Raw genomic sequence first — 72,089 nt, forward strand, 5'->3', positions numbered from 1 at the left:
GATGCTCAGAAGCCAGGCAAGGCTAATGGAACTGACAGATGTTGAAATGTTACTTCAAGGAAAGCCCTGCATTTTTAAAAGAGGTAAATCTCAATGAATACTGTCTAATAGCAAGGCAACTCACTTTTTATTTGTTTTTTGTTTTTTTATTGGGGGATTGGGGAAGGGGAACAGCCAAGTTGTTTTCCTTCAATCTTAGCTGTGGAGGGTGCAGCTAGCTCAGCTCCAAGTCCAGTCGCCATCCGGCCGCCCGTCGGCAGCTGGCAGCCACTCAGCTCAAGGTGCCGTGTTCAATCTTAAGGACAACTCACTTTTTAAAAAGCCAACTAAATAGAATGCAGTACTTGAATATTTGCACTGAAATAATTATTGGAGACAAATATAAGTTCTCACTACAGTGTCCAACTCAGAAATAAACAAGCGTCCTGCCTGCCAAGTTCCTACATGCCAATATGGGAGCCCGATAACGCCACTTACCAAAAGCCAGCCAAGGCAGAGTAAAGACAGAAGCTATGTTTTTGTTAATTGGGGTAACTGTTCCAGGTCTCCCAATACAATTCTGTCTGTTCTTCTGAATGGCTCTGAGCCCTTGTGGTATTAAACTGTCTTCTCTTATGATTCTCAATTTTTTATTTTGGAAAATTTCAAAACTACAGAAAAGGTGAATTTGGAATTCACCAATTGAACACAACAGATGACAAATAGTGGAAATTATTAAGTGTGAAATTTTGAATTTCCTCACTTCACAATAACTGAAGGGAAAAAGCTATGGAAAAAAAAGTGGCACCAAGTATTGGGTTGTCGGAAAAGTCATGACGTATTTTTTTTTGTATTTTGTTGCAAAAATGCATCATGACTTTTCCAACAACCCAATGGATTTCTGGCTTGCTGCCAAATTTTCCACTTTACCCTCCAAGAAAACATATGTTGCTATTGGCTTCTTGACAAAAACCTCAACTTCCTGAAAAGTAAACAGATGACAGATGTATAACAGGTTATACTCTAAAAGGGTGGTATATTCCTTGTAATAAAATTCTGGGAAACAATAAAGTGATGACGACAGTAGTTCGTACGTCTTAAGTACTAGCCTCTGTAACAAGGGTCGGAATACTTTAAAAAGAAATTGTAAGGGATCCTTAACAAGACATATTCTGGGGCAGACGCAAAGGTGAAAATAGAAACTCCCCTTTCAGGGTATCCTAGTTTGAGTTCCTCAGATTCTAAGTGAAGGACTTAGGTTCAGTTAGTTTATTTGGGAGGCAATTCCATGAAGCGGAAGTGAGGGAGTGAAGAAAATGAGACAGGGAAGGGAGAAGAGCAATGAAGGGTGAGCTAATGAGATGGTTTTAGCTGTGGGCAAGTGGGGCTCAGTTCCACTAGGAGCTAGTGAGGAACATGTAGAATGTACGCACTGAGTGACAGGGAAGCTGGGGTACTTAACTAGCCCCAGTTCCTTATCCATTGGGGGTTGCTCTTGGGGTGTTAAAAACCTGGCGCTTGGAGACAGCTCTATGGTCAGGTTGAGCAAGCTTCTGTGGTGCAGGAAAGCAGAAAACACAGGGCTTGCAGTGGAAAGCTGTCAGTTTGCACAGGAACTGCCCACCGGGGCTGCAGGTGAACTCAGAGTAGGCTAAGGGACGTGGGGTTGGGTGGGATTTTTCCACAGACTTCTCTTACCAGTAATACTTGCTAGAAAATGGAGTCAGATACTCTTCACAATTGTTCCACGTTCATGAATGTTAAATATCAAAGGTCTACATCCAGAAATAAGCCCTAACATTTATGTTCCATTTTCGACAAGGGTGCCAAAGCAATTCAATGGGGAAAGACTAGTTTTTTCAACAAAATGTTGGGACTACTGGATATCCATCCACAAGCAGGAATGAAGTTGGGCCATTCCCTACCTCACACCATATACAAAAATTAACTCCAATGGACCAGAGACCTAAAGGTAAGACCTAAAACTATAATACTCTTAGAAGAAAATATAGTGTTAAATCTTAGTAATCTTGGATGTGGCAATAGTTTATTAAATATAACACCAAAAGCACAAGTAACCAAATTAAAAACATAAATTTGGACTTCATCAAAATTAAAAATGTGTTTCAAAAGGCATTACCAAGAAAATGAAGACAACCCGTTCAATAGCAGAAAATATTCACAAATTATACATCTGGTAACGGGCTTGTATCTAGAATGTATAAAGAACTTTTGTAATCAATAATAAAAAGACAAATAACCCAATTAAAAATGGGCAAAGGACTTGAGTAGACACGTCTCCACAGATATACAAGTGGCCAATAGCACATGAAAAGATCCTCAACATCATTTATACTCATCAAGGGAATGCAAATCAAAACCATGATGAGATACCTCTTCTTACCCACTAGGATGGCCAAAACAAAAAAAGAGAGTAACAAGTGTTGGCAAGGATGTGGAGAAATTAGAACTGTTATACACTGGGGGGAAAATGTAAAATGGTACAGCCACTTTGGAAAACAGTCTGGCAGCTGCTCAAAAGGTTAAATATATAGCAATTACAATGGCCCAGCAATTCCACTCCTAGATATATATCCTAGAGAATGAAAAACCTGTGTCCACACAAAAACTTGAGCACAAATGTTCATAGCAGCATTATTCCTTAGGCAAAAAAGTGGAAACCTAAATGTCTATTAACGGATAGTGTGGTATATCCATTCAATGGAATATTATTCAGCAAAACAGAATGAAGTCCTGATAGATGCTATAACATGGATAAACCTTGAAGACATTAGGCTAAGTGAAAGCCAGTCACAAAAGGTCACTTAGTATATGACTCCATTTATATGAAATGTGTAGAATAGGCAAATCTGTATGTAAATTAGATGAGTGGTTGCTTAGGGCTGGGGTAGATGAGACAATCGGGGGCCGATTACTAAAGGGTGCAGGGTTTCTTTCTGGGGTGATAATGTAGAATTGATTGTGGTGATGGTTGCATAACTCTGTACTTATACTAAAAATGGAATAGCAGTGAATTTTCATGGTATATGAATTATCTCAATAACCAAGAGCATGGAAACATATATGCCTACTCTTTTTCTAAAAAGTCTTGTTTTAGCTAGGACACTATTATTAAAGCCAAACCTATTCTAAGTAAGTACATGCTTTGTCCATTCAGTATGAGTTTCTGCCATATGCCTGCACCTGTTCAATCAATGGAACAAAGAATGCTTTCATGTGCCAATGCTTGTTCCTCTATCTTTAATCTGCCTCTACTCTCAGATAAAAAGGAATGGCTGGAAGCAGATTGTTACAGGTGGAGGAACACAACTTTAGAACATCTTCAGCTTTGCCTCTAGGTCCACCTCAGTCTTGATCTGGAATAACTGTTCACCTGATATTTAAATGAAGAATTGGAATACACCTTATTCCTCTCCTGTATGAATCCTTCCTTGGCTTACCCACTGCTTTTGAGAAGACATCCAGAATCCCCACCCAGGCTCTAAGGCCCCGTGGGATCTGGCACTTGCTGACGTCCGTCCCGCAGTGCTCCTTCCTGCTTCAGCGCCCTCCTGCCACTGTTATTTTCTGCACTGCCCTTCTTTGCCACATGGTAGGTGGTAAATAAGTATTTATTAATGCACAAATGTAATTTTTTTATCTCCCAGATACAGCACATTTTCAAATGTATCTTAAATACATATGGTGACTTGAAAGCTTCTTACATGTGAATTCATAGTTCACCTGAACTTGGGGTGGGTCTGTAAACCTTCTGATCTATTTCACGGAATTGTGTATGTGCATTTTTCTACAGAAGGTCCATAACTTCCAGTAGATTTCCAAAAACATCTGACACAAAACAAGGTAATGATCTGAGTTAAGGGAATAACGAGTCTCAGAGAAAAAGGGAGATTGAAGTGAGAGGTTGAAACAGCCCCAGTGTACTCAGTGTATGATCAATGTCTGAGACTGAAAGTGCCTGTAAAAGGTAAACTGCCCTTCTGACTCCTGATGGTTGTAAGTACTAAGGACATCAGGGAGCCCTACGCCTAACATAAAGACTGATTTTATTGCGACTGCCTGCTTTCTCACTCCCTGTGCGTTAGCTATAGACAAACACATGCTTCCCTGTATAGTAGTGGTTCATATTGATGGTGATTTTCAATAGAAGGTCATGCTTTCCAGGGGTTTTTAAAAATTACATATGCCAGCCCCCTATTCCAAGATCTGATATGCCTTCCGCCCTATCAGGGGTGTTTGGATATGTGTGTGAGGCTAAGAATCCCTAATCTAAATGCATTCAAAAGAATCCATCTAAAATCCCAGTCGTTTTAGCAAATTAAAACTGTTTAATGAACGTGGACTGTCCAAATGGCAGTGTATCCACATAAACCAATAAAACATGTTAGCGGCAATTTAATCTTTTCAAAAAAATTCCCAACTTATAAATTAGCATGCATTTGTGTATGTCTACACAAACAAATGTGCATCATTTGTTCCCTCATCTTAAACGCAGCCTTCTACAGGTTTCTGGGGCTCCAAGATGACATGAGTGCGAGCTGGTGCTCCGAGGAGCCCCTCAGTCTTAGACACTGACTGCCCGGGTCCACAGGCAAGGAGCAGCTTCTGTTCTTTCCCAGGCGTACAACGCAGGGGCCATTTCTGTTGCAGCCCAGGTTCACGTGTCCAGGTGCTTGTAGAGTCTACGGCTTTTCTCTTTTTTATTTCTGTTGCCATGTTTTTTCCAGGGCTTCCCAGCCCCGCTCTCAGAGCTAACAGCAGCTGCAGCCACCAGCCCACTCCCAGGCTTGTAGCCCATCACAGCCTGGACTCCTCTGGTCAAAGCTCTCACATTTTCCTAGCAGATGAGAGAAAATATTATTTGAGATAGCAGCAGTCTCCTTTAGAGGATATGCACAGTATATTTATGGAGAACGCCAAGATAGTGGACTTCTGTCTCTCTCACTGGTCCTCTTTTCTCCCAATTACTTAAATGATAAGTTTCTGCACTCTGTCTTCAGTTCATTCTCTTTTTCCTCAACTTTGCTTAATCCCATAGCTTCAAATACTATCTATAACTAGACTCATAATACTAGCTAATTTCTGAAAATCTCTATTTTGATATCAAAATTCAACCCGCCTCAATCTAAATTTAGTTAGAAATGGACTCTCCATTCTTTATTTCGGTGGGTGGTATAAGAATCTGCCCAGCTGCCAAGGCAGCACTCTCTGTCTTTCTCATAACCACATACAGCCAGCCACTAAGTTCTGCTGATTCCAGTCTCCAGAATTTTGTTCATCTATCCCCTCTCTCCCCAGTCAACCCCCCACTGCTCTACCCCTGGTGTTCATTAGCTGTCACTGAACCACTGCAGGACTCCTCTAACGTGAGTTCTCTATGACGGCTCCTTGTAGACCAGGGAAGTCAAGTTCAGTTTCCTTCACAAGGCCACCTACAACACGGGCTCTTTAATGATAAACCCCACACTCCCGTATCTTTATGCCTTTGTTCATGCTACTCCTTCTGCCTGGAAATCTGGTGCTCACCACTCCTTCCAACTGGCACATTTTTTTTTTGGTCCCTCAAAGTCCAGCTTAAATATCACTTTCTCTCTAGCTTTTTTACTTACCCACTCTGCTCCCAGCCCCAAGATGAACTACTCCACAATCTGTGTTCACAACGTACTTGACTTATACCTCTGTCTGAGAGCTAACATGTCATGTTATCTGTTAACCTGCCTGTCTCCCCTTTGCTAGAATGAGCTTATAACAATAATTGTGTCTGACTCATTTTGACATCCCAGGTCCTGGAATAGTAGCTGACACATAGTAAGTGCTCAAAAAAGTTTTTGTAAACTTGTGATTTCATTTAAGTAAAACAAAACAACTAAACAAATCTTAAATTTACTTAGTAGAAAAAAAATTAATCCAATGTTTTATAAGTATAAAGCAGTATCTCATGATCTTAAAATAGTAAACTATTACCCTAGAGACTAAAGCTTAAATACAAGATTAAAATTATAAGTTTTCAGCTTTCTTGTTCATGACCTTTAGAGACGTTTTATAAACACTTAAAACTTCAAATTAAATACCCTGTATAACAGTAGGAAGCCCAAGAAAGAGCTTGTAATCTTTCTGCCTGTTGGTAAATTTTCTTCTAAATATTGGGAAACTTGAAAATAATTCACAATCTAAGTTCCAGCCTGGCTTTGACATTTAAAACAAGTGTCCTTGGGTAAGTCACTTGGCCGCCTTGAGCCTCAATGTCCTCAGCGGTAAAATGGGGATAACAATATCTGCGTGGCACGCCTCACCCAGATCACTGTGTGAGGCACAAGAATAAGGCACCATATAAATACAGAAAAATCATTCTCTGGATACACCTGACCCCTGCACCTCCCCCCCTTTTCTTTGGTTATAGTCACAAAATCATTTTAAAATATATTAAGTACAATTATATGATTTAACTGTTCTGCACATAAGTTTGTTCATTAAAACGCTATATACAATTGTACCTGTGATATATCAGATGGGTACTAGACTTATCAGGGTGATCACGTTGTAAGTGATATAAATGTCTAATCACTGTGTTGTACATCTGAAACTAATACTGTATGTCAACTATAACTAAAAAACAAAACAAAAAATTTTAAATTGCACCTTTGTAAACAACTAAAGTTATTAAAAATGTGTTGGCTCAGAAAAAATCCACAAAATGGGAGAACATATTTGTAAAAAATAAATATGATAAAGGCTCCTATCCAGAATATCTCAAGAACTCTTACATCTCAACTTTAATAGGCAATCCTCCAAAGGAGAGATAGTCATGTGCCAACGAGCGCATGAAAAGATGCTCAACATCACTAGTCATTACAGAAACACAACTCAAAATCATGAGGTACCGTTTCACACATACTAGGGTGGCTAAAATTAAAAAGACAGAAAGTAAGTATTGGCAAATTACAACCCTCATACATGCTGGTGGGAATGTAAAATGGTGCGGCCACTTTGAAAAGTTAAACATGGAGATACCATATGACCCAACAATTCCACTCCTACCAACATACCCAAAAGAACAGAAAATATATATCCACAAAAACTTGCATATGAATGTCCACAGCATTCTTCATAGGAGACAAAAAGTGGAAATAACCCAAATGTTAACTGATACATAAACAAAATGTGCTCTATCCATTCAATGAAATATTGTCCAATAACAAAAAGGAATAAAGCACTGATACATGGATGAACCTTGACGTCATCATGCCAAGGTAAAGAAGCCAGTCACAAAAGACCACATAGTGTATGATTCCACTTATACAAAATGTCCAGAATAGGCAACTCTATAGAGAAAGTAAATTAGTGGTTGGCAGGGGCTAGGGGAGAGGGAGATGGGGAGTGACTGCTAATGGGTACAAAGTTTCTTTGTGGAGTGATAAAAATGTTCTAAAATTAGATAGTGGTTGTGGTTACACAACTCTGTGACCATAATATAAACTACTGAATTGTATATTTTAAAAGGGTGAATTTTATGATGTGTGAATTGTATTCCAATAAAACTGTTATACAAAATGTGTTGGATGAGAAATTAAGAAAAACTTTAAAACTTACTTGATGAAAAAAAGTTTTGTCAACTATATTTTCAATCTGTTTTGCTTTTTTATTTCCACCTGACTGAAGTTTTATTCCGCCACCATTCCATTTGTTCTCTAGCAGTCGCTGGTGTTGATATTGAAAGGTCACGGGATCTCTTCCAGGAGGAGGATGACAGTACAGGAGTTTCCCCTATAAAGACAGCATGAACGATTACAGCACTTCCTAAGTGCCATCTGTGTTATCCTAGGAGAAAGAAAAAGTCCTCAGCTAAGGCACTGCCAGCCAGACACACTCTGGCAGAGCTTTCTGCCTTCCCATTAAGTTAGCTGAGTTGAGTTTTGGTCAACTGCAATCAGAGTCCTAACTGAAACTCATGATGCTCCTTAGTGTTCCAGAGGCCTAGCTCTTCCCATAGCTCCCAGTCTAGAATAAGTCTTTCTTCTCTGTACTTTTTACTCGTTTGCATTTCTAGTAAAGTATTCTTCAGTACACTTGTATGATTTATACTTATGATGAATACTTTCCAAAGTGAAAACCAGGACACAACTGGATACTATGTATGAACTCATGGGGATACTGGGCTAGTTGCAGTTGTTCACTGGTGCAGATTTTCCTCTTTCCACCACAAACACTCTAAAAACTGTGATTGTTTTTAACTCATCTTCCCATCCTCCACAGTTTTATAAATTTTAAATGAATAACTTATTCATATACATATTCTACTGATGACTTTCTTCCTCAATTGAAGGCAAGAGAATATGGCTATCCACTTTTGTTTCTATGCTCTAAGAGCCCTGCTGATGTGGTATTGAGAAGAGGAGGGAATAAAGCCAAATCCTCAAACCAGTCATTACTAGGGCCCTGTCATGCTTATTTGTGGAATTAAGCTTAATACATAAAAATTATTGGGGGTTAATTACGCGCCAGGCACTGAGCTCAGTGGTGTGTGTGGTGTATATCTCCACACACGTACATTGTCCTTTATGTTCCATAATAATCTCATGAGATAGGTACTATTAACTCCTATTTTATTGATGAGGAAAACCTAAAACTTAGCATGTTTTCATATGTAATATGAGAACAATAACCTCACAGACTTGTTATGTACTTTTAATGAGACAATACATGTAAAACATTTAGAGCTATTCCTAGCAGGGCTAGCTTTGAATAAATGTTAACTATTGTTACTAGATAAGTGTAGGGAGAAACTCATATAAACAGCTATGATCCATGAAAGGTTGTGCTGTAGGAGATGGAACCAGAGACATAAATTTATCACTTTCATTGACAAGTATTCAGAGATTTTCATCTCTTTCATATTATGTCAGTCACTTCTCTGATTTATATGATGCTAGCTCCCCTGGATCAAGAATATAACTCCAGTTAAAACACAGTCTCAAGGAGAAAACATCTTTATAACCTAACAGGTTGCTGTTTTCTAAAAACAGACTGTGAAGAAGCCTTGCTTATTCCAGAGCAACCAGAAGCAGGTTTCCCTTACACTGACATAGTCCTTCAGGATGTAGCGCGCAGATCGAGGTTGGTCTGGCTGCCCATGCGCCGTCATGAATCCTCTCATACCTGTGAGGAGAAATAAATTTTGCAAAACCTAAGTTAGAAGACAGAACACTACAACAAAGACAACTGAAGTGATGGAAATTTAGTCCTTTCCTTTATTACACTAACTATGCATTCTTACTCTTTATCTTTAAGAAAATCAATTATCATTGTAGAAAATATTTTGATTAGCATTATAAAAACATTTGATAATCCAGGAGAAGAGACCATACTGTTATATCCGATATCCCAACACACTGTGACAGACACATTCAACTTCTCTCTACTCCACGTACTTCTTCCGCCTCAGTTTTAAACATTGATTCAAAGAGGATTACAGAATATTATGTTAATAGTATTAGCAAAACCAAAAACAACAGAGCACATTTTCTTCATCTATATATACATATAGCTCCACACTTTTCCCAGTTTCCCAAACATACAACAAAGATCCCTTTACGAGAACTCAATTAGATGGGCGTAGCAGAGAGCAGAGGATAAGAATCCAGGGTTTGAAAGACAGGTTGGGTTCAGAACTCAGCTCCCTCACATACTACCTGTGTGTTGGCTCTTTCAATTTAGAAGAAAATAGTTAGAACCCTAGTTTATACCATACACAAAAGTACATTTAGGTAGATTAAAAATCTAAAGGTTTAAAAAAAACACCAAAACGGTTTTACAGGAATATAGTTTTATCCTTTTGGGATAGGGAAAGCCATCCCAAGTAAAAAACAAAATCCAATCAAGCCAAAAAAGAAAGGAAAAAAAAGTCTATTAAAATTGTTAACTTCTATAGGGCTAAAGAAGCCATAAACATTGGGAAAAGCATTTGTGGCATGTGTAACAAAGAAGTCCTATAAACTAAGACAAAACAATGCATAGAAAAAGGTGATTCCTAGAAGAAATATAAATGACTAACACATGTAGACAGATGCTCAATTTCACTAGTATTTAAAGAAATACAAATTAAATTGAAAATTATTTAGCAACATCTTTTGAAATTAACTGTTAGAAAGTATTCTTTATGGACTTGTACAACAGATGGCGATCTTAGAAACTGTACATGTGTGGTCATCCAGTTTTACAAACCAGCCTTTTCCTCCCTCTGATTTTATCAGACAGAATTAGATGAAAAATCTTGAAAGACTCTCATTACTTTCAGTTTTATCTGGAAGTCAAATCAGATGGGAAGTCTGGTGAAAGTCCACCTCTCCCTGTCTTTCAGGCCAGCGTACTGGAGAGAGGTTTGGGTTAGGAATCTGGGTTCTCTTCCAGGCTACACCACTGACCAGACACCACCACGGGCAAGTCAGTTCATACCTGATTTCAGATTACGTGTCTTAAGAAGGGGGAGGAAAAGTGGGGTGATCTTTAAGGTCTCCTCTAGTTCTATGGCTTTGTGCCTATACCAGCCTTACCACAAGTGCTTAGTATTTATCCTCTTTCAAGTCTCTCAACTAAGGTAAGTTCAAGGTCTGATTTAAGCATCGTTCCTATCAAATCACCTTTCTCTGCCAATAAATACTCAAACCGGGCTCCTTCCCAGCTGGTGACAATTCTTTGAAAGGCAAGTCACACATGCACAGAAATGTTTCTAACATTGCTATTTCTTTAGGTAGACACAGGTTTCCCCAGATCACCTTTAAAGTTTGTATTTAATGTAAGTATATCACAATCAACTAGAGAAATGATAGGCTAAGATAACTCCCATGTAGAACCGGGGTAAAACATGGAAGCGAGAGAGCTGTGGACTCATTTTAACGTCAAGCAAGGCTTACGAGGGACTGATGGAAGGGGACGGGAACATTTTGTGTCCCTTTCCTAACCAAGCTCTGCCCTGTCGGAATCTGAGGACCTTCCCTTCTGATACTCTCCTCGTAACTCTCTTATCCTGCTCTGATAAGCATACTCATTTTCTTCCCAATATCCCTTTTCTTCCCTGCTTGGGAGAAGACTCCAGAAAAAGCCAATATAGCATCAGATCAGAATCCCTGTGTCTACACTTGGGTACCATCAAAGCAGTGAATGTCTTAAGGACTTTTTCTTTAGAAGCCTGTGATAGCTGATGCAGGCCCCGTGCTCCCTATGGGAGCTTTCACCACTGCCACATCTAGGCCTCCGACAGGGAAAGGGCCTGAGACCAGGAGAGCACGGGAAGACGTGTCTCCCCAGGCATTCACTTCAGAGACGCAGGTTAGGAAGGGCAGACCTGGGGAAGGGGCAAGGGATATAAAGCACCTCCTGCTAACTCTAAAAGGCACTTAACACACTGAAGAAAAATAGTACTCAGGTAGCGCTCCGCTCTCCCTCCTTTACTGTTGGACCCTGAAACCACCACCAAATCAGCTACCTGAAGCCCACTTTATAGGCAAGGCCAACAGAGAAAACAAAGATGTCAACCCTGGAACATGGCATGACAAATGCTTAAGAAACATTCTGAATCTGTTATCTTTGCAGAGGAATATTTCTCTCATTAAGTGTATTGTTATTTTTTGTTCATGTTTTAAAATAAATCACAACTCACATCCATAAGCTGTCAACAGTTCTTCTGATGTTGGAGGTCGACTGGGATCTTCGTCCTCTCTAGGCTTTATGATATCAATGCCATAGGTAGCTTCGAAAACATGTCTCGGAATATTCTGGCAAATGTAATCTCGTCAAGGAATCCATTCCCGTGAACTGACCTCCTCCTTCCCATGGTGTCTGACACGTGCTTGTGAGAATAAGGTACTTCAACACTTCCATGGCAAAAAACCTTCTCACCTCTCCAAGAGAACTAGTTATTATTAATTTAAAAATACTTTTCTCTTTTAAACAAAGCCTTAGGCACCATCACTTCCAAATGAATTCTTTTAAAATAACTATTAAAATATCATCTTTGAAATACATCTTAAAGATGATACATTTTAACCTAAATAAACATCAGTTTGTGAGATGATCCTAATTCTGACTCAAAGCGCAGTGTGTTTCTAATCCTATGACCATGCAAGGAGAGGTTTTTTTCCCCTTAAGCCATTATACCATCCCATCTTGTACCAGTTATTCATGTACATGCCCCATATCCCCTGAAAGGGCAGGGTCCATGCCTGATTCACGCCTGTATCCTCCACAGAACGCAACCTCATCTGGTTTGCAATCAGTGTTCTGAGACTCATCCAGGCTGCTATCGGTAGATTTAGTGCGTTCTTTTAAACAACTGTATTCTATTTCGCCATACATTTTACTTGTCCTAGTAAATGAATTCTTACTCATTATTCCTTAGAGAAAACAATTTGAGGTAAACAAAAAGATGTGGCCTTACGTGTTGTCATTAAGGGCCGTGTCAAGAATCGGCAGGGCTTGGGATCTTACCCTACTTTTACAAACTGGCAAGTAATTGTGCCATTTCACGGTGCCTCGTGTCGCTTGCCAGCACCCATGAAACAGTAACAGACGAACATGTTCGTTTGTAAGTAGGGTTTAATCTTAGACGCTGCAGTTCTTAAAAGATCTAACATTTTTCATGCCAGATACTATCCTAGTTGCTTCACATAAGTGAATTCCTTATGTTGCTGAGAGGCAGCCAAATTCCGAATATGTCCTTACTCGCTGTGAGATCTCAGGCATATTATTTAACTTCCATATGCTTCAGTATCCTCAAGTTTGAAGAAATGGGAACAACAGCAGTACCCAACTCAAAAGTTTTGAGAATTAAATGATATTAGTTGGTAAGTATTTAGCAAAGTACAGAGCAAGCATTCAATACATGTTAGCCATAATGATTAAATTCTCATAGTTGACTGTGAGGTAGCTACTGTCACCCTCATTTTATAAAAAAAGAAAGTCCCTGCAAGGTTAAGCAAGTTTTCCAAGATCACTCAAATAGTCAAATGGTATCAGGGTTCAAACAGGTTTGCATCTGGGCTGAGGTCCCGGCCTGGGCTCTTCCACGTGTACCAGGCTGTCCCACTGCACTCGGGACATGAGGTTCCAATTCTGAAGTCACTGTGTAAACTTGGGCAGACCCAGACCACTAATAATAAGTATCTTAGATTTTTCATTCTCAGGTATTAACCCTGAATACATCAAATGCAAGGCAATGTCCAAAACAAACCTGAAGCCCTAACCTACCCGAAACAACCAGAATCTTTGCAAAGCAAAAAAGATATTAGTGACATAGGTGGGACATAATCTCTCATCTGGTCAATTGGGAGGATTCCATTGCAAGTCATCTCGGCCTTGGTAGAGACAAAGGATGGCATCACCAGGCCTGGGCAGTCACATAAGCAGAGGCCAGGTTCCACAAAGAGAGTCTGAAAAACAAGTAAGGTTTATGCTGGGCACAGGAAGGGACAGGGGAGCAGCACACGAGTTGTGAAAAACTTCAAAAATATCCAAAGGGAGGAACTGGCTGAAAAGGAAAGAGAGGCCAATGCTGCAGAAATAAATACCTGAAAATGCTTGGTGTGACCAGGTGTGGCAGACACAGATACTTTCTTGTTGCCCATGATGGTGTTGATAGTTGAACTCTTACCAACATTTGGGTAGCCTACCTAGAAAAGACTCAGAAATTCAGAAATTACTAAACAGTCTAAGAGAACATCTGTCAAAGATCCAATTATATAAATAGTGGCAACATTAGCCTAAGTGTCTGGCTGCTTCAGGAAATTTGAAACAGATGCTGTTTGTTGTCAGACATTCCCCCGCTGCAGTGTGGGCGCATTTACTCAGACTCATCTCCAGGGATGAACAGTCAAGCTAAGTACATTTTATATCTATAGGTATTGCTCTAACAGCAGATGCTATGGTAAAACTCACCACCTTGTTCCCAGCTCTGCCCACCTACCCACCTCCAGGCATTTCACTGTTTCTATTCATCTTCCACACTGTGGGTGAAGCTGAGCATCACAGATACTCTCATCATCACAACATACAATTATTTTTAATTTTTAATAACATTAGCAAGTTTCTGTCTTGCTGGCTAAAAATTTTAAATGGAAGAATGAAATGATGTGTGTAAGCAAGCTATTAAAATTCTTCAATTACTCTTGGGTTCTGGGTGAGACAATATCCATTTTTTCACCTCTGCCTCTCCCCCAATAAATCTGAAATGTCATGTTGCCTCAGATCAAGTAGAATCATATAAAGGAATAAAAGAAGTTCTCAAATAAAATGACAAGCCAACTTTTGGCTCATATCATGCCACACTTGTTCTATGATTTTCCTCAGGCTTTCCCCCAGGCCTCCAAATCCAATTTCCTCTCTTACATGGTTCCAAGAATCCTCCATCAAGGTGACTAGAAGGTTATAAAATACCTACTGCACTGAATACAAAATCCCAAACTTTCCACCTCTATTATAAGACTCATAATGGACATACCTTCACCATTCCAGTCTTATCCATCGCCATTCATCACACTTCAGCCACACTCAATCACTTGCCCTTCCACAAACACACTTTTCCATTCTCAGGGCTTTGCTTAAACATTTACGTTTTGTCTCTCCGGAATGACCTTCCATTGTCACTTGTCAAAATCTTTATCTTAAAGATTTCAGGTAACTGCTTATTAATTTCAGTATTCTCGTAATGTTTTGTTTACAGCATGATTAACATAATATATTATTATATGTTTAAATGTTATTTGTTGGAGGTCTTTGTTGCTGTCATCCTCCCTGTAAGCTGCCATCAGGTTCCCTCATATACACTCCTATAGGGTAGTGAACTTCCCTCTAATTCTCATCACATTTGGAATTACAAGATCAACGGGGGTGGGTGGGACTGTGTCTGTCTTGTCTACCGATTCATTGCTAGGGCCCATCAGGATGCCTGGCATGTGGCAAATGATTAATAAACATCTGTAGAATGAGGAAGCTAACTTATTCTAAGGATTTCTAGAATAAGAAACTCAGAAAGTAAGGGAGGCTGTTTAGCATTTCCATAAACATGAGAAAGAAAGTAATTTATAGGGAAGTTAGGCTTTCTGGTACATGTGGATAAGAAATGTTTAGCCCTAACAGAGAGAAATGAAGCCTTAAAGCTGAGAGGAATTAAGCACCTTTCCCAACGTCCACAGCAAGTTAGTCCCACTGTCGCCCACTGCAGAACCAGGAATTACACCTAGGTCTGCCTCGCTCCAGACACAACTCTCTTGACCAGTGCACTGAAATAAAATGTCTTAAGGAAGCTTTTCTTTTTTGGAGGTGGGGGAGGGAGGACAAAACTAATTAGGATTAGCTATGCTTGGCATGTAATTTACGAGCTGGAAGACTTTGCCATGATTTGCTTTCCTCCAATGTTTTGTTCTCCTGGATAAACACCTTCTCTGACATTTTACATTTCCTTAGCCAAAGCTGTGGCCACCTCGAATCATACTATATACCCTTGGGGTTTGGGCACTTTTCATAGCCACATTGAAGTTAGGGTATAAGTAGTTAGGGATGTGATCTCTTTCCCTTATTTGTAGTGTTTATGCAACTAAAGCATTTGTTGTATTTTCTCCGGCCCAAGATGCTGGGGTTCTCCCTAATCTACTTCTGGAACATTCAGAGTGTAAGTTGGCAAGGATCACAGTATGCCAAAAGTCTCTCTTACCTAAAAAGCCTATCTTACATAAAGGTAAGAACATTAGACTAGAAGTCTAAAGACAACCCAGTATCTCTTGGTCAGTCACATGAGGTAGGGCTGAGCAAGGAGGCTGGAGATCATAAAAACAGGGGTGTAACCAATACAAGCCTCGCGAAAGTTCACTCTTCTAGTTGGGCTCTGCCTGTCACACTGCCTATTCCCACAATGCCAGTGGGCAACAAGACAGGAATTAATGCTCCCTATCATGCCAGAAACCAGATGTCTCTGGGGTTCCAGTGCAGCTACCAAAGGATGGGGAATAAAGACCCTCATGTGGCTAACAACTTTATAACACATTTCATCTTACCAGTCCAACAGTAAGGTGCTGATCTTTCACCTTCTTCCCAGTGTGCAGCTGCTTAAAGATCTCTAGTAATTCCTGCTTCGAAACCAGGTGACTAAAATTCCGTGTCTGCCTTTTCTGCGGGGTTTTCCTGCCATCGGCCTCAGAATCCACAGCACAGCTTTCCTTCCAGGCAGGGTTGCTGTCCTCTTCTGAACATGTCTGCCAATCTTCCTCCTCCTCCTCCTGACAGTCCTCATACTCACTGTCATCTTCATCACTAGTGACGACTTCACTGAGTGAGAGGGGATCCCTGGCTAGGTGTTCAGTGTCACCGTGTGGAATTTCAGCCTCATGGCCACTGGAGCTTTCGAAGTCAGTTGTGTCAGCTTCTTCAGCATCTCTGTTTGCTTGTTCCTGATGAAATAATAGAAACCACAAAAGTTCAGAAGTGTGAAACAACTGCCCTTTTCACTGTAGTGAAAATTCTCAGATTGGTTATAGAAAGTTATGGAGGAGACAATGTACACCTTTCAGTGCAAGGACACAACCAAACTGTCAACGGCGATGCCCTCAGGACGGGGGAGGAGTGGGGACCTTTACTTTATACATGTCTGTATTATTTCAATTTTGTACAAATAATATGCATTACTTTTGTAATTGATAAACCTTTAAAGAAAGCAAGGGTTTAGGAAAGCCCATGTTGAGTTGAATTCTTTGGCTGTACATTATTTTGCAATGGGCTACAGAACAAAGCACTTCTCATTAACAATAAAACATTTAACATTCTCTGCACAAAGTATGAAGGGCATAATTTGTAATCTGAACTTCATTTTACATTTGCATTTTTAAGGACAGTGGTTTGCATGTTTAAGGAAACTGTTATTCTTTTATAATTGTCTTTAATAAATCAAATAAATCAAAGCACTGCTGAAATAGCTTCCTGTGTGTAAAATGCAAGAGCACTGCTGAAATAGCTTCCTGTGTGTAAAATGCAAGAGCCACAAAACTCAAATCCAGTGTGTGAAATTATTCATTAATTAAAGACTTTCTTTGGAGAGAGAAAGACACAATCATGTAATATTCATAGATGGGTTAATTCCTCTGAATTTCTATTGATAACAAAGCAGAAATAAGGCAATTTACAATATCACTAATTTGTACCAACTAAGGGTGAACTGGTTTGGATCTAGTGTTACAATGAGTAGCCACCACAGAAGGGGACATAATGGACTTGGTTAAACAGGTATCCTAAATTTTAGAAAAGAGAGGTCAGGAAAATAGGTGTAACTCCAGATAATGCTGACAATTCAAAAAGAAACACGGAACTGGAAAGACTTTCTATGATAAATGAGCAATGAATGTAAAGAAGTCACTTTGCGCTCTTCTGAATCATTTTATAATATGAAAGAGGCAGAAAACAAGAATGTATACTGAACACGAATGTATGTATATTAGAAAAACTAAAGCTAGAAGCAGTTTAGGTTCAGGAAAAATGGTAAAGACAACCAAAAGACATTGTGGTAGTTACACTGAAAACAAAAAGAAAAAAGTCAATCTTTGGGGGAACATACTGCAATTTAACAAATGACCAAGAAAAAACAAAGGAACTCAACTCAAAAAAAGTCATATTTTTTAAAATGAGAAGGGGTTAAACAACTATAGAGGAAGAACCAAACCTCACATTGGTGAGAAAACAGTGAATATCAAACTATTTTTAATAAGTTTATGTTTGATACTCAAATGAGATATGATTACAGATAGGACATCACAATGGTAGCTGGTATTTTATCTTGGGAAATCATGAAAAACAAAACATTTCAGAAGACCTAGGAGGAATAAATGAGGTATAACTTTTAAAAAGGAAGCAAGAATATCTTCTATAAACCACACATTGTAAGCCCAGAATCTGGTATGTAAACAATTCCATAAATTAGCTGGCAAGCCCTAAAAAGAAGATAGTCAGCAACAGGAGGCAACAAGTGTTCCCTAAGAGTAGATCACGCCAACAAATTCTATTTCCCTTTAGAATCTGCTACTTGGTTAACAGTTCAGGGAATCTCACAGATGTAGAAACTAACCCTTTTTCCATTTTTGACAGGTTACTGGATTGGTGCATCAAGGCTAAGCAATACAGTGATAAATATTTATTTAAAAGCTTCAGCAAGACGTTGGCTTTCAGGAAAGATTTAAAGCAACAGAGATGATGGTTAAGAAGACGAACTGTGAAGCCTGAGGATAATAAGCACTTACATTTATTGTCGAGAAGATTAAATGAATAAAATATATGCAGCACTCAGAATAGTGGTGCCTGGCAGAGAATGAATTTTCTATGGGTCACTTTTTATTAACACCAATAACAAAATAATTGTTACTATTACATCCTTGTAAACATATTTGTATTCATCACATTAAAATACTTGGTACTGAGTAAGTCCACAAAAGGTTAGGGAACTTTATCCTTGGTCCTAATCTATTCAACAATTTTATCAGTGACTGAAAAGAAGATATACAGAAGGGAAAACACACAAAATCTGCAGATGATTCAAAGCCAGGAGAGAAAAGCAACTGCACATCCAAAATGAACCCTACCTTGGCCTCACATCACTAATGTCATATTTAAAAGGAATACTAATGTCCTAAGTTGAGGTAAAAACAAAATGAAAAACTTTTTCAAATTTAAGGATGGGATGAGATCTGCTTAATATGTCTTTTCTTTTAAATATTTGAAGAATTTTGTTGTTCCCAGATTCAATGAGCCAAGAGCACAATATAGCTCCTCTGAAAGGGGGTGAATTAACAAAAACTGAATTACTGGGAATATCCTGATCACAAGAAATAAGTCCCTGTGTATATGCCCTAGGAAAACCACACCTGGAATAATGTATTTAATCTGGTGTCACCAATTTTGAGTGTTATCCTGACATAGGCAGACAGGCGCTCAGGACAATGAGTGCCCTGGAGATGATGTGTATCAGGAACAGGAGAGCAGAAAACCTATCGTCTGCAGAAGAGAGAACTAGGGAAACAAAGGGAAGGTCCTTACATCAAAGGTGAGGGAATGACTTAGCTTCACTGAAGAACTTTCTAAACTTAGAGATAAAAAGACTGAGCTGCCTGGTCTCTCTGTCATTTAACAGTCCTATCAGAGATCATGGGACTGTGTGCCAGGGAGGTAGAGGAAAGAATTCCTTCACCAAATCAGAGCTCCCGAACTTGTGAGCTCAGCAGAGGGTAGGTGTTGTATTCACAGCATGTAGCTCAACACACAAATAGTCAATAGGGGGTTGACAGAGATAAGAGAACAGGAAAGGAGGAGGTTAGGGAAAAAGACATTCTTTAAGTCTCTTCCAGCTCTAACACTCTATTACTAATTTCTTTTCACAGTTAATAAATAATTTTTTTGGGGAAAATAAACCCCAAACTGTTTCTGTAAAATCCGGGTTAAAAGACATAGACAATAACATGGTAAGTCTTAACTTAGGATTACTTCATTTCTTTGTTTTCAAAACAAAGTAAAAAAAGATTTTAATCAGTCCTGAGAAGTTCCTACATCCTTTAGTTGTATCTGACTTCTTTTTGTTCTGGCTCCTCTTAAAAGCAATTATGAGGTCATTATAAAACTTCCTGCCTAACATTTTAAAACATTAAAAATTACAGCTAATATCAGTGTGTAACATAGAACCATGGGGAGAGCAAAGTATTCGACAACCAGAGAAAGTAATCTTGTGACTCAACTTTCTACAGGTCATCCTTAGGAAAAAAAGAAACAAACAAAACCCCCAAATTCCCATACATCTCCAGTAAGAAGCAAAGCACACTAATCAGAAACTAAAACCCTCTTTCCTGAAACCCAACCTGAAAAAGTCCCCCACTTTACCTTGGAGTCACCAATCAATGGAATGGCTTCAGCCAAAGCTGACCAGAAAATAACCTTCACATTTTCTTTTTCGAAGTATGTGGCCCAGGCACTCCGCTGCTCAGCAGTCAACAAGTCTGCCTTATTTATCAGAATAACGTTTTCCTTTTCGTCATCTATTTCTTTTACATAACATTCCTAGGCAAGACAAAGGTATTTTGGAAGGCCTCTTCAAAAAGGTAAAAATTAGGCTAATTATATCAAACATCACCAGCTGTGACTAAAAGTTTTTACTGCCCCATTTTTAAATCATTCCTAATTTAAAGATTTTAAATCATGGCACAGTCTATTGATCCTCTCAGTAAGCTTTGAAAAGTAGTTAGGTCATTTAATACTTAAGAAATTGGAAGGGTTAAAAAGAAATGCTTTCCTACCCTGTTGATGTGCATCAGGTTCTTTTTTCTTTAAACAATGTAGTTCCTCTCTATAATAATACTGAATTGTTTCTTTTAAACAAAGTTAAAGAACTGCATAACTAGATTTGTCAGCCAGCAGGGACTGGTCTTCAGCCAAGTGATGATTGCCAACAAGCACTCTCATCTTTCAATGTAAAAAGAAAGCCGAGACTCAGTAACTGAAATTATTGGGTTGTCGGAAAAGTCATAACGTATTTTTTCTGTTTTTCATTGCAAAAATGTGTCATGACTTTTCCAACAACCCAATAATTCCCAGGTTTGGCTCTTTGTTAGGAAATACACCAGAAGTAGAAAAGCTGACTTCCTAAGAGTTTCACCATTAAGAGTTTTGTTATTCACCAGCAGATTAAAAAAAAAAATCTGTATTATTACTACAATGGTCCTCAGTAGGAATACTTCATGTGTGTACAGTGTTTTATTAACTCAAAGCCTGTATCACATTATTTCCTGTGATTCTTATACCTTAATTATTGCCCCCTGTGGTTTACAAACTTAGTTTATTTGTAAAGCACCACAGGGGATAATAAATAAGGTGTTTGCCTACAGTCACTGCTATCCTACAGTGATGCTGTCCTCCCACCGCTGTGCCAAGGACTTGCAGTTTGAATCTTGTCACAATGTACTTACCAAATCCTCACATCTAAACAGGAGCGGGTTTCGAGCATCTACTATCTGCACCACGATATCGCTGCAAAACAAATGTGAGATACTCCAATTACTGTGACGTGAATGAAAACACTGACCATATAATAGTAGCAAACACTTTTCATACATTAAGCATTTGACATATTTAACTTTTTAAGGTACAATTATCCCCAGTTTATATATGAGGAAACTGAAGCTTACAACAGTTAAGTAACTTGTCAATGGTCACCAGCTACTAAGCGATGGAACCAGAATGAACTCAGGCAGTCTGGAGCAGGGGCCATGCTCTTAATCATAACATTCTCATGCTCTTAATATGGCGTAGAGGGGCTCTGATGAGGTTTCATTGCTAAAGCTTTACCTGTGTCTTCCAGTAAACTCTCTTGGAAAGATAAAAGAGCATTCCAAATTCTTCAAGGTGATGTCTACTGTATATTCAGTACCTAATCTACATTGTTAAGGCCTCAAAAAAACTAATATATCACCTGCTGACAGCTGGCCCTAGCAAAGCCTGTATCTCATTTAAACCCAGGGCTGACAAGAGAAAGCTTGTATCTGGCAAATAATCATTCATCTGTTCCAGAATATGTTGAAACAGCAAAAATACGAAACAGCAAAATATCAATTTAAGTTGCCATTCCGAAAAAAGAATGATGGGTGCAACTTATAAGATGTAGCAATAAGAAAACTTTCTGCAGCTGATAGCAAGCCCCTCAAACCCCTCAAAAATCTGGTGGGGACAACAGCAGCCCAGCATTGCAAGAATCAACATTTCACTTCTCCGGGAGGACCCTCCCTTCTTGCAGCCTCTGTGGGAAGGAAACACACTTTCTTTAAGGGCCAACTATGAATGCCACGGGGAGGGAGGAAGCCACAGATGCACTACACCTTACAGCAGTCTCCCCCAAAATCCAAATGTTGGCCTTTTCTGAGGTAACTCTTAAGCAACTATGCTGAACACCAAGGGAATGTATTACATCAGTTACCATTTATGAGAGGGCTTTTGACAAAGTGTATTTCCTTCAGAAGAGCTAAAATTACAGCATAATTGTGTGATTCCAAAGAACTCACAGACTTGCTATCTATGATGCATTGTTTTTAAATTCTCAAATTAAGCAGGTCCTAGTATTTTCTTCTTTAAGGTAATAGCTACTGCTTTCAAACTGTGAGGATTTAACAGTAAAGGCAGGAATGGTTGCAAAAAATTGACAAAGCTCAATGAACTAAAATTATAAAGTCTACAAACATTATATTTACCTGCTAAACATGCAGAAAGAATAATCAGCTTAGAAAAATCAGCAAGAAGACAAATTTAAGACAGCTTGCTTCGTGTGCTGAATTAGGATGCAGAGCGAAGTGCCAACAGTGTACCAGGAAGGGTTTATGCAATAATGGAAGTGCCTTATCTTACTGGAATAGTGTTCTACCCTCAGAGCTGCAGGAGTTTCCTGGGTTTCAGTGACATGTCATACATCAAATCTTTTCTAATAACTACTCTTGAAATTAAAGAGGCAGACGGCTTAGTTGCCTGTTGCCAAAAATGAGACATTTGCTGTACAGACCACACCAATAAATATTTCCTGTTAAAAGATGTGGCAGTAGTCACTTTATTGATAGTATTTTTATATACCTCAGATCCACTTTCATGTAATATAAACTATATTCCTTGAATTAGAAACATGTTCTCTTTTATAAAAAGAGAAATACCAAAAAAAAAAAAAATAGAGCAAGTAACACTGTAATCCAATTGAAGCTAGAAGTTTCAACAAGTATGGGCTCACTCTGGGGAAACCAACTGCTTATTTAGGGGGATAAAGGGCCTTCCTGTTAAACATGGAAAAACACATATGGTTACCTCTGTTCTCTCTTAAAACCTACAAAAATGAACGTAAAGGCTGGAACTCATGAGGACAAAGAGATAAGAAAGAAAAGCAACTAAGAAATGTCAAACCAATAAGAAGCAAGTCTGTTTATGCCCCAGAGCTCCAAGAAAGCTTAGGATTAGAAGCATCAGATCTAGCTCTCAAGGTGAGGGTGAGGTGTGGGACTAAACTCAACCTGGTTAGGGGGCTCTTGGGTCTGCTCACCTGTTCCATTCAACCAGGTAATTCCTCTCTAACCATTTACAAGTTTAATCCAAGTCCTGTTTTCTTCGTAACAATGCTAAATGTGCTAATATTCTTTTCCAAGAACCAGTCAACGCATCCTGTTTCCTAACGTTATTACTGGGTATATTTTATGGATTAAAATATATATATATACATCCTGAAGGTTCCTGGTTTAATAAACATCATTAAAAATATAAGGTTCATATATGGAGTCCTTGTTAAGTCCCAAAATGTTTCCTCAAATCCTTAGAAGAAAGCAAAAACCTTTTAACTATACCAAGGAAGTGAAACTGAAGAAAGTGGATTCACGAATTTCTAACAATCAGGACATGAAAAAAAACCTGAAAATCTCCCATACTCAATTTATCAAAATCATTCTCTTCTTTTCAAATCCCAATTAAAACAAATCACACCTTGATTTCCCCACTCCTTATCAATTGTTCCTTCCTCTGCTACGACTTGGCCCAACACCTTTCTATCTGTAACAGGAATCACACTCTGCTTTGCATTTTACTAGATATTGCGTTATCTGAGTGCAAAAACTGCATTTCATTTATCCGTGTGCCTGCTGCCTGGCGCTTAGCTTGGCCTGCTCCCCATAGCATATATATATATATATATTTTAAGATTTTGAAACTTTAAAATTTGAAATTTTAAAATTTGAAATTTGAATTGAACTGGGGAAATTTGAATTTTGAAATTTGAATTGGGGGAGGGGAACAGTGTTCTGGAATCGGGGAAGGGGAATAGACAAGTTGCTGTCCTTTTGTTCTTCAGTCTAGTTGTGGAGGATGTTGCTTCACTGGCCCATGTTGATATTATCATTGCGCTCTTCCTGGGTGAGGCAGATTGGTCGCTGGTCATTGGATGGCCTCTCACAGCGGCTCATGCCAGCTGACGGCCGCTCACTCTGGCTGCCAGCCACTCATGGTAACTTATGGCAGCCCACTGCAGCAGGGGCTGCAGCCTAGGCTGTCACCGGTGACTCACGGCAGCCCAGCTCCAGGTCGGGCTGTTGTTCACCATCTTAGCTGTAGAGGGCAGTGTCACTGGCCCTCATGTGGGATCCAAACCAGGGCCCTGCTGCTCAGAGCTGGTGTCCCAAGCCAGCTCTTAACCAACACGCCACTTGGCCGGCCCTCCCCATAGCATATTTACTTTTTGCAGACAGATACCTACCCCTTTTTACACCTGTATTTTCATATTACCAGGAGGAATTCAATATATATTAGCTAAAATAATTATAGGTGCTTTAGAACTCATCTTACAGTACACATTTGTTATTCTTACAAGTTTATCAATGTGTTCCTCTAATAACAAAAAATCTATATTTTAAAAGAACTATAATATCACACTTTGTTTTTATAATAATTCTCAACAACCCTTTGCACAGCTTAATCCTGCCCTCCCCTCCTGCCCCATCCTTGGGCCTATAAACATATATCAACATCCAAATCTAATGTAACACCTCCACAACATCATCATCACCACCCGCCCCCAAATGGTAATTTACCTTCTCTCAATCACTCTCCAAAGCTGGCGCCAAAAGTCCAAATTTCTTTCAAATGGAGTCATTATCAGCTTTTGTTCCTCTTCTAGCCTGGCTTTAAAATGAGAAGTTTATACCTTTGCCATATTATAGTAGAAGGTTTTAAGCAAAATACACACACTAAAACTCACTGCATTAAAAAATTAGTACACAACTATTAACTGTCAAATTATTTTTATATATTTTCTGCTGAGTCAATATGAAAATCAAATTCAAGTTTTATAGTTAATCTATTTAAGCCCTGGAAGTTCATCTATCACACAAAGTGACACTGGTCCCAGACATCTCTTCCTAGAAGAATGCTCGAGAGCAGTGATCAATTCCAGGGTGACTAATGGCTGGAGAAGGGTATGAAAAGGAGAAAAGGCCAGGAATGGAACAGAGTAACTAACTCACCATCTTTGTACAAGGATTCACATGTGCCCAACAATACTGTTTGCACACACACCAATTTGTGCTTAAAAGGAGAAATCTACCACTTCTCTTTTAAAAGAAACAAGCTTTCAAAATGCAAAGAGCAATGCAAGCACACCAAAATGCCTGACTCAGAATTTCAAGGCAAATCTTGAGATAATCTAACCCTCACCGGACAAGTTGACGTCTCCATTCTAGAAAGTTATCTTTCTCTGCCTGTTTGAGTTCTTCAGGGCTAGTTTTTTTGTCCCACTTTGGTCTGAAAACAATCATAGAGAAAAAAATATTTCACGTTAGTTACCAAAATAAAACAGACGATTTGGGTGTAATAATGGCAGCTGAAAAAAGGTGGCAGGAAAAAGGTGAATACCAAAGTAAAAATTTTAGGGGGCCGGCCGAGTGGCTCAGTTGGCTAAGAGCTCGCTCAAGAGTTTGAGCTCTGAGCAACAGTGGTTCGAGTCCAGCCCAAGCTGAGCAGCCGCTGAGCTGCCAACAGGTAGCAGGATGGCTCAGCTAAAAAAAAAAANAAAAAAAAAAAAAAAAAAAAAAAAAAACAAAGTAAAAATTTTATACTCAGTGGCTTTGATATGCCTTGTGCTATACATTCTTGTGCAACTCACCTCCTCGGTATACAGAGGAACTGTTTGTTTTCTTCATGCAGCTTCTTAATTCTCTGGCTCTCCTCAAAAGAGAGCAGTCCAGTTTTAGCCTCAGGAAGCACAAATTTAATATTAAGCTTCTCTGTTTATGGAAAAGAAAACTACTGTTACTTAAGAGGCAATATACGTAGATAGTGAATGTTGGTCATTACTTCGGAAACTAACAATATGAGCACCTAAAACAGAATTTAAGCTTTCTTGATTTAGATTCCTCTAGCCTTGGATAAATTATAATTTACAACTGAAGTTTTCTATAAAAAAAAAAAATAAGAAAGGAATAATAATAAACCATCTTCACTAAATCTTTCAAAAGGTCAACCATTTTTTCAAGTACTGATTTTATAAAACTTCTATGCTATATGCAGTAAAAGTGGAAGGAATGACAACGGGAATGGGTGGAAATGCAAAGATTCAGCAAAGAGACTCACTCCTATGAGAACTGGCGAGTTACTACATTGTTATAACTTATATATTTATGATGAACACCCACACTTAATGCCATATAAGAAGTCAAAAGAATAAAATAAATGTGAAGTATACATGTATGAGATACAGAGACCTCCGTGACAGGGCTCGATTCCCATCCCCTCCCCGAGTTGCTCCAGGCTTCTCTATTTTACCACACAGTCACCCTGTCTCCTTGGGCCAGTGACTCCACGGAAAAGAACCTATAAAGCCAGCTAAGCTTCTTACCAAAATGCCAAGGGAAGGTCCTATTCTAAGATAACAGGACATCTTCACCAAAGTTTGTCCTGACATTTAAGAAAAGGCTGCAGTCTGTATGTAACCCTCTTTAGATTACCAATCCATCGATGACCTTGTCTGCACAGTCTGGTAACCTAGACTACAGCCAACCCAACCATATTCTCTTACATGTTATCCTCAACCAACAGTCCAAAAAACACCCAAGCCCCATATTTGATAATTCTTTTACATTTTCATTCCTCCTTCCAATGGTGATCTCCCACACAATGTCCAACCACTGTACATGCCTCTGGCCCCTTGTTTGTTTCCTCTTCCCCCAGTCCATCATCCAGTTTGTAACTTCACTTCTTTCCTTATTTGGCTAAAACCATATGGTACATACATTCAACCACTGCTAACTGAACATCAACATTCTTCACTCTACTGTACCCACTCCCAAATCTCCAACCTTAGGTAAAGCCAACTATCCTTTCTGGTTCTTATTTCAGTAGCAATGTTTTGAGTGCTGCTACAAGTAATCACACAGGAATGTAGACACCTGTCTGTTTACCACCAACACCTTTGACACCAAATATGTGGGTTTTACCACACCAATTCTCTGACTCTCCAACCAACTGGGTCTCCTAAAATTCAATTTTATTCTGACACTAACTATAAAGACTCCACAGATTTAAGGACACAGTACCATGACTGGTCCACTTCAGACATGTAAGCATGACTGATTAAATCATTGGCCACTGGTGATAAGCTCAATTTCTACTACCTGGGGTAGTGGGGGCGGGGGGGTCTGAAAATTCCAACCCTCTAATCACAGGGCTGGCTCCTGTGGCAAACAGCTCTCACTAGTCACTTCTCCTCTAGCCCCTATTACTCAAGAAATTACAAGGGTTTCAGAAGCTTTTGTATCAGAAACTATGGATGAAAACTATATATATATATGTGTATATACATATATATATATATGTGTGTGTGTGTATATATATGTGTATGTATCACATCATACCTTCCTCTTATTTGCTAAAAATAAGAAATGAATGCTATCTGTGCCATCTTTAAAAAAGTGGAGGGTCCCCAGTGAACACGTGGGATTTCTCATTATTTTGTACTCTTTGGTTAGGTAAGGGACTCATATGAGAACCTACTGAAAAACTATGGAGCATTATCCAATCCAAAAATTACTTACGTGTACACACACGTGTACTTACATGTACACACACACACGTGCCCAATTTTGCATGGAATCTGAGGGGCTCACAGACAGCTGAAACTTGTAATCTCCAAGTTAAGAATCCCTGACCCTGTGTGTCCAGCAGACAAGTGCCATTGCAGGTCATAGAGAATTGAGGTGAACTTCTATCACCTCTACATTATTAAGAGAAAGGAAGAGAAGATATGAAATAAATTTTAACAAGGAATTTTACTGGATTTCAAGAGGTTTATAGGATTTTATTATGTAGACACAATTGATCAAATTACTGGCCACTAGTGATTAAGAAAATCTCCAGTCCCTCTCACCTCCCCAGAGGTGGGCTGAAAGTTCCAGCCCTCTATTCCAAGGTCTGTCTGGAGATCAACCCTCATCCTGAAGTTATCTAGAGGTCCCCAACCACCAATAATCACATTAGCATACAAAAAGACACTCATCACTCCAGAGATTCCAAAGGTCATATATGAGTATATACTGTAGGTTCCAAAAAAATGTATATACATGACTTGTATTTATCTTTTATCAGTATATATTGAATTTTACAATTTTAATAGCTTTTTCCTTTCTTAAAATGTGTATACATTTTTTTTGCACCGTGTGTGTGTGTGTATTTCTTGTCATATCCAATATCACACTGCCACTATAAGTGTATGGGCTCAACATTAGCTAAGTCCTTAGGACTTCCCATAGAAGGAAGAAAATTCTCCTATGTTCTTGGTTCATTTCTCCCATTCCCTAAACTGTAAATAATCTCAAGCTCCCTGATCCTCCTTTGCCCACTTCCTTTCAGAAGATGACCTTCTACCTTAATAAGAGAAAAAAAATGAAGCCATTAGATTGCACCCTCTCAACTTCTCATCTGGCACACATTTCTCAATGTGTGCACCCACCTTTGGCGTCCTTCTTTCAGCTTCAGTAGAAGCTGCACTCCTCCTTTTGTACAAAGCTAATCTCCAATTTTGTTTTCGAGCCTATTCTATCCCTACTTCCTCTGGGACTCAAACTTTGCTCCATTTCCTCATTAATCTCTATTTTCTTTCAGGTTTTTAAAAATTAATTTTTAATTACACAGTTACACACTACATAAACTCTCCTTATAAAAACTTCAACCATACAGTAAGGCATACATTTTCTCTGACCAACCCTCCTCAACCTCCTCCCCACCTGTGCAATCCCAGTTCCCTCCATTGAGGATACCGATTAAATGTGTAGCTTTCCAAGTTTTTTTTTCCGTAATATACACATACAATATATGGATTGGTCAGATTTTTTTGAATAATTTTTTTTTAATTACAGTTGACATGTAATATTAGTTTCAGGTATACAACATAATGATTAGAAATTTACAGTATGTGTAGTACTCAGGTTAGATTATCTTTTTAATGCAAGTGGTACCATACTATATGCACTATTCTGCAACTTGGTCTTTTCATTTGATAATAGATTTTGGAGATCCTTCATATTAGTATCTAGAAATTTACCACATTTTTTTAAACTGCCAAATGGTATTTCATAGTATGTCTATACCAGTTTATTTAGCCATTTTGCCACCTATTGAACATTTAGGCTGTTTCCAAGTGTTCACCGTTAAATAAAATACAACATCACCTGTGAACTTGTTAGAAATGCAAATTCTCAGGCTCAACTCACACCTACTGAATCACCAGAAAGGGAGCCCAGGAATCTCTGTAACAAGTTTTCCAGATAATTCTGATATTCACTAAAATTTGAGAACCACTGTTCTAGCATAGGTACTAAAAAGTGGAAATGCTGGGTCATAGATATGCACTTAAAATTTTTGATAGATACTGCCAAACAAAATGTTATATTTTCAACTTCTCCCTCTCTATTGGCTCTCACCCCATAACATATGCACATGCTAATATTAACCTTGATCTTATACACACATGCACACATACATATATAAACACACACCTTTCTTTCCCTGTCATAGTCAAATACAGTAAACCCTTGGGTTACGAGTAACTTGGTTTGCAAGTGTTCCGCAAGACGAGCAAACATTTCTAATACATTTTAACTTGGTAAACGAGCTATGTCTTGCAATAAAAGTAGTTTGTTTCCGGTACAAATTATACCCGCAAACCAAGGTATTACTGTACCTCAAAAGAATACAAAGCTCTCATTAACTCTATTTCCTTACTTTCCACTCCCTTTTTCTCTTACCTCCAATTATGGTTCTACTACTCCTCGTTATTCTTCACTTACTCCACCCCCTGCACAAAGTCTGGTTTATTCTGCTCCCTGACAATACTGTTCCTATCCTTTTCCTCACTCTTCTACTATTGCTATTTCAGTTCCGGCCTGCTTCCCTGATTGGACTAAATCAAGTCTCCTAACTGGTCTTCCTCAAAATTCACCAGTGATCTTTAATAAAATATGAAATCATGTTTTATGCTTGCAAACACCCCTCAAAAGTTTCTTTAAAGCCCTTATTCTCTCCAGAACCTGGCCCTTGCCCACCTCCCCAGTGTACGCTCATCACATCCTGTCCCTGTGTATTGCAAGGACCAGCAAGGCCAAGCTTCTAACCATTTTTTGAACAACGTAGGCTGCTGCTCACATTTTAGTCTGAGTCCTCTGACTGCTGTATCATCTCACTTATCCTTCCAACATCTACCAATCTTTTGCGACTCAGCCCAGGGTAAAGCTTTCCCTAACCAACCCTAGTCTGCCTTCAGATAGAAATGAGTACTAACTCCATCTTTTATGACCCCATTGTCTGCTACAGACTTCTTTTATTGCACCTAAAACAAAATTCTAAAGAAACAAAATTTGTCTTATTCAACATTGCACTCTGAGAGTCAGTGCAGTGCCTGAGAGTAGCTGGGGCTCAATAAAAGCATTCTGAACAAAAGAATGAATTTGTTAAATAACATAACATTTACAATAATAAAAGAGCAATAGAAATAATAGTTTATAATGTTATCTCTGTGCCAGGTATTTTTCTTAGTGCTTTGAAACATATTAAAAAAAAAAAAAAAAGGAGAACAGTGACTAAAACAAATTACACACATGGAAAAAAGTCACTATAATGTGTTGACACATGCTTTCAAATACAATTCAAATTGCCTAAGTGACAGCAGCAAGCCCAGGACTTTGCTCGTAACAATGGTATCAGAAAACGTTCTGGAAAATGCTGGTATTGTCCACTATAATGTTGACTGGTCTTTTTCCTATGAGAGATTGAGATTCTTGAACTTGATACGATGATATATACGTTGAAGTGGGTTTTTTTGGAGCTGAATTTTAAAACCGTGGTACATTCAGTAGCTCACAGCTTAAGCTCATCTGGACTTTCCCATAATACTTCTGGGATATTTATTTGCCTTTGGGTTAAAGACAGCTCATTTATGAGTTTAGCAGGGTTCACAAAACACTTCCATCTAGGCTTATTTGTATCTATCTAGTCAGCAAAAACAGAAATGTGATTAGTGTCAGAGGCACTCAGTAATAAACAACTTACCAGCTGCGAATTCTGTTCCTGCAAGTTCTGCAGTTGCAAGGAAGTCATCAAGGGAGCTTTGTTCAGTCACCGACTGAAGATTAAGACGACCCCAATCATAGCCATCATTGAGTTCACTTGTGTGCAACTATGAATAAAACAGGGTAAAAATAGAGCTACTCTAATCAGCTCTTGAAATCCAAACAAACTCTAAAATCCCAAGGAACTCTTTTGTGGTCTTGAGCATGATGTCAACCCCTTCATAGTCAATATTAATAATAGTTAACATTTAAATGAGCATTTTTTTACTTCATGATAGGCACTTTACATTCATTATTTCACTAAATTTTCAAAATCATTTGAAGCAAATTTTAATGTCTTTATTTCACTTGATGAGGAAACAGGCTTAAATAGATAAAATAAATTGTCTATAGTTGCAGCTAATAAGTGTTAGAGGTAGAATTTGAACCCAGGTTCTCTGGTCCTGGCAGCCACAGTTAGTCAAAAATTTTTTATGGAGACCCACACTTAAATATCTTTTATACAGTGACCCAAGTGCTGTGATACACAGTGATACAACTGTGTACTATTCAGTAGAGTAAAATGGAAACAAAATAATCCTGACAAAGTTACCTTACTACATAATACACTCTGACATGTTGAATTCTATTCTGTTGGGTTAAATAATCGCTAGTTGCAACCTACTTAACTGATTACCAGATAAAACCAGAGTTTGATAAACACCATCCTGGCTACATGCTCAGTACAGGTACAAATAAATGCAAAAATTGAAGGTTAAAAGGTTACATGGTTTGCCCAAGGCTACAGAATCAGCAAAAATCAGGCTAAAGATTAGAATCCAGTTCTTTAGAATTAGTATTTAACCTTTCCATCACTTCCTAAAGCATATATTACTAAGAAGTTGCTTCAAAATCAGCCAAAATTATCAGTAATCTAGTGTTCAGAGTAACTCTGGCCTGATAAATACTGATGAGCCCTCAATATTGCTTACTCTGCATACTGTATGGATGGAAATTTGATGGTGTGATAGTGGCACACAAATAGCACCAGGTACATCTTTGACCTTAGCGCAGATTCTTACTGAGAAGTTAGTAAGTCTCAAATAACTAGGGTTATGAATGGTAGAATACCAAGCACAAGTTAAACTACATTGTCCATTTTTCAAGGATCCTAAAACTATCGTCCCTAGGGGTACAAAACATTAGGCCGACCCCGCCACAATCTGGAGTTGTTCATCTTTGAGCAAAACCACTAAGAAATAGCAGGGGTGAAGCAGGAATTGGAGTTCTTATCTATTCCTAGTAGCAACCCAACACTATAGGGGAGTAAATTCTTTGACCAAATTAATACAAAAAGAAGTAGTTTTTGTGTCTTTCCTGCTCAGAAGCTTCCAAACGCTCCCATAGCTTATAAAGCAAAGACCAAACTGTTATTCTGACACTTAAGACCCTCCCAAGATCTCACTCCAGCCAAATCATCACACTAGCCTTCCTTTCAAGCCTCTACCTCTGTGTCCTCTGTTCCTCCTAGAAGAAGGACCTGCTTATTGGTGTGGCAGAAGCTTACATTCATCCTTCAAAACCCTACTTACTCGTCACCTCCGATGGAAAATTTCCCTGTGCCCTCTGACTCCACGCTTCGCACATTCACACTCTCACAACTAGACAGAAAGTTTGAGAAAGATGACAAAGTCTGTCTTACCCAGGAGTCGGTGTGACGGTGATTACGGCTCCGCTGAGTCTGATGGCGGATAAGGGCCCGGCCGAGGGACCCAGCACCTGGAGCTCTCCTCCTGCCCATGGCAAAACAGTCGCCACACGAACCTCCTCTGCCGAACGAGCGCGTTTTCCGGTATCCTAGAACTCAATCCCCGGAAGTGGCGTAGGAGCGAGCCCAAGTAGTGGAGGCCCGCGTTTAACGTAAAAAGGAATAAGTTGCTCCTTTTTATATCTCGAGTTTACCATTACTATAGAACATAAATCTAAATATTTCCTAGTAGCTTAATTTTTCATAGATATTTCTAATACTATCTCAAATTTGAATACAGTTATGGAATCAAAGAATGGTACCGTCCAGATTTGTGCGTCAGTCTTTAGCGTCCGGCGAGAAACTAGAAGAGCTGGAAAACTTGGCCGTTCGTGTTCGCGGTACTAACCGCCTGAAGGCTGTTTTAGTCGAGGAGAGGGCGGAGACTCGGGGGAAGGATATTTCCGTGCTTACTGCGAGGCAGCTGGCCTTGACACCTAGCTCTTGTTTTCTGCTGGTGTTCCAAGGTATTGCCTCGCCGCTGTCAATCCCATCAACTAAATAGCTTTTTGTTTAGTCTTCCAGATCTGCGAATTGGGGAGAAAAACCTGGCCTTCGGAATGGGAGAATGAATAATGTTTCCAGAATTTGGCAAGGTTGCAGGGAAAGCCATCAGGATCAGATTTAAAAGCTTAATTTCAAATAGTAGTTATACGAGGATTTTCGACTCCGCGGGATGTCGGTGCCCCTAAACTTCCTCCTTGTTCAAAGGTCAACTATAATTAAAAAAAAAAAAAAGTTTGAAAGTTCCACTTAGAATTCTATTAAAACTTTCCTACAAATAAAGTGAAACAGCGAGGCTGCTCCCTTCTGAGGCCTGGGCTTTTGTTCCTCACTTTACCGTTAATTTCCCTGTAATGGAAGTATAAAAAGTCGGCTTAAGAGTTGTGTGGGTGCCAGGCGTTTTGCCTAAATTTCATTAATTTTTTAATTTTTTAAATTTCTTTATCTTGAGAGATTTTTTTTATTTTTTGTTATCTTGAGAGATTTAGAAAAAGCAAACACTTTGGGTCTCTATAGTCATTCTTCAAAAAAATCTTGACCAAATAAAGTGATAATTTAATCAAGATTGGTGGGGAGTCAAAAAGACACTGAAATTATAAAGTTAAAATAGCAGCAACTATTCTTAACTGACAAGTAAGGCACAAATAATTTTAATATTTCCATTTTAATATGTACCACTGAAAAGAACTAACTGAGCCTCCGTTTCCTTATCTGGTTAATGGGGATAATTCCTGTCCTGCAGAGGTAGCAAATGAGATAATGCTGCAAGATCATGGCCTAGTAGTTTGTGGAATAACAGTTTTCACAGCTGAACAATTTTTTTCCCCAACAGCTGGATGATGCAGGTGAGAATCCAGATGTATAATTGATCCATTTTGAGGGATTGTGATGCTAGCTCATCGAGAAGAGCAAGGAGGAAGGGAATTGAGGGTGCTGATGAGACAAGATCATGAGATCCAGATTCAGAGGAACAAAGTGAGAATGAGGGGGCAGTGATGAAGGTTGTGGTGAAGGGTGGAGCAAGGTGTTGGCTGCTGCCCTAGTGAAGGGGTTGCAAAGATGAATCAGCCCAGGTCCCTGCCCTCCAACTGCAGAAGTCATTCCACCCACATACTTCAGGAAACAGCACAATCCAGCCACTTCCCTCATCACTTTGTCACGACAGTGGAAACATTTATCTATGAGGCTTGTGTCTGGAAGATTGGTCAGATCCTCCCAATTCCCCCACATAGCTGACCCCTCCCACTGAAGCCAGGCTTCTCTAAACAGCTGACCCCTGCAGGAGGTTGCATTGATTTTGGGATTGGAAGCCTCATAGCCAGCTTCCAAAAAGCAACGCAGAGAGTGCTCCTCCTCATTCATGATGTTGCATAATACTTGTACCATGGCTAAACAAATGTAGTTACAAGCCCTGAAACCCACACCCAGGGACAAACCTAGAGTAACTTTCTGCTATCTACTCTCCAGCTCCACACTGTTGTGCCTCTGGGCTCCACATCTGTCTGGAGAGGGAGAAGGGATGGTGGGTGGGTTTCTGGATTTTCTTTTCACCCCTTGGCCAAAAATGTGTCAGTGGCAGAACAATTGTTCCAAGGTAAGTTTGCAGGCCTGCGCCTCCCTCTCTGCCACTCTCTACACCACCTTCTTCCACAAGAACATTAAAGCAGTTTGCATAAGCCTGGGAGTTGTGAAAATAGGAATCTGGCAGCCTCTGCAGAGTCACTAAATCAGTAGGGAAACTCCCTTCGATTATCTGTCATTCTCCATTTATCCCTATTAAAAATGGGTGGATTCTCATACATGAGTGAGTTTCAAAAATTCAACAGCCCTTTATTTATGGTTATTATAAGTCATTAATTTGAGTCACTTCAACCAAACATTGATTGCCTGTTTGTGCAAGTCATTGTGTGTGCAATGAAAAGTGTAAAGAACAAACTGCTTTGGTTATACAGGCTACAAGATCCTATGTACACTGTATTTGAACCTTGAATTTCCCCCCACTCTTGTCGTTATATGTGGAATATCTAGGGTCTTTTATTCACAGGTAATTTTGCAATTATTTTTTTCCTCACAACAGTCAAGTGAGAAAGGGCATTGTTATTTTTCTGAACTTCTAGTTGTAAAAACTGAGACCAGAGAAAATTAAGCAAAGTAAGACAAAGGAAAGGAGGCTAGAAGTAGAATTAATAATCACCAACTCTAAAATCTGCAGATAGGAAGCACCAGGTTTCTCTCGTCCATTAATTCCTCCACTCATTCATCACTAGGCTCTGGGGAGTCAGCATTGGACACACCAAGTAGGGATAGTGATTGCTCCTCCTTCCACCTTCAGAGGGGACGAACCACTCCGGTCCTTCTTTACTGGTCATTGCTTCTGGTGATACTGATGAGAAAGACTCACTTGCAAGGCTCATGGCTTTACTTCTCTTGACTCTCTTTTCATGCCTTTGCATTGCTGCCTGAGCCTTGTTCAGGTGGCAAACATTCCAAGCAAGCAGCCCATAAACGGAGGGCCTTCATGGTAAGAAAGGGTCATGGTGAGAACATTTCTGGGGGCTTGGGCACATGGTGACCTCTAGTTTGTAGACATCTGATGTATCTCTTGTTCCTCTCACATTCCTGCAATTTCTTGTCATGGCCTTTGTTTTGAGTTGAATGGTGTCTCTAAAAAAGAGAGGTTCCAGTCCTCACCCCAGGTACCTGTGGATGTGGCTTTATTTGGAAATAGAGTCTTTGCAGATGTAATCAACTAAAGGTAAGGTCGTACTGGATTAGAGTAGGCCCTAATGCAATGATAGGTGTCCTTATAAGAAGAAACACATTTGGACACACACAGAGAAGACACAAGGAGAACACCATGTGGGATGGAGGAAGAGACTGGAGTGATATGTCTACAAGCCAAGGAATGCCAAGGATTGCAAGCAACCGCCAGAAGCCAGGAAGAGGCAAGGAAGCATGCTGCCTTCTTCCAGCCACCAGAACTGTGAGAGAAAAACTTTCTGTTGTTTTAAGCCACCCTATTTCTGGTAATTTGTTATGGCAGCCTTAAGAAACCAAAACAGCCCCGTAAGATCTTAGAACCAGAAGGTAATTTGCTCAGCTCACAAACAGGGAGTTGAGGGCCCAGAGAAGGGCAGCATCTTGCTCTGGGACCCTCAGTGAGTCAGGGCTGAGATGTGAGTGGCTAAGCTCTGGCTCTGATCATGGCATGTCCCTGCTCAAATCCTCCAGTGACTCACCACAGTTTGGGAGACACCCCCACCTGCCATTCAACATCCTCCAGAGTCAGGCCCAGACCTGACTCAAACACAAAGAGAATAGATAGGCTTTGGTGATCTTGGGCAAGTTTCTTAACTCCTCCAAGCCTCAGTCTGTTCCCTCTGTAAAATGAAGAGAATATCATGGACCTCACAACACTCTTAAGAGGATGAAATATCCAGGTGGATCTGAAGCACTTAGCACAGTGTCTGACGCTCAGTAGGCACTCAGTATGCTTGAGTTCCCGGCTTTTGCCTCAGTCTTAAAAGATCAGCACTAGCCATTGTCTTTGCAAGCCATTTCCTCCCTCTGGACTTCTTGCTCCTGCCTCTGTCCATAGCAACTGCTCACCGTTCAATGAAGCATGAAGCCCATCCCTTCCTTGATGAGAATCCTTTACTGTTTGACTAGAAGTTCTTTTTCCCTCTAAGCTCTCAGAGTGCTTTGTGTTAAGCTCAGACTTCATTATCGCAGGTCAGACTTATCTGCACCTATGTTTCATCCCCTACAGCATACCAAAAGTACCTCCTTGAGTCCTCTCTGCATCAGTGAATACTGGATTATAACCTAGGGTAAGACCATGTGTGTCTCCCCAGCACCTAGTGGGGAGAGGCCACTACAGGTAATATGTGTGATTGAATAGCTGTTACTTTGCCAGCTCATTAACATAGCTTAGCTAAAAATGTGCCAGGCCCACATGCCCAGCGAGAAGTTCAAAAACAAAAGACAAACTGAAGACACAAGTTGCATAATATCCTCTCTACTCTCAATTTGACAGTCTCCAAGTATTTACCATACACATTTAATTTCATTGGTACTTCTTTATATTATTTCCTGAGAAATAAGAACTGTTACAACTCTCATTGTTTTTGAAGTGAAACCCCCAGAGAGGTCAAGGGTCACTGAGCACAGTAGAGGAAACCAGTGGGCCACCAGACTCTCACTGACCTGAGCATGCTCTTGACCACTAGGGAGACCAAAGTCACACCAAGTAGAGTCCATGACAGTTGCCTCTTTAGTGGCAGTGAAAGCCAGTAACAAGGGGACTTTTGATTAAGGGCTCAGTGAGTGGCAGCTCAGTCGGGTCACAGGGAGAAGTATATTTGGTAGATGACGGCTGCTCTTGCCCAGTCCATCCAATGAACCCATGAGCCCGCCCCCCAAACATAGCCCTTCATAGAAAGGGAGTGTAGAGCATGTGTTCTACATATTTATATGTTTAAAGGCCTCTGACTTTATGTTTAGCTGAAGGAGAGTGCCCTGAATTTAGATTCAGGCCACATAGGTCCTAATCTTGGTTTGGCTGCTAAATAACTATCTGGCCATGTGCATGCATCCTCAGTGCCTCTGTTTCCTCATCTGTTAAAATGGGTAGAGGGTTGACTGGATTGTCTTAAAGGGCTCTTTCAGTTCTGACAGTCTGTGTTTATGATAGTCTGATTGCTGTGAAAGTAAACACATAGTTATTGTTATTTCCACAGACATTTATGATCTACTGACTTGGCAGGCATTGTGCTAGCAGCTGGGGACAGAAAGGTGAATTAAATACAGTCACAGTCCTCAGGGAGCTCCCCGTCTAGTGAGGGAGGCAGAGAGTTAAAGACAGCAATATCACAACAAGGCAAGTACAGAGGTACAGATCTACACAGAGGAGTGTGGAGAAGGAGTTAGGGAGGCCAGGGCACTTCTTTGGAGAAGATGGCACCTGTGCAGGCTTCTTAAAGACAAGTAAGGGTCAGCCAGGGAAAGCTGCGGGAGGAGGTCATTGCAGTTAGACAGAACCACACAGGCAATGGCAGGAAGACAAGAAAGTCTCATGAGCATGGTGAGAAGCATAGGCCATTATTTACTGATGAAGCAGAATTTACAAGGCTGGGGAAGTGACCAATGAGGCTGGAGAGGTAGACAGGTGTCAGACCTGAAAATTCTCATGTGTTATACTGAGCAGCTGAGCCTGTAACCTGTGGTTGGTGGAAAGCCACTGAATTGTTATAATGGAAAGGGGTACAAGGCCAGATCTGCAGATGGTACACTGTGGAGGATGGATTAGAGGGGACAGTTCAAAGAAAGAGAGAATTCTGATCTGGAGGAGAGAAGTGAGACTAGAGGTGGATGTGGCCAAGTGAGTGGGTTTGTTGGAGTTGGCACACAGTTAATATTGCTCTAATTGCCTCAGTTTTCTTGAGGAAGGACCAAGGCCAATGCTTGGCTCTGATGAGGGTGGGCAGCTTTGGAAAAGTAGTAAGGATTCAGGGTGCTTATTGAGGGGATTGGTCAAGGAACTGGAGTCAGGATAAGAAAAAAGATGGCTGGATGAGAGGTGTATTGCTGCTGTAACAAATTACCATAAACCCGGCTTAAATCAATAGAAATTTACAATTCTGTAGGTTAGGAGTCCAACACTGGTCTCATTGGGCTAAAATCAAGGTGTGATAGGGTCTCTTTTCTAGAAACTCTAGGAGAGAATTAGTCCTTTCCTTTTCCAGCTTCTAGAAGCTGCTACATTCTTTGGCGTGTAGGCCCTTCCTCCATCTTCAACACCAGCAAGGGAAGGTTAACACCTTCTAATATTGTGTCACTCTGACCCCCTCTCTGCCTCCTTTTTTCCACTCAAAAAATTCACGAGCTGCATATAGCTTAAAATTAACCATCTTAAAGTGAACAATTCAGTGATATTTAGTACATTCACAATGTTGTACAACTGCCACCTCTAGTTCCAAAACATTTTCTTCATTCCAAAGGAAACCTCATATTCATTAAGCAGTTGCTCCCCATTCCTTCCTCGTTCCAGCCCCTGGCAACTACCAATCTGTGTTCTTTCATTAGGGAGTCACCTATTATGGGTAGTTCATATAAATGGACTCCTACAACACATGACATTTTGCATCTGGCTTCTTTCACTTTACATAATGTTTTTGAGGTTCCCACTTCCACTTTGAAGAAGCCTGGTGATTGGGCCCATCTGGATAATTGAGGGTGCTCTCCCTATTTTAAGGTCAGTTGGTTAGCAACCTTAATTCCATCTACAATCTTCCTTCCCCTTTGCCATGTAATGTAACATCATCATAGGCTCCTGGGATTAGGACAGAGACATCTATGGCAGGGGTGCATTGTTCTGCTTACCATAGGAGAGGTCACAATGCCTTGAGGCTAGAATATCTGAGGGATTCTACTCAGCAGTCCAGCTCCGCAAACAGAGCATATGGACTGTGGTAGTGGTCCAGGGTTGGGGCTCTGCTGGGTGGTTGTAGTGTACAGAAATTGTGGACCTAGTGCTCATTTGGAAGGTCTTGGATTGCGGGGAGGGAAAGGATAAGAGGTTTGGAAGGAATTGATAGTGGGAGAAATGAAGTGGGCTAGGGCAGGCTCCCCAAACTTTAGTATGTGTTCGATCACGGAGGAGTTTAAGCAGAGATTCTGACTTAGTGGCAGGATCCAGACATGGGGTCAGGAAATTCTGATGCAGCCAGTGGGTGAGACCACTCTGTAAGGAATGCTGAGGTAGATCCTGGAGATGTTGAGGAGGTTAAAGAACTCATGTTACAGGAGTCAGGAATTAAGAGGGCTGGCAGAGAAAGAGGCTCTGACCACGCAGGGGGATTTTTGAAGCTGGAGCTCATTTTTGAGCTGCCGGGCTCATTCCCACCGTAAGGCCTTCACGTCAGCTGTGCCCTCTGCCTAGCACAACACTGCCCATAGATAGAGTTGTAAATGTTATAGTACCACTCTAAAGAACAAGGAAACAGGGAAATGTAATTTTAATACCATATTCTGTTTAACTCAATACAGACTAAATGTATTCATTACGTATGTAGTAATTACTATAACATTATTGAAATAGTTTACACCATTTTTGTCTCACTAAGTCTTCAAAATCCAGTGTGTGTTTCATACTTGCCTCGCATCTCAATTTGGACCAGCTACATTTCAAGTGCCCAGAAGCCTCCTCATGTGGCTACGGTATTGCCAGCACAGGCTAGAATGGTCTCCCCCTATATCTCTGCATGGCTGGCCCCATCTCGTTCAGGTCTCTGCCCAGAGATGCCTTTCCTGGCCGTGCTTGCTCAAACCAGCCACCTTCCACTCTTAACACTGCTGTCTTCAGAGACATGGTTATCTGATGTCTTATTTGTTGTTTGTTTGCTTATTATCTGCCTCCTCATAAGATATAAATCCCATGAGGGCAAATACCTGTCTGTCCTCTTTCATGCAGTATCCCCAGCAACTACATCACATCCTCAATCGACTCAACAAATATTTGTGAAATGACTTTGAAGATTCCAGATTCATCTCTGAAGCCAACGTTCATTCAGTAGGATGTTGGGGAAGGGGCCTGAGAGAGAGGAACATTATGCAAGTAATAAGGTGGGAGAAAGCCAGCCTGAGAGCTTTTTGTGAACTAAAAGGCTGACTCTCAGGTGTGAAGTTAGAAGCCGGGTTGCTTTCCAGCTGTGACATGTCTATGTGTTGATTCAGTCACTGGCTTATCCGGTTCTAAAAGAAACCATCTCACCAAGTGGCAGTTCTGCCTGGCACCAGTAGATGGGGCAGTGTCATAACATACAAAGTGCAGTCAGCCCTCCAATGAGATGTCTAACCCCCTTTCCTGACCAACTTTGCTGAGGTTCTGCTCTGGGACTGCCCTGTGTCTCAGATCTGTGGTGTGGGCTCATAAATGGTCTGCCAGCTTTCCCGGCTGAAGAAATGAAGTTGTGACTTGTGCTTGTTCCAAGGAGGTGGCCAGCTTCTCCAAAAGGTGAGGCAGGCCCCAGAGGCTGGCCCAGGCCCAGTCTGCCAGGAGACAGCCTCGTCCTCCTCCTGGGTCTGTGAGCATGGGCACAGAGCATGACTCACACACAGCGGTGCTCCCATTTGCCTAGCATCTTTCTGTCCTCCCAAAGTTGAAAGCAAGCTTATTAAGAAGGTAGTCCAGGTGTGGCAGAGACCAGTCCATAGGAGCAGCTCTGTGGGCCTGTGTGTCTGGGATTGACACTGACTGCCGCTGCAAAGCCTGGCCTGCCAGTGCAATCCTCCTGCCATTGTGCACCACTGGGTTCCCTGCCACTGCACGAAGCCCAAGGTCTGCATGGTCTCACCCCTTGCAGACGCGGAGGCCAACCTTAGCTCCCACCGCTCGTCCCACTTCCTCCTCCCCAAACCCTTCTGACCCTTGCACCTCCAAGTAATTTGGAAATTACTGCTCGCACACAATGTCTGCTTTTGTAGAGTTTAGACTTCGAGATTATGTACCAGTTAAAGGTTGCTTAGCACAGATTAATTTGGTGTGTTTTTACTGGATTTTTTTTGTTTGTTTGTTTAGAGCACGTACTGTCTACTTCATTGCCACTGCATGACATCCTGGAAATTTGAGCGAAGAAGAATTAACCTTGGTTTAAACAGCTTATTATAGTCCTAACTAGCTCGTTTCAACACCGTGCCTGGTATCCCTCCATTAACAGTGCAGCTGAAGAGTAAGGCATACAGCTCTGATCTAATGACACCCTAAGGCTAGTCAGCCGTGAAAAAGCCATTTCTTCCCTCAGAGACTAGGAGGGCCCAAAAAGCATAATCAGGAGACTTCTTTAATCAGGAAATTTTCTTTTCATTGTTACAATCGTTAAACTCCATCCTCATCTGCACATGTGCATGCATTTTTATGTTCTGTAGTTTTGCTATCCTCTATACCCAAAGAAAGCCATTTAATTCTTCCCCCCTTGGAGACATCCTGTTTATCCTTCAAACCTCACTATCTCTGTGGAGCCTTCTCTGATTTTCCTACTCACAATGAAACTCTTTCTTCCAGCTTCCTATGGTACTTTGGGTCTTTCTAAGGGCATTTAGCCCACATTGTCTTCTTATTCATATGCATATCTCATTCATTAACTCAACAATTAAGCAGTGCCTATTTGTATTAGGTCTTGGGAATGCAGGGTGCTCTCATGGAACCTACATTCCAGTGCAAACCCAGAGTTGAGTGGAGTTCAAATCACATCGGTGCTTCTTGGAGACAAGAATTGGGTCTGCTTCTAGCTCAGGGACTGGCACCAAAAGGTACTCAGGAGTTAGTTAAATTGAAAGTCAGTATCTGAATGAGAAAATTGGATTAGAGTTTTTTAAAAAAGGTTAAAAGTTAGCAAAGGTAGAGAGCCAGGGAATTTCCAGGAGGGATTACATGAAATCTGGCATGGAAGCCAAAGACATCCACAATCCCCGAGTGGACTGGGCCTGTGGAGTGGAAGGTACACTGTCCTCCTCCAGGACAAGCTTGGGAGTTTGATACAGGATCATTTGGGCATTTGTCACACATTCCAGATAGGAATTTTTTTGCTTTGACTGAGCAGCCCATAGAGGCAAGCTGATTGTTTCAAGGTCCTAGAAATGAGTTACTAGCCAAAGGTCAAGCTGGTCAGATGATTAAAGGCTACATTGTCCAGTTGGCACACAAGATAATAATTAATGTGATTATCATTCCCAGTGGAGGGTGGTGGGGCATTATTTGACACTCAAATAAAAAAATCATTTAAATTTTTACTAGGAACTCTAATCCAAAATGTGTCAATGATATAATAAAACTGAACAACTGGCCTGTCAAAGTAAACTGACTTCTGATCACACATAGCATTACTTGGAAATTATATATATCTCAGAAAACTGAGATACTCTGAGGCCTGACAGTAGCAGGGGGCACTGAAGGAGGTTAGGGGCAGGTACCACCTTATTTAACAATTATATAGCACATTGTTCATTCTAATCATCTTATCACCACTCATCTCATTTTTACTTGTGAAGAAAGGCTCCAAGGCAGTGAGAGATAATTCTTGGTGTTTGTCCCCGTCTATTTTCTTTAACAGAATAAAATTCTGGGGAAAAAAAATACCAGCACCCAGTCATTCTCAGAGAGCTGTCACACAATGAAAGAACCACTATTTCCCCCCCCCCAACCTTTTTGCATAGTAAATTATAGTATAAATCCCACCTTCCACCACCTCCTCCACAAGTTTCGATGGAGACATATATTTATTCAGTGAGTTGTTATTGAGCCTGGGGGTGGAGTGCCAGAATTCAAGTTGCTTTTCCTTAGGGGTAACCCCAGTTCTTGGCGACATCTGTTGACAAAAGAGATGGTAGTAAATTTGGGATGTAATTGCCGGATTAGACCTGTCTGCCCATTCTCTCGAACAGTGGCTGCAACCAGGTCCCTTTAAGAGACCAGGAACCCGCCGGGCGTCCGAGACCAAAACAGATCCTCTTTTCTGCTCCACCCCTGTCCCCGCGCGGCGAATGGTTCGCGCCGGCCTATATTTACCCGAGATCTTGCTCCCGGACCGCAAGGATGTGAGGCTGGCGAGCTGGCCAGCGCTCGCAGTACCGGAGGGGTATCGCTGCAAAGGCGGTTAGCGGGCCGAGGGGAGCCCGAGAACAGAGTTGGGCAACCCCGGAGGAAGAAATGAGGTAGCGACAGTCCCCGGAGCTGACCATGCGCGCGCCCCACCCTTGGAGCCTCGCGCTGCCCGGGCCGAGCCAGCCCGGACAGTGAGCCCGTGGAGCCCTAGTCCCAGGCGTCCGGCCAGAGCGAAGATGCAGTGAGCCACGGCGGGACTGCTGCGCGGGGCCCGCCGCGGCCAGCCGGACCCACCATCGGACCGCACTTTGGGCAAGCAGCTGATTTTGGGGCCAGCCCAGCGGAGGGTCTTTTCTCTGCCTCTAGCTTCCCTTGGGGGTGGGGAGCACTGGCCCGTGGGCTCACTCGCTGTTGAGTTTCCGCGGTTCCTGGCTCCCGCCCTGGGAATTGTGTGTGTGCGTGTGTGAGACGGGGTCCCTTTTCACATTCGCCGAGGAGTTCCTGCATATTCTTGCACCGTCTCGGCTGCTTTTGCTTGGGGTCTCTATTTATTTGCAGGCTTGCATCTGTTGGTTTTTTTACCTAAAGATATTTTCCGCTCCACTCTCGTTTGTTTTTTCTCTCATTTTGCTTGCCTAGGACTCTGCTTTCGTCCTTGCCCAGGCTGGGGTAAATCGTGTGTGAGCTTTTTATCCCCCCCACACACACACACACTTTCAGCTGAGTATTTCCTTCTTTAAAAAAAAAAAATTCTGTCCTTACCCCCTGCAGTGTTCCGAGCTCTATAACCCTCCCTCCCGCCCCTACCCCGCTACCACTGGGCCACTCCCAGCAGAGTTTTATTTTTCGGTCTTGCCCGGGCCGAGCTCGGCCGGGGCGGGTGGCTCAGCGGGGCTCGCACCCTGCGCTCCGCCGCCGCCGCCCAGCTGCGCAGGGGCGCCCTCCGGAGATGCTGCCGTGGAAGAAGCACAAGTTCGAGCTGCTGGCCGAGGCGCCGCCAAGGCAGGCGTCCAAACCCAAGGGCTACGCGGTAAGCCTGCACTACTCGGCGCTCAGCTCGCTGGCGCGGGCGTGCCCCGAAGGCGCGCTCAGCCGGGTGGGCAGCATGTTCCGCTCCAAGCGCAAGAAGCTGCACATCACCAGCGAGGACCCCACTTACACCGTACTCTACCTGGGCAACGCCACCACCATCCAGGCGCGCGGCGACGGCTGCACCGACTTAGCGGTGGGCAAGATCTGGAGCAAGAGCGAGGCAGGCCGTCAGGGCACTAAGATGAAGCTGACTGTGAGTGCGCAGGGCATCCGCATGGTACACGCGGAGGAGCGCACGCTGCGCCGTCCGGGCCACCTCTACCTACTGCACCGCGTTACCTACTGCGTGGCAGACGCGCGGCTGCCCAAGGTCTTCGCCTGGGTGTACCGGCACGAGCTCAAGCACAAGGCGGTAATGCTGCGCTGCCATGCGGTGCTGGTGTCCAAGCCCGAGAAGGCGCAGGCCATGGCCCTGCTGCTCTACCAGACGTCGGCCAACGCACTGGCGGAATTTAAACGGCTCAAGCGGCGGGACGACGCGCGTCACCAGCAGCAGGAGCTGGTGGGCGCACACACCATCCCACTAGTGCCGCTGCGCAAGCTGCTTCTGCACGGACCCTGCTGCTACAAGCCGCCGGTGGAGCGTAGCCGCAGCGCTCCCAAGCTCGGTTCCATCACCGAGGACCTGGTCGGCGAACAGCAGGAGCAGGAACTGCAGGACGAAGAGGAAGAGGAAGAAGAGCACACCGAAGGCTGCCTGGAGGAGGAAACGGATCGTGCAGAGGAGGGGGGCCCGGCAGAGGTAGAGGCCGAGGCGCAGCGGGCGCTGGTGATGGCCATGCACTTCGAATGCGGGGACTTGCTGGACACGCTGGAGAGTGGCCGCGAGGAGGCGCTGGGGGGCGGCGGGGTCTCGCTGGGCCCCGGGGCTGGGCCGTCGCCTTTGCTGCTGGGCAGCTCCTCCGACGTGAAGGCCGAGCTGTCGCAGCTTATTAACGATTTAGGCGAGCTCAGCTTCGGCAACGACGTGCGAAGCCTGCAGGCGGACTTGCGTGTGACCCGCCTTTTGTCTGGCGAGAGTACCGGCAGCGAGAGCTCCATAGAAGGCGGGGGCACGGACGCCACCTCTGCCACCGCCGGGAACCAGGCCGGCCCTGCCGACCGCACCAGCCCAGACGAACAGCACTCGGGCTGAGCTCCCAGCAACCTACTGCGCGCGCCGTGGAGTACCACCGTGATTCCTCACCAGTCTTCTAGACAACCTCCTTACCCCCCACCCCGCTTGCCCCCGGGGAAGGGGAAATGGGACACTTGAAGCCCAGAGTTACCCCTGCCCCTCTCCCTCAACACATTTGGCTCTGTTTTAAGTGGAGCTCGGGTTGCGCGTGGAAATGCGGTGGGACGTGCGAGATGGGGAAACCCTACAGGGATGGAGAGAGGCAGTCCTCTGGGGGTCGCTGGTGAGGGAAATGCCGGCTGAAGTTAGCAAAGTCCCGCAGGCGTCAGGTGCCTGCAGGCCAGTTTCCTGTTTGTGGGGAGTCTCGGGCCTCAGGAGGAGGGGTTAACTTCCTCCCCCCATCTCCTAACTGGGACCAGCCTAGCATTGCCATTTACTTGTCCAGTAAAAGAGAAAGGAATTTGCTCGCACCGTGTTTGAAACTTTAATGCCGCCTCTTTGCCCCCAGTCTTTTGGTGCGAGAGCTTGGGTTGTTTACCTCAGACTCAGACCCTTGAAATTCTGCCAAATTCCTCAAATAATTGTTTGGGGGTGGGGAATGAAAGAAAGTTGCATTTTGTTTACAGTTAAAGACGTCTAACACCTAAAAAAGGAATTTTCCTTTAGAAACACACCTTCCTCCTGCTCTAAAGATCTCCATGATACTGTGTAAAATATTTTTGCACTGTTGTGAAGTATTTTTGACATCTTTTTTTTGTACATAACTGTGTTCTCAGAGCTGGATGTTTTATATCTTTTGCTGTGCAAAAGGGACATGTAAAATGTTGTTCAGTTGTATATACAGAAATGTGTATAAAACATTTTGTTATTTTTGAAGAGTAGCACTGCTCGGATTCTGTTTGCATCCCAGTGGGGAGAGAATAAAGAGGAAAATTGAAAAGAACAGGTGAGCTGTCTGAAACTGCTGCTGAGAATGCTTGGCGGTGGGGTTGGGAGAGGGCGTGTCCATCAGGGGATGGTGTGGCAGGACAGTGTTTGGCCTTTGGGGTACTTAGAGGTGATTAGGGGAGGAGAACCCACTTGATGGTAGTCTGGGGCCTTTCTGGTCCTCTGCCACTCTGGGTGCTGCAGATGGGACCAGGCTTTCCCTCAACTATATCCCCCGTTCTTCACTAAGTTGTGGGAGTGTGGGCTTTTCCTGGTCTCGTGCAGTTCACTCTTGGAGATGCAGGGTGAGTTCTCTTCCTCACTCCCAGACTTGTGAGGTTATTTAGGGAGGAGTGGCTTTCAACATCTGAGGTTTTACCACCTTCTGTGGTTCATGCTAATGATCAAGTGTGCATCAGGATATGATATAATCTTTTCCTTTACAAACAGCTCCAGGAGCTTTAAAGGTTAACTAGAGACCTAAAGAAAGTCCCTATGGGGCTCTCTGAGGAGTGGGACCATCTTTGTTTTTCCTGGAGGAAAATCAAGGAAAGAGGAAAGTTGATGAATTCCAGTCATGATCTGAGTGATTCTTGGGGCAGGTGGGGTGGGTGGGGAGGGGGTGGAGGAACCGATTTCCTTCCCTTCCCCAGCATGACTCAGTGGGGGAATGGTGTGGAGGTCAAGGCAGAGAAGAGCTGTTAGCTCTTGGGGAGAGAGGGAGAGAGAGAGAGAGAGAGAGAGGGAGGGAGGGAGGGAGGGCTTTCATGCTTTTTCTGTGTTTGTTTCTGTTGTAAACTCCAAACAGATGTCTCTAGTTTGGCTACACCCGATCAGCTGGAAGTTGTAATAAGATGCTGCCAAAACTGTGCCTTCTGCAAATTATTTTTTCCCATTGCCCCTTTGGGCCCCTTTTCCTGTGTTGCAGAAATGGATTGCACTCCTGGCCTTCTCTGGTGTCCTGAGGCCACTTTGCTTTGTTTTCATCATAAATATGTTCTGAGCAGCTAGACCCAGAGATCCTAATGAGTCTGGAATTCACTGGAACCATAAAGGAATGGAGGGTGAAAGATTTTCTTCTAAATAACGGGAGTAGTTCAGGCATAAGACTATCTTTAGAAAAACAAAGCAAAAGGTGGGTGGGTGGGAAATAATTTAAAAATAGTCGCTTTTTTTTTTTTTTTGGTCTTATACTATAGAAATGTATTAACATTCGGGAGTTTAGAAATCCAAAATCAAGGTATCCACAGGTTCGCTTCCTTGAGAGGGCTATGAATTTGTTCCAGTCTTCTCATCTAGTTTCTGGTGGTTTGGGGGGTGGGGGGGCAATCTTTGGTGTCTTTGATTTGGAGAAGCATTTCCCCAATAGCTGCCTTCATCTTCACATGGTGTTTAACCTGTGTTGGTGTATGTCTCCAAATTTCCCCCTTATAAGGACCAATCGTATTGAATTTGGGCCCACCCTAATAATCTCATTTTAATGCGATTACCTCTGTAAAGACCCGAGGTTACATTCTGAGTTACTGGGGGTTAGGACTTCAATATACAAATTTTTGAGGGATACAGTTCAATCCATGACAATAATGATTGTGACTAAAATAACAATATTTTTTTTCTCATCATAGCTAAGGATTCCCAAACATTTACCAGATAATATGCGAAGCTACACTGAGCACATATAATAATCACACTAACTCTGAGAGTAATATATTTGTAGGCTAATTTTATAAAAGATCAAAAAGTTAATAGCTTGCCAAAGTCACACTACTAGCAAGGCAATTGTTTGCAAGTGGTAGTAAGTTTGCCCCTTAGGGGATATTTGGCAATGTTTGGAAACATTTTTGTTGTTGTCATTCAGACTCATTTCTTAAAGCTATTAGGACAAGGTCCAGGCCTTTGAATCTATTATATTTTGGTTTGGCTGCGTTTCTATCCCTTTCCCTGGATACCTCAGATACACATCACTGAATGACGTTTTTAAACCTTCAGGTAGAGCAAGATCAGGAACGTCAAAGCCCATCCTTTCCTGACACCCACATCGCACACCTTCTGCACAGTTCTCACCTGACCGGCACACAGCTGTATGGGCCACCCCTATCTTGCGTGACTAGATTTCACACATTAAATTATTTCCACACACTGCCAAGTTCCTCTGCTGTTTGAAACAGATGAGAACATTAAACAGGGTGAAGATCATATGGTTAATATTTGGGTGGGGCAGGGCCTGCCTGTCTTCCTTCTTATCCAATTTATGTGACCGGTGAGAATGCCAAGGTTGGCTTTCCTCTGTGACTGATGGGGGTATAGCGATTGGTCAAAAAGTTCAGACAAATGACAAACCAACACCGTCAATACGTCAACTGTCTCTTTAAAGTCTGATTTTTCCTGTGATCTGATTTATAAGTTGGGAAGGGGGACTTAGGGGTTAAGGAAGGAGGAAGAAGAAAATAAGCAGACTGCGAAAGAAAGAACCAGCTGCCTTCTCCCCTCCCTCTGGTGCCTTCCCCTTCTCTCCCTCCTCCCCTCTACTTTTTGGCTTTCATCCCCACTGCACCCTAGGGCCCTGGCTAATGTAATTCTAGAAGAGATGCGAAGCTGATACATGATTCACTCTTCTTACGTCTCAGTCTTCCAAGGATGATATCACTAGCGTAAGAAGAGATGTTTTGAATGGAAAAAACAAAAACCGAAAACTAATTTGCTCCTGACACTCAAAGGGAAAAAGGGAAAAGAGTGGCGTGACAAAAGCAAAACTCAGTAGTTAGATGGCATACGCATTCCAGAAAGCACCTGCGGTCTGGTTTACTCATCAAATTTAGCTTTTCCTTCTTGCAAGGTGAGACTCGTGTTTCTCCTTTACGTAACTTGATGGCACTTTAAATGCAGTGAGACACTTTCCACATTCTTCCTCAGCCCAAGTCATCTTCTGTGGTCAACAAGGCAGCGTTGACTGTTGGAAAAACTGAGTGATTTCCAGTGACAAGAGAGATTGTTGCAGGGTGGCAGCGTGAATCCACTCATCAACTTTTCAGCACAAACATCCCATGTTCGTTTATACAATTTGTTGTGTGTGTTGAGGGAAAAGGGGGAAGGAGTAGGACAGTATAAAATAAACACTAATATCACGTACCCTCTCAACTATTATAGTTTCAAAGAACACCCACTCCACACACATGTTCCTCCTTAAAGAAAACCTTCCTCTCATTGCCCTTCAGTCTGCAGAACAGTAGATTTTAAACAAATTAGAGAGGCTCTGTTATACTAAGAAAGCGCAATTCCCTCCCAGGGACAGAGTTGCTTTTATGGGTCCTGCTTGTGAAAGGAGAGGGAGCTGGCTGGCGGAGTCCACCCCTGGAACCACACGGGAGATTAAAAAAACCTCATGGGAGTCACCAAGGATCACGAGAAACATAAAAATTCTATTAGGAGCAAGTTGCCCTCATTTCTAACAGGATTTAGTAATTTAATAAGCAGAACTCTTTTCCTCTGTGTGGTATGCATCAGTAGCCCTAGCATCTGCTGGTAAGTGACACATGACAGAGCTCAAAATGTGCATGGACTGCCGGGGCTAGGAGCCATGGCTCACGTGTGGGAAACTATTCAGGACTCCAGGCGGACAGGAGGCCGTGAGGGCCAGGATGCTCTGTGTTTTCGGCACTGTGTTTTTCTGTAACACGGCCACATCTGGATCTGGCTTTACTGTTAGCTTGGGTCTTCCCTGCTCCTGGTGGCTCATTCACGTTTACAGGCTGCAATGTGCCTGAGACCAAACCTCCCCCACTGCCCCGCCCCCCAAGCTCTGAAGTGACCCAATTTGAGCAGTCTTGCCTAACCACCATTTTGGTGGCTTGAATGACTAGGTGGCCCTGGAGCTTGGCACTCATTGCTTTCCCACTCTAGGGCTGTACAGCGGCACAAGCAAACATCCTTGTTTGTAACCTTCGTGAAGAGGGGCCTTTCTGACAGCCTCTTCCTGCATCTCCCCTCCATCTCTCTTCCATCCCACGTCCTCCTGTAACATATTGTTGGTGTCTGGCTTCTTTTATTATTACCCAGCTTCCCACCTGACCCTGACTTCGCTTCTCTTTCCCACACGCCTAGTGCAGACCTCAAATCACCTAAAAGAAAAGAAAACCCAAACTTTAGGGGAAAAATAAGACAAGCATACAAGTCATCAGGCAGCACCATTCTTGTAATTCCAGAGCATGCTCTGTCCTTGCCCTCACTTAGAGATGAACAAACTGAAGCACAGAGGGATGTGTCCTGCCCAAGGTTACACAAGATGGCATCAATACCCAGGGCTTTGAACTCGTCAACCCATGTTCTTTTCACATTCCTCCAATTTTTATGGCTTATCACCAGATTTTTAGATTTGAGATGGAAGAAACTGGCAGTTGACTTTTTCCTTCCCCCCCCCCTTTCTTTTGTATCATACATTTTATACATGGTAGATGCTTGATGATAGACATTTGTGATGCCATTCATCAACACACCACTCCCAGCACTAAGTGTGAATGAATATCTACTAGCTGCATGATGCTGGAGGCAGAGAGATCAGGTGTCTGTCTTTCTGGGGAGAACGCTCCTGAGTGGCTGGCAGCCCCAGAGGAACTTGGTCTTCTCTTGCTTCCACCCCTGAGATCCGGTCGAACAAGACTGCTCTAGAAGATCAGGTCTAGTTTTAGGGTGGGGGAGTTCTTCCCCTTGCATCATGATAGTCTCCTTCCTGGATGGCTGCAACCCTCCTGGTTAGGCATCTCTGATTCACCAAACTTAGCACAAAGCCTGGCACTTAGTAGGTGCTCAGGAAATGCTAAGGAAGAAGTAAAGAAATGATTCCACTTCAGGCTAGGAGAATAGGTCTGACAGACCTTAAGGTCATCACCCAAATGGAGGAGCCAAGGTTTGAAGGATATATGTTTAGAAAGCAGAGAAGATTGAGATTCAATTGACTCCTCAGCTCTACATGCGGTCAATTCAATCCCCAAGATTTTCCTTGGAACTTCCCTGACCTTCTTAGGGACAGGCAATTCTGGTTCGGAGAAGGATGGTCTATTTTGAATTAGGTTTGAATGGCATTGGAGTCACATCCCTGCTCATTTCAGCCCCAAGGTTATTGCCCAAACCTCTCTAAGCCACATGAGGGTAGAAAAGCTGCCGGAAGAGCCTTGGATCCAGGCCTGGATGTGACCTAGATTCCTTCTGCATTGACTCAGTGAAGTCACTTCCTGTCTCTAGTCTCAGGATCCTCATAGGTAAAATGGGTGGGTTGGATTAGATAATAGCAAGACTTTTCAGCACTAATGTTCTGAATTGAAGAAGGAGCAAAGGTTAAGGTCAACTGTGTTTCTGCTTTCCTCCACCCCCAGGTGAGACAGAATAGAAGAAACCTCTGACCCTGGGCTAGAAACTGTCTGGGACTCTGGGGACAGAGCTCATCTTTAGGACTCACTGTGGCCTGGACCCTCACCAGAGTCTAATTTGGAGGTAATGTTTCCTTGGCCAAGCCAGAGCAGGAGTTGCCTGTTGAGGCATCCCTTTCACCACCTCAAAATTTGGAGGCTATGGTGGGTCTTAAAATGGGGACCGACACTGAAATTAAAGGCCAAATTAAGGACAGGTTGAGGTCCATTAAATGACTTTCCTGAGATCATTCAGCAAGTTGGGGCCAGAACTCAGGTCTCCTGACTCTAAGTCCTACACCCCTTTTCCTGCATCTTTTGGGTTGGGATAAGTTAGTTTCGAAGCAACCCAGAACTATCCAAGGAAACTTGGCAGACCTCATGCATCTGACCAAAAGCCATGAGAGCTCCTGGCAGCAGGGTGTTTTCTTCTTCTAACAACAGAGACCAGAATCCACCTGCAGCAAGTCTAGGAATAAGAGGGAGTTGATACCCCGGGCATGTTCCACACCTCCCCTTGCAGCAGGCTCCTTCCTGCCCCACGAGCCACCCCAATCTAGGACCTTTCTCCTAGGGGAATTTGTTCTTAGCTGCCTGTCAGGGATTCTCCTTTCCCTCTGTTCCAGGATTAGCCAACAATGGCTCAAGAGGTCACCAAGCTCACTCTAAGATCCTCTACCCTTCCTCGCTCCGGGAGCCTGAGAGCCAGACAGCGCTTCTCTAGTCCAGTCCCTGCTTTTTATAAATGAGGGAACAGGCCCAGAGAAAGGAAAGGGCTTATTCAGGTGCCGCAGGAATCTTCTTGCACAGCCAAGATTGGAACTCAGGCTTCTGCTTTCCCTTACTCTCTTTCACAAACCCTCACAAGTGGGGCATGGAGTCCCCCTTCCTTGGTGACATCAGCCAATCATATGTGTGTGAAGTGTGGGCTCTCCTCCTTTCGAGACAAGTGCTAAAGTTTGCACTTTTGCCTCCTCAGGCTATTGCTTCTCAGCCTACTGTGAATGTCTCAAACTCTTAACTGAATGGCCTTTTCAGGGACTTGACATTTTAGTGGGAGACTCTTGAATATTAAAAACCTTTGAGATATAAAAGTCCAAATAAGAAGGGTCTGTCAGTCACCATGATGGGAATAAGCTAGAGTAGGCAGGAAGAAATATTCTGGGGCAGGGTGTACCTCTTTGAACATTACAGATGTTCTAGCATCATGTGTCATATTCCTAAAGGTCCCACTCTTGCAGCTGATCTCTTATAGAGAAAGTGATGTTTCTAAGGCCACATGAGTTCAAGGTGGTGGCAGGTGGGTAGGGCCACGGGGTCCTGCACCAGTACACTCTCAGTTCTGTGTTCCAGTTCAGGGCTTGCAAATTATTTCCAGGCACCCCATACAGCTCTACAAAACCAGCAGCAGTTCTTTACCCACAGCTGCCTTCTGTCTTTTGCCAAGGCTTTCTCTGCACATAAACTCATCTAAGCATTTGCATGCCAACTTGCCCCTACTGTCCCTAATTCCCAGGGAAAACCACTCACCACCTGATTTCCAGTAGAGGAGCCCCTCTCTTTATAAGAGCACCTCATAATTTGGTGTTTCGGTTTGTGCCTGGACCAAACCAGGCTGCTTGTCCAAATGAGATGTGCAGATGCACCAAGGTGTGTGGGGCCCTTCCTTTTATATCTGCAGCAACTGTGACAAATGAAGGAAGCTTGCGGAGTCCATGGCTGGTCAGAATCTTTTGGAGGTGTTCAAAACAGGTTTCAGTCTTACACTATATCTCTGCCATTCCTTTCCTTTGACCCAAGTCTTAGCAAATGATGAGAATAAACTGACAAATGTGGGATGGGGGGCGGTCAGGGTGGGGTAGGGAACAGTATTCTTATGAGCGAGTCTGTAAGGCATAGCTGAAAGAGAACTGGGCTTGAGACCCGGGTCTAGCCCTGGTTTTGCCATACATTAGCTCTTTCACCTCAGGCAAGTTTCCTTTTGGGGCCAGTTCTTTCTGTGAAATGGAGACAGCAATATCTAACCAAACTACCTCTCAGGTGGTTTTAAGGCTCAAAATCTAAATATTAGGTGACTAAGTGCTTTGTAAATTTCAGTACAGGGAAGGAGTGGTGCTCCTGGAATATTCAGACGGAAACAACACAGTTGGAGTGAGTGAGCCTCAGTGGGGCTCTCCCACAGGGCGAAGGCGTACATGGGCAGGGACATTTTCCATGAAATATATTCCAGGGCCCAAGGAGGGAAAACAGGCAAAAGTTAGGAAGTAATTTATTAAGTATAGGAAACAGTAGGTGGGTATTTAAATGGCAGGCTTTAAATGGGAAGATGGGTTAATTTTCTGTCTGAAGCTCTAGATAACCACATATGCTTTTGGCTCCAACTCTAGCCCAATCTTTTCCATCAGCTGTGGCAGGAGAGCATGGCAGCCGCCTGTGTTCTCGGGCTGAATTTTTATTTGTTCCTTGTAATGGGATTCATTTTGTCAGCATGTGACTATCAGCCCAGATCAATATTTCTAGTGTGATTAGTGTTTTATACTCAGACACACACACATGCACGCGCGTGCTACCCAAAACTTTCCACAATTATTTGCAATCATGATTTAATTTACCTCTCAAATAGATGTTCCTGAAATGGACACAATCCTAAAATAATCCTTTAGACTGTTTTCTGGAAATATACAGGTTCTGGGGTTTACTTAGAGACATTCTATATAGAGTACACACAAGAATACTTTCTCCTGTCCTGATATGTAGTGTGTGTGTGTGTGTGTGTGTGTGTGTGTGTGTGTGTGTGTGTGTGTGTGTTCCTGTGGGTATGCCTGGGACTGTGCTCAAGGGTGAATATGAGCTGTACTGTAAACTCAAGCTGTTGTGGTTGGCATTAGTGTGAAATGATCAGTGAAAACTCATAGCGCAATGAGAGAGCTATGCTGATTCTTCGAGATTTATGCCAAGAAAAACTTCAAATCACAACATCCTTTCCTTTCCATCATTCTCTGGGTTTTCTTTTTTGTTCGTTTTTAATTTTAAAAGGCTATTCCACTAATAGAAACCAACAATTTCTTTTAGAAATGCTCTGTATTGCTGGAAACCATGATTCAAAGAGGCCTACTGCTCTGATGACCATAGATTCTGGCTTGCTCAGGACAGTCCCCATTTAGGCCTGATGTCCTCATGTAATTACAGTTATTCATCACTTAATGACAGGGATATATTCTGAGAAATGCATCATTAGGTGATTCCATCATCGTGTGAACATTGGAGTGCACTTACACAAACCTAGACAGCATAACCTACTACACACCTAGGCTGTATGGTGTAGCCTTGCTCATAGGCTACAAGCCTGTACAGCATGTTACTGTACTGAATATTGTAGTCAGCTGTAATGTGTTCCATTACAAAATTACAACAACTACAATGTCACCAGAGTCACTAGGCAATAGGAATTTTTCAGCTCCATTATAATATTTCAGGACCACTGTTATCTGTGGAGTCCACCTTGATCAAGGTTGTTAATGTGGTGCATGACTGTATAGTAGAGCCACCTTTCACTCTCAGAGTGTCTTGGTTTGGATGATAAATAATATAGTTTCCTACCTATAACACAGGTAAGTTTGGTCTTAGCCTGTGCATGTCTTCATTCATCCATTCTTCTTCTCTCCTTCACTGAGGAAACATCTATAATGCATCTATTGCACTGTAATGGTTCTAGACGTGAGGTCGGGGGAGTGTGAAGTGGGGGGTGGGGGTGGGAAACAAGAAAGGGGAACAAGAAGTAGTCTTTGCTCACATGGAGTTCACAATCCAATGGAAAAGGCCAAAACATGTAATACCTATTCAACATAAAAAGAAGGATGATCAGTTTATATATAAAGTATTGAGGGAACACAGGAGAGAGGCAGCCAGCCCACCCAAGAGAGGGAGGGGTCACAGAGAACGTCACAAAAGAGATGGTCATCCTCTTCAGCTATCAAAGTGGTCTCCTCAAAGGTTCTGACTGAGTCAGAAAGCCTTATCTGATCTACGTTCTGAGGAAGCATTGTCCTCCAGAGCTTTTATTATTATTATTTTGTGTGTGTGTGTGTGGGGGGGGGGGAGTTGAGGATGTTTCTGGAAACTCTTACCTGCAACCTCTCTCCAGCCTGTACTTCTAAAGGTCATTTCAGAAGAATATTTAGGTTTTCTTTCTCATTGGCCTATTTCCTGTCCCACAAATTTGACCACCAGAAAAAATAGAATATGGTGGGTATACTTAAATAGGGTAAAGAATGCTATAACAAATCCCATATTCTTACTGGCTTACCATAATAAGAGTTTATTTCTCACCTATGTAATATTCAGTATGAACACTCTTGTTTGTCAAGAAGTCATTCAGGGGCCCAGGCTCCTTGTATATGTGGCTCTACCATCTTCTAGAGTAGGAGTCAATGAACCAAACTGGGCCTGCTGGCTGTTTGTATATGAAGTTTTACTGAAACACAATCACGCTCATTCATTTACGTATTTTCTGTGGCCATTTTGTACAACAACAGCAGAGGTGAGTAGTTGCAAAAAAGACTGTGCAGCCCACAAGCCTAAAATATTTACTGTCTGGTCCTTTACAGAAAATATTTACTGATCCCTACTTTAGTGCCTTGGAATTCTCTCTGGGTCATAGGCTTCTGGCCAGAGAATGTCCTCCAGTGGACAGAGTGTGCATGATCATTTGGAGGTCTTAATGGGCAGGCCTTGAAGTGACACACACAACTTCTGACCACGTTCAATTGGCCAGAACTCAGTTCATGGCTACATGTGACAGCAAGGGCAGCTGGGAAATGTAGTTTAGTGGTATGCTCAGCAGGAAAGGGAAATGGGCTTGAGGAAAAAAATACAGCCTCTGCAACAGAGACTCTTCATCTCATGACCACGGGCCCAGGTTTACATGAGCTAAGTCTTTAGGAGGGTCGGGGGGGAAATGATTATTTATGAGAGTTTGTGAAGGCATTCATCATTCAGTTTGTGCTTAGCCCTAAGGCCTGCTTTAAATAGCTTAGAACCCAGAGCTCAATTAACTTTTCAGAAACAGATGCTGCAATCATTAACTCAAGGCTAGAAGGAACGTTTGAGGTGGACTGTCTTCTCTCTGGGGGTCTGCCAATTCCTGCAGCCTTTGGGAGCAGAACTCTCTTTCCTTTGAGACAGCCCAGCCCCTGGATGGACAGCTCTTCTTCTTAAAATGTTCTAAGGTTTGTGTCCTGCAATCTGTCACACGGCCCTGTGAGGCTGCAGACAGTGAGCTGGCTTGTCCTTCCCCAATGTGCTGGGCAGATCAGAAGCCCTGCCAGGAGAGTCCTGTTGCGCCACATCCTTGGTCATACCAATCACCTTAGGGAAGGTGCCGTGTCCTTCTCTCCCACAGAGCCCTCAGCTGCTCCCACCAGGGAGCCCAAACACCTGGGGAGAGGGACAGCTCTGCTTTCCAAGTGAGAGGGAGACCTGGAGGGATGTGTGAGCAGTCACTGTGTGCTCTGGGAGGCTCTAAGTGAATCCCACCCTCCACCCAGAGGTCTGATAGAGATCCCACTGGCCCCTGTCAGAAATGGCTCTGCTAACCAGCTAAATCAGTACACTGGCCCAGAGCATGGGCAGACTATGGGGACTTTATACTTTATATTATACTGTACTGGTTGGATTTTTAATTTAATTTAATTTAATTATTTTTATTTTTTTAATTGGGGAAGGGGAACAGTGTTGGGGAATTGGGGAAGGGGAACAGCCAAGTTGTTGTTCTTCAATCTTAGTTGTGGATGGTACAGCTAGCTCAGCTCCAAGTCCAGTCACCATCTGGCCACCTGTCGGCAGCTTGCAGCTGCTCAGCTCAAGGTGCCGTGTTCAATCTTAGTTGTGGGTGGGCATAGCCCACCATCCCATGTTGGAGTCAAACCAGAAACCTTGTTGCTAAGAGCGCACGCTCTAACCAGTGAGCCATCTAGTCGCCCATCAGCAGCTCAGGGCAGCTCAGCTCAAGGTGCTGTGTTCAATCTTAGTTGCCGATAGGCATAACCCACCATCCCATGCTGGAGTGGAACCAGTAACCTTGTTGTTAGGAGCATGTGCTCTCACCAGCTGAGTCATCCTGCCACCTGTTGGCAACTCAGCAGCAGCTCAGCTCAGGCGCAGCTCACTGGTCCATGTGGGAATCGAACCGCTGACCCTGTTGCTCAGAGCTCATGCTCTTAACCAACTGAGCCACTCAACCAGCCCAGATTTCTAACTTTATTAACATGTTACATTTATAATAAGCTAATATAATGAAAAAAATAAATAACTGTATTATGCATTTTAGAAATATTTTAATTCAAAATGATGTTAGAAAAAGGTTTATGATACCTAACAGGGTTATTTGGGAAATTTACTGGTATAGGTGTTAGTATATTATGGCATTATTTTATTAGTTATCATTCTTTGATAAGTTTAGGGTAAACTTGCAAATAGTTGAAATAAATGTATCATTGTCAAGAAAAAAAAGAAGGAAGGAAGGAAGGAAGGAAGGAAGGAAGGAAGGAAGGAAGGAAGGAAGGAAAGAAGGAATTAAGGAAGGAAGGGAGGGAGAGAAAAAAAAATTAAAAAGCAACAAGTTGTGTCTCTTAGGGAGGTAACCACCATCTAGGGAGAAGCACAGCTTTCTAGCTCAGAGGCCTGTGTTTGCTCTCCATTCCTGGGTTTGCACCACTTTCTTGGGTTTTCAGCCCATTTTCCAAGGCTCCCTGCATGTGGCATTGCATAAAGAGGTGCAATTCTCCTAGGTCTGATGTCCTCATTTGTAAATAATGATAATTATGCTACCCTCTGGCGGAAATCAGGAAGATAAGCCACTTTTATGGAAGAGTGTAATACAAATGTGAGGAATTTTTGTAGACACCTTCCTAGAGGAACCTGGGGGGCAGGGTGGGTTGGGTCTCAGGAGGGTTGGGGGATGTGCCCAAGACAGATTTTGGCCACTCGACGCCTGAGCCTGCTGTGTCTTTCTCTGGTTGCCTCCTGGGAATCCTACTTCCCCCAAAACTTCTTGAGGATGGAGACCCTGTATTTCCTTAGGACCTGCATTCCTGAAGGTCAGACCTGGACTGGGGTGGCACCACCAAGAGACTGTCCCCTGGGAGGTCATGTCTAGCCAGTGTTCCCTCCAGCACCCCATCCCTCCCTCCTTCTGAGGAGGCCACTGTTCTGTGTAGGTGGTACTTTACAACTTATAAAGAATGCTTCTCAGCCACTTTCTCTCCTGATGCTCATAACCACTCAGGGAGGCAGGCAAGGCAGCATCAATAGCTCAATCTTCAGATGCGAGACCTGGGGATGAAAGAGTGGAATGGAGTAGAAAGGAAGGCCACTGACAAGCCTTTAGCACCTACTATATGCAAGGCAAAGTGCTGGGGACTTCAAGTGCAGGTATGTCATGGTGGTGGAGTAAGTAATGGGCAGATCTGGGACTGTGACCCAAGTCTCCAGATCCCAAGTGCTCAATGAGCTCAGGATGCCATATGGCAGAGGGATTATGGGCATGGGGTAATGGGGGATGGGTGGGTAGACAGGCAAGAGAGTAACAGGGAGGAACAGGTGAGGGTGGGGAGAGGAGCTTGGCAGCTGGGAAGTATAAGGCTGTGGGTAGGGTTGGGGCCATAGCTCCCATTATGTGTCTGTCATCAAAGTGCCCAAATAAATCAAGGTTTGCAATTACAGGGAGACGTGGGTTTGGGAATCTCCCAGGAGCAGGGCCTAGATGTTAATTAAGCCTGAGATAGGTTATTATCTCTCTCCATTGGATTGAACAGAGGGAAACTTATGCAGACAGCAGGTTGCAGACTTGCCCATACGGCTGTTATGTGTTATTATTTCTGGTTTTTAAAAGGCACCCAACCTGGGGCTTTGGGGTAAAGCCAAGGGGAAGGAAGCCACCTTTAAGTGCTAGGCACTGAGGACATTTTTCTCTCCTCACTCACAGTGAAAGAAGGCCTGAGCAGTCACTCAGAGATTGCCCCATGGCTTTCTGAAGCCACCTGGCTCATGTTCCCACACTGGGGCTGCCTTAGAGCCAGAGAGCAGAGTGTAGGGTGCAGAGAACAAGGACCCTGCAGACACTCCATCCTAGATACCTCAGTGCAGATGGGCAGCGGAGGTATGAAGGTACTAAATGAGCAGCATGGCAAGTTCACCCACCACCTGAATGGACCTGGGCCGCAGCACTGGCCTTGCATAGGTCCTGGGGGCCCCTGTTTGGCCAGGGGTTAACTCTTTGATTACTGGGTCTTGGACAGGTGTGTGTGTGTGTGTGTGTGTGTGTGTGTGTGTGTGTGTGTGTAGTGGTGGTAGTATGTGTGTGTGGGGAGTTTCCAGAGGAAGGATGTGGGTGCTCAGTGACCCCAGAAGGATTACAGCAAGGAGGCTTGGGTCAGTGACTATTTTACCAACAGATGTATAAATAATTCAATGTTTTATCCATCAGTATGGTTACATTAGCAGAATATCAATCATGAGAAAGTACCCTTTTATCTGTAAAATAATTTACAAATATTGAAGATTTTACAATGATAATAATAACAACAACAACAACAACAATAATAATAATAATAATATAACATTAATAATGATAGTCCCTTCACGAAAGCACCATTGGGCTATACTTTCATGCTTGTTTTCTAATGGCCTGCCTTTCAAATTCCAGGGGTGTTTCCAATTTGCTTGTCAGTGGACTGAGGGCCTTGGCTAACTTTGCTTTCTTACTCAGTATCTTCCATCAGCCAGGGTTTTTGCATTGTTGCAGCATAGGCCACCTGTGGATAGGCCATCAGGCCATCTGCGTCTGTCCACCTTTGTAGATCAAGTAACTGTACATTGATGAGAAAGTCAGTTGCTTAGGATTCAACCTTTTATTCTAAATATCAGTTGGAATGACTGAAACAGAAACTGCACTCCCAATATCACATGTGTGGTGATGGCTTCCAGACGAAGGGCCTGAATGGCCAAGGTGACACAAGAAGGAATACTGCAAGGAGGCTTGGGTCAGTGGCTATTTACTAACAGGTGTTAACTAAAAAGAGCTTCTCTGATACCTACAAAGCAAAATTAAAGAGAGTGTCATTCTTTGGCCGGCTGCTTGGGATAGTGGTCAGCAATGATTTTCAGGCAAAAGCTGTGGAGTGACATGGACTCCTCATGCTGTTCACTGGCTTCAATCACTCTGGAGTACCAATTCTCAAAGATACTGTAATAGATTTCCTAATTAGGCCTTTATTGTACTTGGAGACATGGGAATGAAGGCTGCTGGGCAGACTGTGGCCATGACCCTGTAGATCAAAGTGAGGCCTGGCTTACTTCTGAATCTTGACTTTGTTTTTGAAGGGTTAAATGTTAATAATAATAATAATAATAATAATAATGTATTAATGATGGAAAGAAGACATTTGAAATACTACAGTTACCTAGTTATGTTCTACCTGGGAAAGGCAAACAGGCATGAGTTATTAATTCTCTTCAGCACATCTGTTAAAAGGCTGACTGAACATTCAAAAACAGGCATGCCTGGATTCTCATGGCTAATCCTTTGTGTAGATCTCGGGGAATAAAAAAGCAATAATGAAAACTGTTGATACATGCCTGGCTTGCGGTACCTGTCCATCACCTAGTGGATGTCTGATCTATGAGTTTGCCTACCCATGTGAAGAGTCCCCACTTAGGAAGACTTGCGTTTCATGTACTCATGCTTTTCTCCTAAATTAACATTCACCATGATGACTACAATCCTGTTAAAATCTATTTAAATCACCGAGGACTGCTTTGCAAGACTTTTAGCACACTAATTAAATTTCACAAATAATAATAACTAATATTTTACAGTACAGCTTACAGTGGTATTTTTATATTCATGATCTTATTTGATTTTCAACAGCTCTCTGAGATGGGCAGATGTTATTATTCCCATTTTATAGATGAGAAAAGTAAGGCACAGAGAGGGGGAATTGGCTTAGAGTCATAATGTCAAAGACAGTGGTAATTATCTGGTCAATAACTTCCTTTTTCAGGTGAAAAATCAATTGGAGCAAAAAGATTTGAGGTCTCTTAATAATTGGAGCAGAGCTAACATGCCAGGGGGTTTCCTTGCAGTTATTTTAAGGAAACTACCTGAAATCCAAGACATTGTCCATTTGATCCATGACTTAAGTTTTAATGTTTTTTGTGAAAGGAGAATGGCTGCTCTCCACTCTTGGGGTCAGGGCCTGGACCAGAGCCTTTAACATATGGTCAAGTGGTTATGTTGAACCCTTAATTACTCATTTTAAAGCAACACAAAAGACACAGAACCTAAGAGATGGGTTTTAATATGGACAGTGGGCATTCAGCTCAGGGAGAGGGATAGAAAAAACAGATGGGGGTGGAGATCTGGGAGCCTCAGCCACTACGGAGAGTTCTGGAAGGGCTCCTGTTCCTTACCCTCCTCCCCAACCCTCCACACCCCTCCCCAGCCTCAGCAACCTGTACCCCTATTTGCCAGGAGCCTTCCTAGGTTTTGGTGTGGGAGAGGTCCTTGGCTCTACCCATTCCTCCTGCCTCACCCCGCTGACCTCCCAGCACCACCCCTCCCCTCTCCAGACCCAGATAGGCTCTCCCATGAACTGAAGAGGGAGACAGTTACTTAAGGGTCTTGCCCTCAAGGAGCTTATGGCTTTGGGAGGGGGAGAGAAAAGCAGAGGTGCACAGAAGCAGCCGTGATTTCCCGTAGTAAGCTCCCCGATTGAGTTCTCAATAAAATGCCATGGAAATGTGGAGACAGGAGGGGCTGGAGGAAGAGGAAAATGCTGATGAGCCCAGAAGGAGGAGTGCAATTTGCGACAGGGGAGAAGGCATTTTAGGCTGTAGAAATATCAAGGGGGCATGACGAGTACCATGGTTCATCAGAGAAGTGCCTTGGGGTTAAGTGTATGGTGTGTGTGTGTGTGTGTGTGTGTGTGTGTGTGTGTGTGTGTGTGTGTAAAGATAGAGAGGTAGACAGGGGTCAGGTCATAAAAAGCTTGTACTATATCTTTGACCTCTCTATCGAAAACCATGGTTTTGAAAAATGTTAAGGCTGAGCAGTATGGTGCTATGAGATGACGGTGTAGAAGTGCTCATTCCGACATGGTGGGAGGGGGGATGAGCGCGAGGAGGGTCGGAGGTGGAGAGAACAGGGAAGAGGCTCTCACAATGGTCCAGGCAGGAGATGATGAAGGCCTGGGCTGAGGGAGAGTTTCTAGGGATGGAGGAGGGAGACAGTGTCCCAGGGACAATCAAGAGGATGGTCAGGGACGGTGAGGTGTCCAAAATGCAGGCATGGGCTGGAGCTGCCTGGCATTGGCTCAGGAGGCTGTGCACATCTTTCCCAACTCTACACTCAGGGACATTGTCTTTAGAGCTTTAAATCAGCTGTGGGAGAAGCACTAGTACCACAGAAAACAAGGAAGGATACAAGTCAGGACATTTTTCTCCCCAGAGAGCTAGCTGTTAAACATTTACTAACACATCATTGATGAGCTATGGGGGCTGAGTCAGATGAAGTGGACCTGGGAGCATTTGAGAAGTACCTTGGGCAAAGGATGGGTTTGTGGTAGGTGAAAGGTAAGGAAGGGGTGGCACTTTGGGTGAACCACACAGTGTGAGCAAAGGCCCACCTTCTTCTGAGCACCTCAGCACAGAGCAGGGAACTTAAGAGATTCTCAGTGACCATTTGTTGACTACTGCCAGCAGAGTCTTAAATTAGTTATTTATGAGTTGATAGATGAGATGCACAAATAAAATGTACCTTAAATACTTAAGGGCATGATGTAGGTTTGCCATGAACTGGCTTATTTGTGCCAGGAGTTCATTTTTACACACAGCATTCCCTGAGTCCAGTAGTAATGGATAATAAGTTATCTTAAGAATGCCTCAGAAATTTTTCTAGATTACTACTTAGCAGGGGAGGAAACTGAGTTCCAGAGAGTGCTTCTAAGACTATCTCAGGGTCACAGCTAGTTAGTGACCTTCATCAGGATCAGAAATTTAGAGCTGGAACTTGTATTAGTTAATTATAACCACAAAACAAATTTCCCCCCAACTTTAAAAACAATTTTTATTAAATTTATTGTGGTGACACTCGTTAGTAAAATTATATAGGTTTCAAGCGTACATTTCTATAATACATCATCTGTATATTGCATTATGTGTTCACCATATATTTGACCTCCTCTACCCTCTTCCACACCCCCCTTACCCATTGGTATCCACTAAATTATTGTCTGTGTCTATGATGTTTTTGTTTGTTTGCTTGTTTGTCTTGTTTGTTGCTTTCAGTTTTATATCCCACATATGGGTGAAGTCAGATATTTCTTGACTTTTTCTATCTGATTTATTTCGCTTAGGATAATAATCTCAAGACCCAACCATGTTGTCGTAAATGGCAGTATTTCATCATTTTTTATGGCTAAGTATCTATCTATCTATCTATCTATCTATCTATCTATCTATCTATCTATATCTATCTATCTATCTATCTATCTATATCTATCTATCTACCTATCATCTAATCTCCACTGTATATATGTACACATCTTCTTTATCCAATCATCTATGGAAGGACTCTTTGGTTGTTTCCATGTCTTGGACACCATGAATAATGAATGCAATGAACATAGAAGTACATATATCCTTATAGATAAATGTTTTTACATTATTTGGGGTAAATACCCAGAAGAGGGATTGCTGGGTTGTATGGTAACTCTATTCTTAATTTTTTGAGGGACCTCCATATTGTTTTCCATAGTGGTTATACCAATTTACATTCCCACCAGCAGTGTATGAGGGTTACTTTCTCCACAGCCTCTCCAACACTTGTTATTACTTGTTTTGTTGATAACAGACCTTCTAACAAGTGAGGTGGTATCTCATTGTGGTTTTGATTTGCATTTCCCTAATAGCTAATGAAGTTGAGCATCTTTTCATATATCTGTTGGCTGTTTGTGTGTCTTCTTGGGAGAAGAGTATGTTCAGAGTCTCTGCCCATTTTTTAATTGGATTATTTGTTTTTTTTGTTGTTGAGTTGTATGAGTTCTTGGTATATTTTAGATATTAGCCCCTTATTGGAGTGTTGTTTGCAAATATCTTTTTCCATTCGGTTGGTTGCTTGTTACTTTTTGTTTTGTTGATCGTTACTTTTGCTGTACAGACGATTTTTAAATTGATATAGTCTCATTCATTTATTTTTGCTTTGGTTTCCCTTGACTTTGAGGTCAAATTCATAAAATCCTCTCTGAACCCAAAGTCCATAAGTTTAGTACCTATGCTTTCTTCCATGCAATTTATTGTTTCAGGTCTTATGTTTAGGTCTTTGCTCTATTTTGAGTTAATTTTGATATGTGGTGACAGTCTAATTTTATTCTTTTGCTCATGGCTTTCCAATTTTCCCAGGGCCAGTTATTGAAGAGGCTTCCTTTTCTCCGTAGTATGTTTTTGGCTCCTTTGTCGAAAATTATCTGCCCATATATATGTGGGTTTATTTCTGGGTTTTCAATTTTATTCCATTGGTCTGTGTGTGTCTGTTTTTCTGCCAATATCATGCTGTTTTGATTATTGCAGACAAAATGTCAGCTGAGGATGCAGTTATCTGACTAGGACTGGAAGGTCTGCTTCCATGGGAGCTCACTCACATGGCCGGCACTTTTGGGCTGGTGTGGACAGGAGGCTTCAGTTCCTCACCATGGATGACTCCCTGTAGGGCTATGGGAGTATTTTTACAACAAGCCAGCTGGTGTCCTCCTGAGTGAGTGATTCAGAGAGATCAAGCCAGAAGCTCCAACATGTTTTATGACTTAGCTTCAGAAGTCACCACTGCAATTTCCACAATATCCTAGTGGTTCCACAAATGAGTCTTATTCGGTGAAGATAACATAAGAGGCAGGGATCATTGGGGACCACCTTGGATGTTGGCTACCACACAACTCGAAACAGGAAATGAATTAAAACCATGAGATGCGTGAAGTCAGAAGACATGGTTCTGCCATTTGGTAGGTGGGGATCCCGTTAAAGGCATAGCTTCCTTATCTATAAAGTGGAAATACAGCTTCTGCCTGGTTTACCGTAATAGGTTGTGATAAAGATCAACCTGCAAAGAACAGTTGTGAGTTACAGTGATTATTCCTATGCCACCTGTGGTTAAAATAAAAGCAAGATAGAGAACTCCAAATCCCTGTTTATTGATGGCTGTTCAGCAAAGCGTAGGGAATGTAGGCTTCTTGGTGAGGCAGCTGCAGTGTGGTGGGTCTGGGCTCTGGAGTGAGGTCTCCTGGGCTCAAAGCTCAGCTCCATCACTCACCAACAGTGTGACCTTGGACCAGATACTGAATCGCCTTAAGTCTCAGTTTCCTCACCTATTCCCATGGAAATGACGACAATACCTCCTTCCTAGGATTGTAGTGAGAATTAAATTAGCTAATTCAAGTAAGGCATTTAGAACAGTGCCTCCTGACATTTAGTAACTGCTTGATATAAATAATAGCTTTGGCTAAAGAGTGGCTGCAAAGTCTGGAAACACAGGTATTATTTTATAGTGCATTATAATGTAATATCAATAAACCCTTTATTATATAGTTGCCTGTGTGCAGACTTGATGACCAACCTATATTATCCCCTCTGATCCCAATTGTCCAGGTAGTTTGCTCTGCCCTTTAGTTGTGCCTATAATCCAGTTGGCTGACCTGGTATAAGATTCTGATCTCTCATTAGAGAGGAGAAGGCCTTCATTATACTTATTAATGTCGGCCCCGCCTCCAAGCTTCCCCAAATGTGGGGTGCTGTTAACGCTGCTCTCAAGTGTGTTGCTCACCCCAGTGAGGCCTTTTATTACATGAGCACACAGGGTAGAGCAGGTGTCCTGTGCTATTAAGTTGGTTTTACAAGCCACAGTGGCCAGCCACATAATGACATAAACATACACCTTACCTCGAAGTGGGCAGGGTACCAGATATCACATGAAAAGACTTCTGAACAACCTGTGACAGTGCCCTGGGACAGGAATGTTTCAGAGAAAAAAGGTTTGGAATTGCAGAGATGCGCCTTATGTTAATAAGATTGAACTTACAAAACTCTAAGCCTAGAACTGGTAGTTTTGATGGTGTTTAACTGAAGTTATAAAACAACTCTTTGCAAATAATTTACCATTTTCTGTAAATATCTAGCTCTCTGGTTTGTTTAAATTTTTGTTTTTTTAAGGATTTGAGCCACATCTTTCTGAAGAACATCTATCACCTAGAAGGGCTTTTCTAAAATGTGTTCTTGGAACACTAATCCTGTGGGGTGTTAATGGATGTTACATTAAAAAAGCTTTCAGTGATCAAATGATCTCAGGGAGAACACTGGATTAAACATGTCTTTTTTAAAAAATCATTTATTTTTTTCAGTTACAGTTGATATTCAATATTATTTTATATTAGTGTCAGATGTACAGCATAGCAGTTAGACATTTAAATAATTTTTAATAGGACTCCTCAATATATCTTTCATATACTAATATGCCTTATGAATCTCTATGAGGGTGATAATATCTATAGTTTTTCCCACATTTATTTGATCATAAACCCTTTTTTGGGGTGGGATATATTTCAGAAAGTATATTCAGTTGAATGTAAATATAGGGAAATAGAGACCTAATTAATTGGAAACCTATTATTTTGTCTAGCAAATCCACTTATTTCTGGTTACACCATACCCCTCTTCTTTTTTTTTTTTTTTTAAGATTTTTTATTGGGGAATTGGGGGGATTGGAACAGTGCTGGGGAGTTGGGGGAAGTGGAACAGACAAGTTGCTGTCGTTTTGTTCTTCAGTCTAGTTGTGGAGGATGTTGCTTCACTGGCCCAAGTTGGCACCATCATTGCGCTCTTCTCTGGCGAGGCAGATCAGTCGCCGGCTTCTGGACGGCCGCTCACTGCGGCTGCTGGCCGCTCACGCTGGCTGCTGGCCACACACGGTAGCCCATGGCAATCCACTGCCACAGGGACTGCAGCCCACGCCGTCGCCGGCGACTCATGGCAGCCCAGCTCCAGGTTGAGCTGTTGTTCAGCATCTTAGCTGCGGAGGGCAGTGTCACTGGCCCTCATATGTGGGATCCGAACCGGGGCCCTCTGGCATCCCAAGCGAGTTCTTAACCATCGCGCCACTCGGCCGGCCCACACCATACCCCTCTTCTGAGAACTGCTTTCAGCACCATTCACATGGTCCCCAAGGGCTGGTGTTTTCTTACACCTACCCTTGCCCACAAGGGACATATCTCCTAGCCAGAGGAGTGAGCACCAGATCTGGGCTGAGCACCAGTCCCTTTTCTGCAATTTTTGGATTTCTCTGGTGGCTGAGGCTGTAAGACATGAAATGTAAAGAGCTGTTAATTGTTTTGTTTTCTGCTCCTTGGAGAAAACCACTCTGCGAGAGGCTTAATACCAACAGGTAGAGAGAAAGACGTGGGAAATGGAGTGTCTATTCCATTTCACCACTTGAATCTAGTTACCCTGGACTTCTCATATCATTCCCACTTTTATGCAACTTGGAGAGTCCATGTCAGTGCTACTCAACGTGTACTGGAAGTGTGCGGTCTGTGGACCATGGCTGTTTCCCAGACTATATATTACCAGTCCATAGTGAGGCAAATTCAGAAATTGAGTGTTTAGTAACTTTTATAGTGCTTGACATTGCTGAGACATCAAGTGGCATTTCATGTTTTTAATAATTCATATGTATTTAATTCACCAAAGTATTGATCTATAATGGCTTTTAATAATAATAAGAAGAATAAGAATAATAATTTAAAAACCTGGTCCTTCAGCCCAGATAGTTTGAGAGACACTGTTCTATGAGATATTCCAGCATGACCGCCGCATATGGTTTTGTAGGCAGTGTACCACACAACTGTAGAAAGTGCCGGTCACACAATGACAACATGAATGATTTCCCATTGCCTGAGTGGTACAGTGCAGAACCTGCCCAATAGCAGACATAGCCCTTTTACCCCAGTATCATTCCAACAAATTCCTTTTTGTATTGCTTAAATTAGCCAGGGTCTTGTTGTTGTTGTTGTTGTCACCGTAAAGAAACTTAAATAGTACATCTACTGTCCCAGTGCCCTATTTCAACTGTCTACTGCATATAAGAGACCTGGTTCTGGAGTCCAACTTTCCCACAGTGTGATTCATCCATTTTGCTATCTTGTTAGTTCTCATGGGAGGAAGCAGCTTAATACACGCTGCTTGGGAGAATGCCAAACATTCTTTTCCATCAAACCCAACAGCATGTAGCTGGGCAAGCCAGCATTTAAAGGTTCTCTTTCCTTCCACATCTGAGCCTCAGTGTAAAGAGATCTCACAATTAGCTGACTGGGTGGAGGTAGGCCATTTGGGCACTCTGAATGCTTCGTCGGTGGGCAAGTAACATGATTGTCTTTCTAGAACAGTTTAGTAATATCTATCAAAAGCTTTAAAAATGCCCTTCTGAGAATTACACTTCTAAGATCCTCTCTTAAGGATATAAAAGGCCATCCAAGATTTATCCTCAAAGATGCCCACTGTGTTTTAATTGTGAAAATAGAAATTAGAAATAACCTGAATACCCAACATATAGGAATAATTAAGTAGATAATAGAAACCTAAGTAAAAGATACAATACTCTGAATTCATTAAAATGATAGTATTTTCAATAATATGGAAAATGATATAATATTAGGTTAAAAATCAGATTACAGTGGAGTGTACATGTAAGAGAAAAATTCTAAGAAAAAAAGACTGAAGAGAAATCGGCTAAAATGTTAATAGCGAATGTCTCTGAGGAGTGATATTTTTAGATGATTAATATGAAAATATTTTTCTAAAATTTATGTCAAGTGTACATATAACTTTGATAGGAGAAAATAAAGTTAAATATTTTAAAAGAAAAAAATAAAGCTAGCTGTCTGTTTTAGGTTGGGCCCCAAAACACAGCTGGTGGGGACACCGCAGGCTTAAACCTTGTCTTCAGGTGTGTAGTTGGATTTCCTCAGCTCCTCGGGTCCATCTGTCTCACACTGACAAGCACACGCAGCCCAGCTCAGGGCGGGCACCCACAGAAGTTGTGAGTGCTTATGTCTAGACATTTTTGTTTTCGTGGGTAGCATTTCCTGATCTTATCCTTGTTCCAGGAGTGCCCCTGGCTGGGGAAATACCAGTGATGGCCAGAATGAGCAGATAGGCTGAAAAGAGACTGAAGCATAAGTTGGAAGATAAGCCTTCCTTAACCCAGCAGTTCCACTCGTAGATACACTGCCTGGATTCATGTGCACAAATACTCATTGTGCCATTGTTTGCAGTGGTAAAACATTAGAGTATTGGAAAAAAGGTGGAAAAATTTCCTGCCCATCAAAAGGAGAATGGACACATAAATTATAGTATTTTTGTACAATGAGATACTAGATAGCATCAAAATAAGTGAATTAGCGTTAACATAGATGAATATCAAATCAAGAATGTTAACAAAACACAAAGCAAGTAGCATTTTGACTCCATGTATACTAATATCATATTTATTTGTTTATTATCACATTTCATATATCTATTTAGTTTTTATAGTATATAGAATATGTTCTAATTTATTAATATTATATTAGTTTATATTAGTTAATAGTATGATTCCATTAAGTTGAAAATATGCAAAAATACTACTAATTATTTATGGATGTCCACATGTGGTAAAAGTAAAAAGTCATGCGTGGGAAGAATAAACATCAAATTGCAGAGAGCTCTTTTCCCTGGAAATAGAGGAAAGGAAAAGAAATCAGGGAGAGGTACATGAAGGCTTTAAAGATATTTGTGAGGTTTTCGTCTTAAAAGAATTTATCTGAAGCAAATACAGAAAAGAATGTTAGAATTTGATTAAGCCTGATGGTGGGCTCAAGTTATACTATTCTCTATACTGCTCTTTGGGAATCTTTCATAATACAAAATAAATAAAGTAACAAACAGAAAGTAGGGCACCAACCCAGGATGCTCTGAGCATGAGACAGGCGGAGGTGCCCAGGGCAGAGATGGGCTGGTGAGGCCCAGGGATGCGACTCTGGATGTGGTAACACCAGGAGAGCCGCTCTGCCGGTGCACACTCAGCCCCGCCCACCAACACAGGCAGCGCCTCCGTCTCCTTCCTGTTTTCACGTCCGATCTGGTAGCTCCTCTCAGAACTGCTGTCTGCCAGAAATTGCAGGCCTCAGCAGCAAGTTTCAGTCCTGACTACCTTCACACAGGGGTACTGCCTGCCTGCCTGCACCTCCTTGGGTGGCTCCAGCTTTTGTCCTTTCGGGGCTTGTGTAAGAGCAGCACAAGTTCACACCCGCCTCCTGCCAAGGGACAGGGGAACTTTGGAGGCCTGGTTCTTTCCCTCCGGCTTCCCCAGGTGCTCAGATCGTGCACAGGTCTCCAGCGTCCTAGTTGTGGGCATGTATTCATCTGTTTCTCTCAT

General features: G+C 42.3%; 2 protein-coding genes across 2 annotated transcripts; one reads left to right on the top strand and one right to left on the bottom strand.

Moving 5' to 3' along the window:
• Window positions 1–4,308: 4,308 nt before the first annotated feature.
• LSG1 (large 60S subunit nuclear export GTPase 1) lies at window positions 4,309–32,970 on the bottom strand. The gene is made up of 14 exons (XM_019651257.1): window positions 32,827–32,970; window positions 31,126–31,252; window positions 25,691–25,811; window positions 25,243–25,329; window positions 24,621–24,707; window positions 20,982–21,042; window positions 19,900–20,076; window positions 16,044–16,436; window positions 13,563–13,664; window positions 13,281–13,424; window positions 11,657–11,780; window positions 9,077–9,156; window positions 7,591–7,764; window positions 4,309–4,837 (listed from the first exon to the last, which is right to left on the bottom strand). The coding sequence occupies exons 1-14, from the start codon at window positions 32,923–32,925 to the stop codon at window positions 4,658–4,660; spliced, it is 1,956 nt and encodes a 651-aa protein (XP_019506802.1). The 5' UTR covers window positions 32,926–32,970; the 3' UTR covers window positions 4,309–4,657.
• Window positions 32,971–44,005: 11,035 nt separating this feature from the next.
• On the top strand, window positions 44,006–47,187 carry FAM43A (family with sequence similarity 43 member A). The gene has a single exon (XM_019650490.1). It carries the CDS (start codon window positions 44,985–44,987, stop codon window positions 46,260–46,262), a length of 1,278 nt encoding a protein of 425 aa, XP_019506035.1. The 5' UTR covers window positions 44,006–44,984; the 3' UTR covers window positions 46,263–47,187.
• The last annotated feature ends 24,902 nt before the right edge of the window (window positions 47,188–72,089 follow it).

Source organism: Hipposideros armiger, unplaced genomic scaffold, assembly GCF_001890085.2.
Source record: "Hipposideros armiger isolate ML-2016 unplaced genomic scaffold, ASM189008v1 scaffold_8, whole genome shotgun sequence".
NCBI classification, from domain to species: Eukaryota; Metazoa; Chordata; class Mammalia; order Chiroptera; family Hipposideridae; genus Hipposideros; species Hipposideros armiger.

Excerpts from the sequence above, each read along its gene's own strand:
- LSG1 (XM_019651257.1), bottom strand. The coding sequence starts at position 32,925 with ATGGGCAGGAGGAGAGCTCCAGGTGCTGGGTCCCTCGGCCGGGCCCTT. Across the intron at positions 16,437-19,899 it reads CATTGATTGGTGACTCCAAG|GAACAAGCAAACAGAGATGC; the intron begins GTAAAGTGGGGG and ends TTATTTCATCAG. Across the intron at positions 7,765-9,076 it reads TCCTGAAGGACTATGTCAGT|GGGAAACTCCTGTACTGTCA; the intron begins GTAAGGGAAACC and ends CTGTCTTTATAG.
- FAM43A (XM_019650490.1), top strand. The coding sequence starts at position 44,985 with ATGCTGCCGTGGAAGAAGCACAAGTTCGAGCTGCTGGCCGAGGCGCCG.